This window comes from Onychomys torridus, chromosome 5 (genome assembly GCF_903995425.1).
Source record: "Onychomys torridus chromosome 5, mOncTor1.1, whole genome shotgun sequence".
Classification (NCBI taxonomy): Eukaryota; Metazoa; Chordata; class Mammalia; order Rodentia; family Cricetidae; genus Onychomys; species Onychomys torridus.
In genome coordinates this window covers 16,797,582-16,869,670 of record NC_050447.1, presented here as the reverse complement: position 1 = coordinate 16,869,670, position 72,089 = coordinate 16,797,582, and the positions used below count along the sequence as shown (strand labels likewise).

General features: G+C 43.4%; 2 long non-coding RNA genes across 2 annotated transcripts; both read right to left on the bottom strand.

The window, feature by feature from the left end:
• Positions 1-22,960: 22,960 nt before the first annotated feature.
• On the bottom strand, positions 22,961-31,307 carry LOC118583502. Its single transcript, XR_004944948.1, has 3 exons — positions 30,757-31,307; positions 28,509-28,760; positions 22,961-23,005 (listed from the first exon to the last, which is right to left on the bottom strand). It is a non-coding gene; the product is annotated as an uncharacterized LOC118583502 (long non-coding RNA).
• Positions 31,308-32,943: 1,636 nt separating this feature from the next.
• Positions 32,944-70,391, bottom strand: LOC118583501. The gene is made up of 4 exons (XR_004944947.1): positions 70,243-70,391; positions 69,727-69,992; positions 46,490-46,669; positions 32,944-33,051 (listed from the first exon to the last, which is right to left on the bottom strand). It is a non-coding gene; the product is annotated as an uncharacterized LOC118583501 (long non-coding RNA).
• Positions 70,392-72,089: the final 1,698 nt, after the last annotated feature.

The window sequence follows — 72,089 nt, the reverse complement described above, 5'->3', positions numbered from 1 at the left end:
AAAGACCAAAACAAAAAATAAAAAAGAGATAGTTCATCCAAGTCGGGTGAGGCAAGCTTATGACCACTGCTACTCTGGAGGCCAAGGCAAAAGGATTAGAAGGTCAAGGTCTATATCAGCTCCAGAATGAGTTTAAAGCCACACTGGGAAACAGTAAGATCTTCTTTCAAAATCAAAAGGCTATTTGTTTGTTTGTTTGTTTGTTTGCTTTGTTAGTTTTGAGAAGGAGTCTCCCTATGCCTCTCAGCCTGGCTGCAAGCTCATGGGTTCCAGAAACTATCTTCCCTTGGGCTCTCAAGTAGCAGGTGACATCAAAAATGCACACAAATATTTTGAAGTTTTTACTTCCTGCTCCAGAAAAGCCCCATGCCACAAAGCAGTATACTCTTCTGGAGTGGGGACCCAGCCACGCTTGGGGCTCTAGACATAATACAACTCAGTTTCCCTCCTCAGTCACACCCCTGCTTATCTCTCCTGCCTGTCTCACACGGGCTCCTCTTGGCCTGATGCTGGAGGCGGCATCCTGTACTGTCCTGCAGCATCAGCATGTAGACGCCTGTTGGAAATGCAAAATGCCAGCCAGGCTCCTCCCCACTGTAACACTTTAACGTCATCATCCCCAAGTTTTAGCCGCAGTAGCATTTGAAACTCTGTACTGTGGGACACACGGCACAGACAGCAGGACTGCCTCCTGACCCACTGAGATGGTATCCTCAAGCAGGACCAACAAGGGTGACCAAACTTAGCGATAGGAACTCGGTGAAGCAATAGAGCTGGCGAAGCAAGCAGTTTGCCCACCCCGAGGCCTGGGGGCTGCAGAGAAATGACCAGCACACTAGAGGCTGTAGAGAGCTCTGTGGTAGGAACTGTGCTTCCCACAGAGGGGCAGGGGGACAGAGTCATCTCCATGCCAGGTCCTCCCCAGTCTCTAGCCTCTCTGCTCTTCCTTTATCTTTGTGCTGTGGTTGAGTACTTCCCTCCTGTGGCAGGCCTAACCCTAAAGTCTCTGAATGCCACTGTCTCTGCAGGCAGAATTGGTTAAGAGAAAGACATAATAGCGTAGGGTGAGCCCTCAATACCCTCATGATGGAAGCTGGGACAGGCACACAGAGAGACCTATGCAGGTATAGGAACCGCGTGACAACACACGCAAGCCAGGAGTGAGGTATGGACAAGCCAAGACTTGTCAACAAAGTGCCTGTGTTCAAGAGTCCTGGAGACTTCTCTCACAGATTTCAGGGGGAACATGGCTGTGCCAACATTGTGATTCTGAACTTCTGGCCTACCGAACAAAGAAAATGCATTACCATTTCTTTAAGCCATCCAGTTTCTGGACTTGGGCTACCATTCAAGATGCCAGCATTTCAGAGACTGAATACCTGTTACTTAATTGTGTAGCTCTAATGAGCTGGGGGATGACAGCAAGCTCTTTCCGGATAACCTTAATATTTTCCCTGAAAAAAAGAAAAGAAAAGGAAATGACTCCTTGCACGTAAGAAATGGTCTAGGATTCCACCTATGTGAGAAGCAAACATCCAGTTTTACATGAGAAATTAGAAACAACCTAAGTGTCCTCATTTTTTTCGCTTTTCACCACAGTGATCACCTGGCCTAAACAAATGCAGGGAGGAAAGACTGGCTTTGGCTCACGGCTTCAGGGGGCTCTGGCTTTTGAGAGTGTGCACAGCAGAACTGTTCTTCATTTCCGGATGCACAGGAAGTAGAAAACATGTCAGCAAGGGGTCAGAGATGGCAGACACTCTAGAGCCTACCCCAGTGACATCTTTCTTCTAGTCAAGTCCGCCAGCAATGTTTCCACAGCCTCCTGAAACAGTACCACAGGCTGCCAGAGAAGCATTCAAATCCTTGGCCCGTGAAACACATTTCATATTCAAACCCCAGCAATGTCTCACAGAGGATGATTAGTCAAATGAAATGCTATAAAGGAAAATCATGTCATAGAATGATCTTTCCTACATGTCTTCTGTGGGAGCCCAGAGCCATCTCAGAAGCCCTTGGGACAGAGGACCATAAACACAACGAGCCCCTTTTATTATAATCTAAATTTAACTAGAACCTTGGGCCGGAGCTAGGGGCTCATTTTTAATCTAACATTCCCATTGACTGAAGAGTTTCGGGCCCTTTCCACAAGCATGTCACCTGCCCTGCAGGCAAGTATTTCTTACCTTTTATCCACTGGGGCAGTACTGTGGAAGCGAGGTGATTTGATGGGGGCACAGCAGTCTGAGAATGATTTGGTAGCCTGGTGACTGAACCATAGGGAAGAGGAGGCCAGGCAGCTCTGGCCTGGAAGGAAGGAGCGTGGCTTTGGGCCACATTGTATCAGCAGCAGGAATTTTGCTTTGGCAAGTCTTTTCTGAGCTTGGTCCTTGATCTTAAGCAAGGACTTTGTCTTCATGGACACAGGTGTGTTTTTAAGGAGTATTCAAAACACTACATCTTATTAGGAAGAAATTCCCAAAGATACTCAGTCATACCCAGTCTACACATCTATCCCTAACTTCCTTTATAATTTTTAGCACCTTTCCTATACACTAGCCAAGTATACAAATAGAAAGAGGCAAACCTAATATTTTATTTAGTCATCTCAACAATCTTTGGAAACTAGTTTTATGATGCCATCACTATGCTATAGGAAAAGCAATGAAAGATCAGAGGGGTTAGCTCTCTGCCTAAGGTCACGTTAGCAAACGGCAGAGTCATGGTTTGAAGTCCTGGTAGTCATTTGGTCTTAGTGGCTACATGTTACAGATGCAAAACAGATAAGAGATCTCTTCATACCTCAAATTGAACAGTTTTGATCATTTAAATAGCTAGAGGTGAGTGTTACAGAGAAAGGACAAGGGAGGGGAGGAGGAAAGGAGGGAGGGGAGGGAGAGAAGAGGAGGGGGAGAGAGAGAATGAGAACGTGTGTGTGTGTGTGTGTGTGTGTGTGTGTGTGCTCATGTGCGCACGCGTGTGTTGATTTTGTTTTACCGTGACAAACCACCACCTAAACATCAAGTTCAAGGAGGGAGATCTGTTTTGGCTCACCATTCTGGAGGTTTGGGTCTACAACTGGTTAGTCTGTTGAGTTGTGGCAAAGCAGAGCATCATGGGAGTATGTGGCAATGTGGTAATGGCTGCTCAGATCATGGAGACCAGAGAGCAAAGAGAGAAGGCAAGAGACATGCCAGGGGCTTGTGATGTATGAACCTTTGAGGAATATTTAAGATTAAACTTCTCTCTCTCTCTCTCTCTCTCTCTCTCTCTCTCTCTCTCTCTCTCTCTCTCTTCCTTCCTCTCTCCCTCCCCGCCTCAAACACTCACACACATGCACCCACACACGTGTGTGAATGCTCATGCACTCACACATGTGCAAGGGAGGATAGCTTGTAAGGGGTTTCCTGGAGTGCTCAGAGGGGCAGTAGTTTATGGAACCAGCTTCTCCTTCATCGTGGAACAAAATCACAGACAGAGGGTGTGGTACATTCAAGGCTGTGGCTCATAAACAATCCGGAACTAAGTTTGGAAAGCCAAGGTTAACCTTGTCCATCACTCTGCTGCCTCTGCTTCTAACAGTACCCTGAGATCTGCCTGCTGTTCTTCCCGAGGACTCACAGAAGGTTAGAAAAATTCAAACTGCCTTTGAATTGCTTGGCCTAATGAACTCATCAGCTCACCAGATGTGGGATAGTGAAAGGAACCTCACGCACAACCGGTTAATCTTGCATCTTTCCTGGCGGTGCCTCGGGAAGAGCAGGACAGCCCCCAGCTTGCAGTGGTGTTATGGATCACAACGGAAGCATATTGCCATCAGATTAATTTTCCAACGCTCTTACCCCAACCACAAAATCCTGAGAGAACGAGTGTCAGATACACTTAATAATTGCATAATTATGACATCTGTTACTCTCCAGCACCTCTTAGTGGAAAATTAACTGAAGAAATAGCAGGTTCAAAGATGTGTTAACACTCTGATAGCAGATTTAATTGAAATATGACGGGGGAGGATAATGGAGATTAAATTAAGCTCTCAGATAATCATCTGACACAAAGATAATTGAGCCAGCCTCTGCCACATTGATGAACGCTTCGGAGATGCTGCCCGGGGTGGCATTTCAGCATCTTCTCCTTCAGGCAAAATGGAATTCTTCTCCCCCTCCCTGCTTCTTCTGCCTCTCTTGTCATTCAACATTTGTATCCTCCAAATCGATAATGTGAACAAGAGTGTAATTGGAAATAAAGGATGATCTGAAATCCACAGGAAAGTCTGCTGGGGTACGTGCAGAAAATACAGTTGCAGCCTGGACAGAAGTGAGTTTTTGGAGGATGTGCTCCTACCCGGCCTTCCCCCCAGGAATGTTTTTCCGCCATCTTTCCTGGGCAAGGAGGACTTCCCATGTGGAAGACGGGAGGAGATGATGGGAGAATCTGTCTACATCTTCTCCCAAAAATTGCTTCCTGGGTCTCCTCCTCCCCAGAGAACAATGATGCTGCATTGCAGAGTACTCAAAGGTGGAGAGCACCAGCAACCCAAAGCAGCAGTTTCTATTCTCTGCCACTGTCTGTGTGAGATGCCATGTGGGGAGCCAGCGTGGCAAGAGGGGGAACAAAGGCATTGGATGAGACCCTTCACGTCTCTCATCCTCTGACTCAGTAATACCACCCTATGGAAGGGCAGTGAGTGCTAAGTCAGGGTACTGATAAGGAGGTGTACCGAAAGGCAGCCTTTTCTCTACCCACTCCATCTCGGTTCCAATTACTTCGAGTTTCAGATTTTGGATTTTATAGCAATGTGACTGATCTACTTTCCCAGGGCAGCCAAGACAGTGTGATCAGGTCTTCCAAGAGAAGAGAATGGGTTTTAGTCTTCAACAAGGAGATAATGGGGTCAGGTTTCCTGTGAGGAAACAATTGGGCAAGGTTACCTACAGAAGACTATGAGTTCAGGTCCTGTGAGAAGACAATGGGGCCATGTTCTACAGACTCAGAGCCCTCACATTTGTGTCTGATTCTTCTTTCACCAGGCATCACTGGAATTTCCTAATCTGGACTAAGTCCTATGATTTAACACAAGTCCTGGACTCCCTTTGGGAAACGCCATTGACAAGTGCCCATGGAAGCATATCACAGGCAGCCAGCCATGACCTTGGACAAGACATGGAAATAAGGCTGTCCTCACAGGCTCACGTTTTTTAACAATCATACACTATTAGGTGGGGATATTTTAGAAGGCTATGGGATTTTTTTAGAGGTGGGGCCCCGTTCACGGAAGTACATCTGGAGGGTGACCTTTGGAGGCTGTGCCCTCTCCTGGCTGTCATCTTTGCTTCACAACCCACTTTCCTTTGGATACCAGCAATGATAGACTGAGATGTTCCTGCCAGCCCACACAACAGACTAAACTCTCTGAAGCCATTTGAGCCAAATAAACCCTGTCTCCCTCCATGGTTTCTGTCAGATACTTGGTCACAGCAACGTAAAAGTAATAAATGCAGAGGCCATCCATCTCTGGTCAGTCTTGGCTGAAGTGCGTGATGCCTACTGAGCCGAGTGTGAGGGGACCACATGTAAATTTTCACTCCGAATCCTTCTTCATTATATAGTGATGTAGGCGGTATCGGTGGATGGTGGAACCCCAAACCATGGCACACCTGAATAAGCCATACTTTAAAAACACCATTTAGTTCGTGCTGACGCTCCAGGGCACAGCGGCCAAGAACACTAGGGCAGGGTGTTCTCAACAGCAGTTCTCAACCTGGGGGAAGTTGGGGTCAAATGACTCTTTCACAGGGGTCACCTAAAACCATCAGAAAACATAGATATTTACTTCAGGATTTATAACAGTGGCAAAATTACAGCTGTGAAGTAATAATGAAAATTATTTTCATGGTTGAGAGTCACCACAGTACAAAACTGTATTAGAGGCTCTCAGCGTTAGGAAGGTTGAGAATTGCTGGTGTAGAGACTCAAAGTAATCAACATTCCCCTTGTACCATTGATCTACCCTCTCTTTCAAGCCCCAGGAGACTTAATCTAGAAGCTCTTAATCTTAGGGAAGGGCTGGAAATTCTGAAGGCTGATAAGCTCCCATCTTGGTGGAGAACCCTGAGATTCTTGGGGCTGGGTTTTCTCTACATCTTTTCCAGTGCTGGATACAGTAATGCACACATGTCATCTCATCCAACTCCGGGCTGATGTAGGAAGGCAAGCTTAGGAGGAGAGGTCTGTTGTCTGGGCTCTGCTTTGCCCCACAGTGTTAATCTACTGAAGCATGAGAGAGCAGAGCCTCTGGGGAGAAGAGAACCAAAGGGGTCGTTTTAATCAGTCTCGTGCAGCCAGGTAATGGGGCACCAGAAATTCCTTTTGAAGGAAAGACTCTTGACCCTCCTCTGACCTCCCTTTTTATCTGCAGGATGGGTGTACAGGACCCATAAATCATTTAACCTCACCTCCTTTGTCTAGTCTAAGGCCATTGACACTGGACTACTCCAAAGAAGGGACTTTGCCTAGAGGAAACATCAGAAAATCCACGTTCATGGTGGTGAGATGTCTTCTTGCATTTACCCTCCAGCATTTCCAGAGTTCCTCTGAGGGACTGATTATTTTTCAAGTTGTGTATCATTTTGTTTTCTTGGGTAAACCTCACAGTCAATGTTATGTTTTGGTGAGTATTAAATCCCTTTTACATATTTCAAAATAATATCTAATTAAAATGTCAAGGTTAGAGCTCTTGTGACTGGAGTGGACAGGGCTCCGCCCCTTCTCAGCCTCTCAAAGGGAACATGTAAAATATGTCCTATAATTAGGGGCAATTATAAATTCCAATTAAAAAGAAACCCACACGATTCTGAAGATATGCATTCTTTGATGCATCTTGCTCTAATTTACATTCTTGTTACACCCAATTGTCTCTGCTTCCTGGGATGTGTTTCCACACAGACAGGGCTTCCAAAGCTACAGAGAGAAAAGCAGACCAAATCTGGAGAAAGTAAGAAAGTTCATTAAAAATGGGTGATTGCGTCTATAACTTCTGGACTTGGTGTTCATTGATTAGAGATTAAACCTCATCCTTTGTACTCCTCAGATTGGGATTTTTAATTAGGATGTCATTATTACACAGATATACTGAAGGCCAAATTGATTTTCCAGATCTTTTGAAATAATAGCACTACTTCTGCAAAATGAAAATCATAATAGATTATTGACTTCAGGAGATTTGATCCAAGGGCACCTCCCCAATGTCAGCATTTTCAATATTTTTAGTTTCATGCAAAGAGACAGTCATAATTAGGCTTATATTAAAAGTTTGTGCACATTGACTCCATGTTAGGAATGCCGATGGCATCTCATTGATTACCCCTGAGTTATAACTGCAGTGACATTGCTTATTGCAGCACTGTTTACATGCCACATAGCCTTTGTCTTCTGCTTCAGTTTAATTTTAAAAAGCATTCATATTCATGAGTAGCATACTTGACGCGTGCGCGGTCAAAAGTCCATCAACTCTGGAATTCATACTGCCCTCACTTAGTGTCTCCGTGACTTTTTCACAGAGCTCTCAGTTCCAAGAGATGGCCCGACAACCTATCTTCACTAAGCATCTGAGTCCAGACCACTCACAAAGTGGTTCTGTATTAATGAATCAGTCGGCACTTTCAGTATCACCCTGGAATTTCCATCAAAACATCCCATTCATTTACCCTCTAAAAGCCAGGAATCCATGTTGGCGGGGTGTCCGCATCTACAGCATTTGCAGAACTCCTTACCCTCAGAATGAGAGCAGACTCCACGCTCCCATGTCCTGCTCCTTGGTGACATCCCCAGGATTCAGTGTCAACAGAACCCCACCGGAACGCTTCAAAGACAGGATATCATGCGGAGAACTGAGGTGAGATAACGCTGAGACGCAGAACTCCTTCAGGCAAGCACCATGTAGCGTCCTCTCCTTGAAAAGTGAAACGGACCAGGCAGGGCCCTAAGGCAGCCTGTGCGTGAGTCTCCCTTTCTACTTAGCTCAGTTCCTTGACGCCGTGGAGTGCAGTTTGAGCATCTTTGTGTGTTCCCCGGCTGGCAGCAGCATCAAAAAGCCTTGCATTTTGTTACACTTAGTGCAGTGGTTCTGAGTCTTCCTCATGCTGCAACCCCTTAACACAGTTCCTCACCTTGTGGTGACTCCCCACACATCATAAAATTATTTCATTGCTACTTCATAACTGTAATTTTGCTACTGTTATGAGTCATAATGTAAATATCTGACATGAGAGATATCTGGTATTCAAACCTTTTGAAAAAGTTTCTTGACCCCAAAGGGGTCAGGACCCACAGGTTGAGAACCTTAGACCATTTTCATCTAAAGAACTTGGATTTGACTGTGTATGTCCAGTGGATAGGCAGAGGCACCATTCTCCCCTTATGGAGCTTGGGTGGAGGAAACCAGTGAAGATCTGTCTGCACTAGAAACAGTTCACATCTCTTCTCTGTGCAGAACAAGCATGTCAATGTGGTACTTCGATTCTTTCTGAACCTGGAACAATGTCTGTAGAACCCCAGCCGTTCCCTTCCTCAGGCATGGACATTCACACAGAAATGAGTGCTTGGACCAAAGACTCCTGTCACCCACCTTCTCTCATCAATTTATAGACAAAAGTACATATGTCCCTGTCCACCATGCCTAGTTTTCCTGTGAGCATATGACCTCTGTTTATAGTCCTTGCTGATATCACATACTGGAGTGGGTGTGAAGAACTACATTTCACACACCACAGCACTGGCTAGAAGAAAGAGAAGGGGGGAATCCCAGTGGTGTGTTCGGGCAAGGGACTCTTATTCGGCCTTTAAAAAAATTTCTGATTCAGCTACATTGGGGATAGACCTGGAAAGCATGATTCAAAGAGAAACAACAGACACTGACGTGTTGTATTGTGACAGAAAATCCAAATAGCCTGGGGCTTGCCAGAGCCCATGGGGACCTGGAGTAGGAGGTAACTGTCTAACAGTCACATGGTTTCAGCTTACAATAAGGAGACTTCTGGTAACAGACAATGGCGATCACTGCATGAGTGCCCAGTGTACTGCCGTGGTTTCAAAGCATCTCCCCTGCAGTTATACACAGGAGATTTAATCACCAAGGCTAGCTGTATTTGGGGTTGGTCTTTGGGGAGGCAGTTAGAATGAGCACCTTTGGAAGCTATCCGGCTGCAGCCCCCATTCCCTATCAGTGTCTTTGTTGTGTTTGTGTTGTGCTGCTCTCTGCCATACCATGGTGCAGCAGACAGGCTTCCACACACGCCGTCCTTAGAGCTAGAACACAAATACACTACAATTACCCAGTTTGCGATGTTGAGTTCCAGTAACAGAAGATAAACCATGGTGTGTGTTTGTTGCCACTGGAGACTTAAAAGTAGTTAAAAATAAACACATTTTGTATTATTTTACAACACACAAATACAAGTGCCATCCTGGAGAGGATTTGCTTGAAAACATGACATTGGGGCTGGAGGGGTGGCTCAGTGGTTATACCACCTGCTCTTCCAGAGGACCTGGATCAGTTCCCTGTGCTCATGTCAGGAGGCTCACAAATGTCTGCAACTCCAGTTCTAGGGGTCCTGTGCCCTCTTCTGGCACTCATGGGCACCAGCACACATATGGCACACACACTCATAGAAATACATAAATAAACATAAATGAAAATAAAACAAAAACGACATTTGTAAATAAATGGCAGAGGTGAAAACAACACATTCAATGGTGTCTCTGTGAAACAATCTGGGTGGGGTAGCAAACATTTTCAGAGATACTCAGCTTTTAAAGACTTTAGGCTTCTACAGGTATGTCCTCTGCTGTCTGACCACAGAAGCAACTGAAAATAATATGTAAATGAATGAGCTGAATGAACATGGCAGATTTCTCTACAAACCTTTATTATAAACATCAACTTTAAGTCTTGTGTAATTCTTACACAGCAAAAAAAAATTATCTTCTTGTGATGTTATTGTCGTTGTTCAAGCAATTAAACACAGCAGCTTGAGGATCTGAGGGAGCCTAAGCAGTGAGCCAAGCTTGGCGTCTGGGCCAGAGTTTGTTCATTCCCCCATCTAGAACTACAGATCTCTAATGGTGGTACCTTCAGGACAGCACCATCAGACACCATGTCTTCTGATGGGGAGGGAATGCCATCCTTGGAAACATGTCAGTCGGTAGCTTAGGCAACATGAGACATCCCCGGATTGAGAGAAACTGCTAGCCTGTTCTCTTCTCTCTTCCTCAGAATTGACCTCTCTACCCAGTCAGGTCTAAGGGCTGGCACAATAACCACCTCTCCAGGTCTGCAGAAAACTCACTAGATCCTCTACAGTACATCAAGAATATCTTTAAACATCTCTTACAGCAGTGGTCCTCAACCTTCCCAATGCTGTGACCCTTTAATAGTTTCTCATGTATGGTGACCCCCAACCATAAAATTAGTTTCCTTACTACTTCATAACTGTAATTTTGCTACTGTTATGAGTTGTAATGTAAATATTTCATATGTAGGGTATCTGATATGTGACTCATGTGAAAGGGTTACTCAATCCTGAGGGAGTCACGACCAACATATTGAGAACCACTGCCTTATAGGATCGTTTCTACCGAACAAACGCTTCACAAAAGGTACAAAAGGTAAAGGGCCAACAACAATCTGTTCTACTAAAGTAAAACACCAGTTAGAATCGCTTTAAAAAACCAGATATGGCAACCTTTATGGAAAGAAATTGAGGAATTTTTATGGTTTGAGTTTGGACTATCCACCATAAGCTTGTGTCCACAGACCTGTTTCAAGGCTGGAAGAATCATGCTGGAAAGCTGGGGAACCATTGTGGTGGGGGGCAGGGAGGAGCACCTGGAGGAAGCAGGTCACCAGGATTGGGACCTTGATGGGTACATCTAGTCCTTGGTTCTAGCCACCCTCTGCTTCCTGGTCTACCATGATGTGAACAGACTCTGCCACACGCTCTGGCGTCAGGAACTCCAGCATGCCTCTCCCACCATAACTAATGGAACTCTGCAACATGGAGCCAAATAAATCTCTCCTCACTCACGTTGTTCTGTTGGGATGTCATGGCATTGCACAGGTGGCCGGTATGAGGGGGGCAGTGAAAAAGGTCCCCAGTTGCTGCAGTGGGACAATTCTGGCAGCTGCCTGACACACAGGCACATGTTGTATGACTTCCACAGAACCCAGAAAACCCTTCTGATCCTGAGCAGCTGCTGTGAAAGAGACACGGGGAACCCAGCGTTCTTAGAAAATCCATAGTCTGAGGACTTGAGGGGACAGAGTTTGGGGATTTGATTTTAGAAAGAATATGTTAGGGAAGAAGTCGTTGACCATGATCAGCAGGTTATCAACATTTCTATTCATAAGAACTCAGTTCCTGTTACGGCTGTCCCCATCCCTCAGAAGCCTTAAGCAAGAGGTCTCCCATCTCACATCGTCCATATTGTTTAGAAATGGAGACCCTTCTGTGGCCCAGTGCTTCCTGTTGGGCAAGAGAGAAAACAGAAGGGAAGAGTGGAGCTGATTTCGTCTGCACACCTCGGGTTCTTCAGGTGCCCCAGTGTACCCAGAAATGCGCCAGGGGTTGAGAGGTGAGTTCACGGGCCTTCACCTGGGTTCTTCTGCATTTGGCTTCTTCCTCTAATTCTTAATGTGTCTTTCGTTATTCCTTAGATTCTTCCCCCTTGATTACGTTCTGTTTCCATGTCAGCTCCTGGTGCTGTTTTCGTCAACAGGGAACAGGAGCCGTTCACAGTTGTCTCTAAATAATTTTAGCATTTTGTTACAGTGAAGATGGCCACAGCCTGGATGCCTTGCCGAGTTCAGAAGGGGCTGCCTTTATTAGTTCTAACTTTATTTCTCATAAACTGGGAGGCCATTTGAGTAAAATGATAGGGGAAAATTCTTAAACAGAACCAGCATGTAAACATGGTCTTTATGGCTTGAAACGCAATCCCCAGCTGATACCGTGTGCTTCATGTTTCAACTGCCAGAAAAACCTGACGTCTATATATCAGGCGGATTAATGGAGACTTCAGATGGAGTTAAGAGGGTCCTTTGCTGAGGACGGTGAGTTGGTCTGGGGATGATTTGGGGCCTCTCTTCTGCATAGATTGAAGTGCGCACATCGGAGTAAATCATAGGAATGTGCCTTTTCCCTTAATCTATTTTTTATGTTCAAAGGCCTTCAGACCTGGATGTCAGGAGCATGAGAAAAGAGAGAAGGAAGGAGAAATAGAGAAAGGTAGTCTCAAAATATGACCCTCTCTCTCTCTCTCTCTCTCTCTCTCACACACACACACACACACACACACACATATACCACACCACACCACCACCACCACCACCACCACCACCACCACCACCACCACCACTCTCTGGCCATTGATATTTTCTAGCAAAAGAGAAAAAAACTGCAATTTTGCAAAACTAAGGCTCCTAAACCATGCACTGACCTAGTGTAATGCTTCCAACTCTCTTGTAGATGTGCTAGTTAGGCTAAATTCACAACATTTTGGCAGCTTCTCTCCAGTTAAGAAATTTCTGTTTCATCCATCTGGTTACCACAATTACTCACGAAGACAGAATTTTCCAAATGTAAACCTTTCCTCATATCCTTTAAGTCAGGGACCATTTAGCAACCCCCACCCCTCCCCACAATGATTTCCTAATGGTCCCAGGCAACAGTGCCTGAAGATCTGAGCTGTCGTTTCTTGCAGAAGAATACGGAGCACTAGCCCATGTGGTAGATCAGATCTCACCGGCTGCACACAGCAGAGGTGTGGCTGTTGCCCTTGCATTCTTCTTAAATGCTCAGAGAGCTGCTGTCCCAGTGGGACTTCACCGTCTTCAGAGACGGGAAATGCTCCACTGAGGTTTCGGCCCAGCGTATGCCCCATTAACTTCCTGTTTTGAATGTTTTCCCACTAAGTAGTGGCATTGTGGGAGCCGTGGGAGCCCTGAGAGATGAGGCCTGAATGACAGAAGTCAGGCCCTAGAGCTGGGCCTTCGAAGGAAGGCTGTATCCACCCTTGGGTTCCCATCTAGTCTCTCTCTCCTTCCTGCCACATATTCCCTCAAGAGGAGCCTCTCCACTACCCCTTCCCCCACCATAACAGGCTGAAACCCTCTCAAATAGGGATCCAGAAGAACCTTTTCCACCCTTGATTGGTTCCATCAAGTGTTTTGTGGCAGCCATGTTGAAAGGAAGTAATCCATTCACTCTCTGCATCTGCTTAAGAAGTGAGGGAGACCAAGAAACCAGGGGTCCCCATATGGGAGAGTTACTGAGCCATTAATAAGACTCAGTCTCATGAGCCATTTACCTGCAAAGGACACTGGGACACATCACATATCTCCGATCCCAGGGAGGCAGTGGCTTCAAACCTCCATTATGATGCCAGGATCCCTGAACAGCAGCTGAACAGATGCCAGGATGTCTCCAAGAGACAAAGGAGTGGAAATAAAAACTGAATAGTTTCTTTCGCAAATTGTATCCTGCCACTGACAACAGGCCTCCTTTCCCTCGGCCTTCACACCAGCCCCATGAAGAGGCAAATGTTCCCTTTTACACCGCATTCCCCATGGGAGAGGGACTTAGCTATGACCTGGGTCATGGCACTAAGCGACAGCATTTAAAACAGAACGTAGGCTCCCAGTGTTCTGTTTTCGGGTTTTTCACTGCTGCACCACAGTTATAGGAACAGCTAGAGTGGACGGGGGCAGGATTGGTGATCAGGAGAGAGCTGGCATGGAGTGCCAGTTGGAAGACTGTTTGGGGTTGTCCGGAGGTGTTGGTAAAGCCTGATCCGTGGGACTCGTGAGGGGCAGGACTTAAGTCATCTCAGTATGAAGCTCTGAAGGCAAATGCCAGTTTGATTTGGGGATCGAATCTCCAGGCACTGTGGGTTCTTCCTTTTCTTCTTCAGGAGTCAAAGCTCAACTTCTTTTTTGTGTTGTTAAGAGAAAATGTTCCCGGTTGTGACAACAGGGGTAACAATGGGGTGGGAGACTCTGTGCTTCAAGATGAGTGGAGCCCTGGGAGAGCTGAGGTTTGAATCCTTACCTGCTCACCCTCCAGCCAGTGGGAGCCAATCAAAGGTCCATCCTTCATGCCAATGGCAGAGTGGAGTTCAGAGCCCTTGGATACAGACAGAAGCCCCCAAGAACTGTTCAAGGCTTCAGAGTCACAATTTCAAAGAGGTTGGAGGAAGTGTTTCATTAATTCTTATAAAGAAATCCTCTTTTCTCAATTTTTTTCATTAACTTCAGACATTTACTTACAATTACATGTGTTCTGTGAATACAATGACAGAAATTAATAATTCATAGCTTTTGTCAAGGAAAATTTTTAAAAGGGACAGTTGTTCAATCAAACACAGCTTTAAATGCACAATCTTCATTTAAATAAGGTGAAAAAATAAATAATGAGGACTGTTATTGTACTTTGGAGGAATCTCATCTTTTTCTAAATTATATCCGTGCCACACCAGTGACACCAAATCCTGGGTTGCTCAGAGCACATCATGAAAATAACAGGCTCCATTCTGATGATCTGAAACTTGACATTCACTATTTGCAGCACCACCTGAACGTTCAGGGGCCTTGTGCTTGGTGACAGCGTCAGAGCAGGAAAACACGGGGAGGTTTGACAGCCCCTCTTCTACAATGGAGGAATTAAGTCCAGAGAGGGGGACTTTCAAGTTCCCACAAATGAGCCTAGGGCAGAGGTCCCTGATACCCAGGCCAGGCTCAGAGTTGTAGTGTCATCCTCAGGTCACTGTCCCCCAGGCCCTGCCTGCCAAAGAGCTGCCAAATGTTGATTATGATCTGAGGTGCAATAGGTAAGCCACGCCTTTCCTGCTGACTGCCTGGCTAGTTCTGAAAAGCTGGCATTAATGATTGCTTGCTTTTGGTGGAGATGATGTTTCAAAATTATGCTTCCTTTGTTAAAATCCAAGTAAGTGCCCACTACTTGAAATCAACTCCAATGGTAAGAGATGTGACAGACAAGGACAAGGTCTGACAGAAATCAGATGTGGAGAGGACTCTGAGATGTTCCCTAGCCAGGTCTAAGACAGTGGTGGCGACAACTGCACCCCTCCATTTCTTCCTGCCTGCCTGCAAAGTCAGCTCCAGGCCTTAGCTGCTCAATCACAAAGATGACAGTGGTTCCTGTCTTTAAAGAAAAACAATACAAACCCCAGAGAAGCATTCTAAAAATAGTCAGTTAATAGAAGGGTCCCTTGAAAGGGCAATTGACCCTCAGGGTAAGAATCAAATGTCCCTGTACTTTGAGAAAATCATTACTAAGATCTGAGTCTTGTTTTATCTGTAAAATGAGGATATGTCAGCTAGCTTTCATACTGTAACAAACTGCTCCAAAATGCAAGGGCTTATTGAGCCCATGTATCTACAGGTCGGCTGTGGAAGTATTGCTTCTCGCTGGATCCTGGGGTTGTAGGTAACTGCTGCTCTGGTAAATGTGCCCCTTTGCATCCTCTTGGGTCTGGCAGGCTAGCTGCCTCTTCCTAAAGTGACAGCCCAGATACAGCAGGACAGGGAGACACCCGGGGCCTTTAAGAGCCAGTCACTGTGTGGTTCAATCGTAATGCATGTGCCTAATCCAGGACAGGGACATTCTGACAGAAATACAGCAAGGGTGTAGAGTGGGTGCTGAAGAGCTGGTCCCAAGTTCAGCTGTCATAAGGGACAATAGCACTCCTCTGCCACCTTGCTTTCCTTTGAGAATTCCTTAGCTGCAATTCTCAGCTAAGTAAATAAAAAGGCCTGGCTGTGTCTCCTCAGGGAAGTCAGGGGTCTATGAGTGGGTGTGTCTTGGGCCTAGTCAGTGAAATAGTAATGATAGCTTGTTATGAATTGCCCTCTTTGATACAAACAGCTATTGAGGGTGGTACTTGGAGGTGAGAAAATGTGTGGTCTTCCTGGATCCATCAATTTCCCACTACTGAGTATAATATTGACCCTCATCTCACAAACCGAAAGAAAGAAATGGATTTGATTAGCAAATACTTTTATCTACATTCTGATTGAAGTCTCTGAGGCTTCCTTATTTTAGAAAATCCCATTTTAATGCACAGCACATCAGGCAACAGAAAAATTTCCTTTCCCATCAGTTGTCCTGCCCCTCCTGTGACCAGGGCATTCACCCACATCCTCATCAGCCGGGCAAAGTCCAGAGCCATGTGGGCAGGCTCCGGCCAGGGAGGCTCTCCTACTGTTTCTGACCCTATGTGAATCACTCCATCCCCATACACTTCATGCATAGGACAGTCCTTAGGGTGCCCAAGCCCAGACATCCTCCATGGGGGCACTCTCTTCTCATCGGGAACCCTGAGATGCAAAGCCCAGCTCTCCTAGGTAGAAGCAGCTGAACGAAATTGTAGCCAAGGAGGCAACCCTTTGGCCATCTGAGAATTCTGACCAGTTGGCACATTGTCGTCTCCAAATGAGCCGGCAGGAAGTGGGGTTTCCTAAAACTGGGTTTTAAAGCACTTAGAACAGGAAACCATTTCCCATGCATGTTAGATCTCTCTAATGACTGACTAACTAGAAACAGGCTATCTTAATACTCCGCCCCGAGCCATTACAAATGGCTTTCTTTCCAGACTTCATTAGAATATTTACTGCGATTTGGTTAGGAGACTTTTGACACTGCAGTCATAAAGTTTGCAGGGGGACTTTTCTTTTTTCTCTCTTTTCAGTTTGAGAAGAGACTTTGGAAGAAGAGGAGCAAACTCCTAGCTCCCTCAGCCACCAACCTCATTCACTAGGCTTCATGTCCCTGTGCACAGTCCTCCAATAAATTGCCTCCAGAGGAAAACAGCTACTTCTCTCCTTTGCCGACTTTCACCTCTTTCAGATGTATGTGACAAGAAAGAAAAAAAATTTTTTTAATCTGAACACTTCCTTCCCAGGTCTTCCCAATCTTATGAATGGGGCACAATCATCATGCCCACTTCATCTTTAAGAAGACGAAGTCTGCAAGTTTCCAGAAGCCACACAGCTAGTAGGTGGCAGAGCCAAGACTGGGGTCACAGCATCACTGAAACACAGTTCCTGGGACATTTGCTATGCCGATGTGCATGCCCATCCCCGAGGAGAGCTAGTCTGCACGGGCGCGGGCTGGCTGCTGTCTGAAAAAGAAACCTGGGCTCATTTTTCCTTGCTCTACATCTCAGGCACCTGATACTGCTCCACTCATGACTGCCTTCCTTTCTTTTCTCATTGCTGTGACCAAATGCCAGGCAGGAAGTAACTTAGAGGAGGGGGAATTTCTTTAGCTCACAGTTTGAGGGGATACGGCATATCAGTGCAGGGAAACATTAGTGGTGGGAACACGGGGTAGCGGCTCACACCACGTCTGCAACCAGGAAGCAGAGTGAGAGGCATGCTGGTCGGAGCTTGCTTCCTCCTTTCTCTTTTATTATTCGGTCTCCCAGCCCCTGGAATGTTCTCTGTTCATTCCAGAAGGGTTTTCCTTCCTCTGTTAAATCTCTCCAGAAAAACACTGGCAGCTGAGCCTAGAGGTGTGTTTCCTAGGTGATTTTACAGCCAGTCAAATTGATAAGGAAGACTAATCATCACAGTGAGTATTCAGAAGTCAAACCTCCAGTCTGGAAGGAGTCACAGACTGGAGAGAGCTCAGCGGTTAAGAGCACTTGTTGCTCTTGCAGAGGACCTGGCTTTGATTCCCATCACCAATGTGGCTGCTCACAACCATCTGTAACTCCAGTTCCAGAGAATCAGTATCCTCTTCTGACCGCCACAGGCAACCCGTACATGTGGTACACATACATACATATGTACAGGAAAAACACTCCATTCACATAAAATGAAATTAAAAGTTCTTTTTTTCTTAAAGAAAGGAGACACTACGGGACAGGGCAGGGCTCTGTTTGTTACAGTATCCAGTTGCACTTTGATGGTGCTGTGTGCTGACTGCAGTCTCGAGGAAGTCAGAGTGTTGTGGTAAGGGAGGCCACAGACACCACACAGGGTATGGGGAAAGCCACTGACCTTAATTGGGATGGGGTTAGGGAAGGACTGTGATGTGGGATATTTGAGAAAACTCTGAATAAAGTTATGAAGGGAGATACATGTGAGAACATTCTAGAATGAAACAGCATTCAGCACCAGACCTCCGTGGGATATCTTGAAGGACAGAAGAAGCAACCACAATATCCCTGCTCATGCTCCTGAGGCTGTGGATTGCATTCAGGACCCTGGGTTCTCCAGGTACTATGTCTGTATTAGAAAGCTGCATACCCCCATCACATAGGTAGTTCTGTATCTGAACGTCCCCACTGAATCTCACCACATCCCATCCCACGATGGATGGAGAGTGGTTTCTTCAGCAGGCTTCACAGACTACATAGTCTCCTAGGATGCTCTATGAATGCAAAGCCAAAACAATGATGATCATTCCAAAAACAGAGTGTAAGTTCTGTTTGCAAGCAATAAAGAGCACGTGTGCTATCATGTTTCCCCCTTTTTGCCTTGATTCCTAGGAAGCTCGATGTTAAATTTAATATTCAATTAAAACAACAAAGTTAGCCTTCAAGGCTTTGAGTATTTTTAATGCTTAATTGTGAATCTGCTTTTCATTGTATGCAGCCTCTAGTGTTTGGGGACGGTGTATAAATAACACATGTACATAAAATCATGTATGCCAAGCATAGAAGAAGGTTGATCTGCCTAAAAAAATAACATTTATAATCAGCTCACTGTATGCTCAAGATAGGCATTGTTCACTATCCCATGTCTGTGGAGGCAACCACATGACCAGTCTGGATCAGAAAAGGAGAAAGAAATACTGTTGTAGACCAATATGCTAATGTCTCCTGTGGTGTTTTAAAGTAGAATGGATCCCATAGATCCATATATTTGAATGCTCAGTCCATAGTTGGTAGAACTCTTTGGGAAGGATTAGGAGGTGTGGACTTGTTGGAGGAGGTGAGTCAATGGGCATGGGCTTTGAGGTTTCAAAAACCCACGCCATTTCCAGTCTCTCTCTGCCCCTCATTTGTGGACCATATATAAGCTCCCAGCCACCGCTTCAGCACCATGCCTGCCTTCCAGCTGCCATGCTTCCTGCCAAGATGGACGTGGACTCTAACCCTATGCAACCAGGAGGAGCCTTAAAACTAAATGCATATTTTTAAATAAGTTGCCTGGGCCATGGTGTTGTGTCAAAGCAATAGTAAGGTAACTAAGACATCCCCTTACCCCACTGACCAGTACCATGTACCCTATGGCCTCTCTTTTCACATCAACACTGGGCTTGGCTACATGACATGCCTTAGCCAATGAGATATTAGTAAGTTGATTACAGAAACTTGATAAGTAATCGTACATGTCGCCACCTTGAACTGTTGCTGCCACCATGTGACCCAGCCAGGCAGCTTTACTGAAGATGACAGATATGTAAAGGGGTCTAACACCAGAACTGGTCTGCTCAATAAAGCTGTATGAATGAGCCCATTGAAAGAGCAGAGTCTGTAAGCATCTGTAAGCAAGTACAGTGGTTGAGTAAGAGTGTCTGTTCCCCCACCCCAGGCTAAGATATTTGACTCTTACTCCCAGTTGGTGGTGCTGTTAGGAAGAGCAGCCTTACCGCAGGAGTCTGTCACTGTGGTGGGCTTTGAGGATTGAAAGCCTCCACTACTCTCCATTCTCTTTGCTTTGTGCTTTCATTTGAAGAAGTGAGCTCTCTGCTTTCTGCTCCTGCCGCCAGGCGCACTGTCTGCAGTTATCCCTCCTTGCCAAGGTGGACTCTTCTCCATCTGGAATACAAAGCCCAAGTGAACTCGTTCTTCCTTAAGTTTCCTTAGTTCTGATATTTTATCACAATAACAGAAAATGACCGTTACAACAACCCATGAAGTCTTTGGAATTAATTAAACCTTGTTCCGTCTTGCATCTAAGTTTCTGAGTGCATGCTATAGAGCAATAGATAACTGATACACTGATCCATACATCCAAAATCTCTTTCAGGATCTAAGTTCTGTAGAACTGATATTGCCTGGGTCCATTAAGTCCTAACTCTTTCAAGGCCTCCTGACATCCTTAGCTTGCCTCCAACAAACCACTCCCATAAAGGCTGCATCTTTTCTGAAAACTTACTACATAGAACGTATTTCTTTCAACCAAAAAGCTGCATTGATAGAATAGATAAGTGTTATCCTCAAAAAGCATAGTAAATGTTAAGGCCAAAATAATTTAGACCGTGTGTGATTGACAGAATAGATGGAAAGTTGAAAAAAATAGAAGGAGATAATTGAGAGACATCTTAGTACCTTAGTACCTACAGAGAACACACCAATGCATATCAAATGCATGCTCACATAAAACAAACAGACAAAATCATTTTGCCCCGCATGGTACTAGAAAAAGATGTTAGCTACTAGGAAGAAAATCTCATGTCAGTGAGCATTACTCCTTATACCAACTCCATAGAGAACCTAGTACTCATAAGTCATGATAACATGCTCATGATAACTTTGATGGATATTTAGAGATGCTACTAGTCAGCTACTGAACTGTTGGTAGCTTGAAGTTAGCCATAATAGAATTTAGACCAGATTAATAGGCATATGTTAGCAACCAGCTACCATGCTTGGGTCTTTCTGATGATTTCTTTTTTTTTTAAGACTATATTTAGCAAACCATTGAGACTGGGAATAGTTTATGTATTTCTCCACACATATATTTAACATTTACTCTAGCAATGTCTAGGAAATGGAGTTGACTAGATAGAATCTATCATCTCTGTGAGGGAAAAATATATAACTAGAACAAACAGCAAACAGCTGGATCTAACTATTTTTTCAGTCTGTGCTTTTCAAATCCTCTGAACTGAGCCTTGCCCTACTTTATCATCAAAAATGAAAATAAAAGGAAAACTTTTTGTTTTCAAAAATGAAGTCAGAAATTCTTCCACTTCTAAAATAATACAAGCTGCTCACATGTTGTTATGTTAGTGTGGTGGGCACCAATGATGACATTTCAAGAAGCCTTTGAGAAATAGTGCCTAGTGGGGAAAGGTTGGGTGTTGAGTGTTCGCGACCATCTCCTAGCATTGAGCAGGCCCTGTGTGACGGGATTAGTTCCCATGAGAACATCACTGTGAATCAAGACCATCCATGTACTTGACATTCATTAGACACTTGCCATGCTGTTCAGACTTATTAGTCCTAGAATGATGAGCCAAATAAACCTTGTTTCTTTATAAGGTATACATCCTCAGACATTTTGTTGTAACAACAGAAGATAAACTGAGACAGCCAGACAGTGGGCAGAACAATCACTGTCACAGTAGCAGTTTGCACCTGAAAAGTGGAGTGAGTTGGCTGAGATCACACTGATGTAAACATCAGGATAAATGCCTGTGTTCCTTTTGCCACAGGCATGGGTTCTACTATTAAATCGTGACAGACGCTGAAAGTTGTCTCAAATCACAAAGGCTAATCAATCATATTTCACTCAAGCTTTCATTAGGGGCTACATGTCTTATTTTAGTTAGAAGTGGAGAGTGCATGACGAAAATGGAAAGTCAGAGTACAAAGGTGTGAACACTAGAGGCACACAAGGAACCAAAAGCAGTGACAATTGAAAGCTAAAGACAAGGAGTCATTCAAAGACAAGGACTTAACTTGTCCCTTGTCCACCATCCACTGCTTAGCTACTTGCTGGCCAGAGTTATGCTCTCAATGCATGCTTCCCAAATAAGTAAAAAATTAGAGGGAAGAAGGAGGGGAAGGGTGGAGAAAGAGCAGAAGTAAAGTAGGAAGGGGAAAGAAGAGAGAAATTCATCAGCAAAGCAAACACGAAGTCAAAACCACAGCACTGTACAGTTCTCCCATGGTCTAGTGCGCCCAGATGACTCCAAGTATACCCCAGGGATAATATGCCTAGGATAAAAGACGACACTCATAATAAAGATGACCAATCATGTTTTTTAGGGTAAATGATTCATGGGGCAGGATCTTGTTTTTTTCAAAGGCCGTAGTAATAAAAAGTGCATTTCAATATAGCTGATATTTAGGTAGGTCAATATGAACCATGTAGAAAACTCATGTTCCTAGAGCAGCTCATTTCCAAACCACAGGAAGTTGTTATCATTGATGATAGACACATTCCTACTCAAAGGACTCCTGCCATGGAGTTCATGATGAATAGACCTTTCCAGGGTCTGTCTTCACAGACACATCAAGTGTTAGCTGTTCTCTGTCTCTTAAAAAAATATCAAGCTCACCTGCAGAGTTAAATTGAGCTAAGGGGGCTTGGCTTCTTGTTGCTATTGCTGTATGCTTTGTTTTATTGTTCTCAAGCATTCTTATCTCCTCTCCACACCTCCTAGAATTTGAATGAAACCCCCTTGTGGAAAGACTATAGAACAGCATTTTTCCAGTCTTTACTAAAGTCAAGTAGTTCAGAGGGGTGACCACTGGCCACCAAATGTCAAGAGGCTAGCAGGCCCAGCTCATCCTCTCCTCGGACCATTTTCTAAGGCCTCACCTCACCTACATCTCAGCATCTCCACCCTTGTTGGTGGATAATACTAATGTCTCTCTTGAAATGTTTCTGCAGGAAACAGTGCTTACCACCATGCTTGCCTTTCAAATAATGGAAATTGCAATCACAAAGCTGAGCCCAAAACACATCTTAGAAGTTTCTATGAGATTCAGCCTTTCTTTTCAGGTCTAGCTTCTCTGAGTATGGAATGATGCCTAGTCCCCACATTTTTAAGAGACAGTCGATGGTTTCTAAACTCACCTGGAAGGAACCCTTGCCACAGACTTAGGATCTACAGCTCCCCTGGGTTGTACAGCTCTGCATGAAGTGAGCTTCATGAAGTTTGGAGTGTGAGTTTCACGACTCACCAATAATAACTGGGTGGGGCTATTACACACTCGCAATCCTCAAACTGACAGCATTCTTCTCCTAGGAGAGAGGATTTAAAATCTTAATTGAATTTTCTCTGGGTTATTTTGATCCAGAATTGGGTGAGCATTGGCTAGGATACTCTCCTTTGGTTTGGTTTATTGGTTTTTTGTTTTTGTGTTCATGCATTCGTTTGGTTTGGTTTGGTTTCTGGTTGTTGCTTGGTTTGTTTTTTTCCTCCAGAAATGCTTGAATTGACTGGCATTCTTCAGGCAGCATCTCACTGAACACACCAAGCAAACAAACCAGCACCCAAACCCAATAATCTCACCAATCGAGGTCCATGCTATAAACACCCCCAGACGCATTGCCTTCTGGCCTAATGGTTTCTGGAACACTATCATTATTGCCCTTCACTGAGCAAACTCCAGGAAGCCAAATCATAGATGTCACTCCTTGGGAGACAGAAGCTCTCATCCCTGGACTCTGTGTTTGTAGTTGGGCAGTTAAATTTAGAGGAAAGATACTCAAAAGATGTGCTGTGGTCATTCCTGCAACTTTCAGGCTTGGCCCTACAATCCAGCCAGCTCTGTTTTCTCCTTTTAAAGCCAGGAAAGCTCAAAAGTTCCACTTGTCCATGCGCTGTCATTGCCTTCCTCATGTGTAATGTGATCTGTGGAGCCACCAAGGGAAGAAGGTGCGTTAATTCCAAAGCAACCCTCTCACTCCCAGAGGCTCACACCCGTATTCAATATGACTGTCACAGAGCCTGACTGCTATTGGATACTACCATCATCTTACTTTGGATCTCAATTTGGGCAAAGGAGGCTAACTGCATCCTCTAGGAACCCCAGCCAAGCCCAGGATCCACAGGCTTCTCTTTTCTGTCCTTTCAAGATTTTGTAGCAGATTCATGAGCTTCCAAATTGTACATTCTCCTCCCTTAAGCTTTTACCAAGATCTACAATGTAAAAAGCTTGCTGACAAGAGGAATGAGTGGATTTTCTATGTTCTTTTCTCTCTATGATGTGAAAGCTACAGTGCCTTCTTTGTTCCAAGTTTGTCTTTGAAAATCAGCCTGTTCCCTTTGCTGACAAAAAGGCAGTTTCCAGGCCTTGCCTTTCCTAAAAATATTTACCTTCCAGTTCTCCTGGGTCTACTCATCTCATGCACTCCAGTCTTGAAATATCTTCCTGAAAGTCCTTCCTCCCCTTAAAGGTTTTCCAGAATAAAATAAACTTGGCTCTTTACATCTCTGAGCACTGAACATCTATGTTATTTATTTTGGTGACTGAAAACATTCTGCTGCGTCTCACTACCTTTTCCAAGTATGTCATCCTAATCATGTATCTGTGTGTGGTATTTTGAACAATGGCCCCATAGGCTCGTATGTTTAAATGCTTGGTCCTCAGTTGGTGAAACTGTTTGAGAAGTATTAGGAGGTGTGGCCTTGTTGGAGGGAGTGTTTCACTAGGGCAGACTTTGAGGTTTCAAAAGCCTGCACCATTTCCAGTTAGCTCTCTCACCCTTGTGCTTCTGAATCAAGATGTGAGCTCTGAGCTACTGCTCCAGTGCCATGTCTGCCTGCCTGCTGCCAGGCTCCCCCTCATGATGGCTATGGACTCTAACTCTCTAGAACTGTAAGCCCTGATAGATTGTTTCTTCTATACATTGCCTTGGTCACGTGTTTTATCACAGCAATAGAAAAGTAACTGGACACCAGGTAGGCAGATAGTTGCCTCAAGGACTGAGACCAAGGAGATCTCTACACTTCCTATGATAATTCTGACTTCCCAAACAATCTACACACAATATTAGCAATACAAGCTAATCTTTCCTCACCAAAAACCTGTCATCAAAAGTGGCTCAAACATTGGAACTTTCTGAAAACTGACATGGTGTCAGCTATGTCTGTGAGGAATGACAAAACATTAGTGACTTGGTCACATTCTAAGATATCTCATTAATCATGTGTATGCAAATATTTCCAACCTGGAAGTCTGCAGCACTTCTCTGAGCATATGCAATGATGAATGCTTGGTTTGTAGTGGATGACCAATACTTGTTATACTAGACTTCTGTTGTGAAGGCTTTCATGGATTATCTGTATTTTCCTAGAAGCACTAAAGTAAAGAATGGTAGGAAGAAAAACCGCCTTGATTGCAACGAATTCTAGCAACGGGCTGGGGCGAGCCTTTGAGTGAAGGTTTCATTAAATCTTCTGAACTGCATACATCCGATTACAAATTTTAAACCATCTTGAACCCTTACTAAATTTTTCTAAAAACTTATTGAAGGAAGCAGTTTCCAATAAGGTAAGCATAGCCACCCCAAAGATAGAAAAAGGTGGCCACCTCAAACCAAAGGCAAGAGAGAGGGAGACAGAGAGAGAAGTGGTGAAACAGAGAGACAGAGACAGAGACAGACAGACAGACAGACAGAGGAGAAACTAATTATGCTTGATGATCTGTCCTAGGACACTGCACATATGCCTGAGCACATGCACACGGACTTGGTAGGAACCTTGTTTTTTGCTATTTGCCCCAAGTTAAATTCCAGGTAATTGGTCAGAGGGATTAAAATCCCTGGGATGCCCTGTGGCTTTAATGGCCTCACACCTGCTTTCCTATAAAGCCCAGCCTATCCCTGTTCTGGAGCTTTTAAAAGCTCTCCAATTGCTATTTACAGACACAGCCAATTAGGTGACAAAGAGGGCAAGATTTTGGGAACCCTTTCAGGGGTTAGCCATTGCCTGTTCCCCAACACAATTTCTGAATACAAAAGGAGTTTACATGAGTTCTGACTGGAAGGCCTGAGCTGCTCAGAAATGACTACATCATCACATCTCCAATTTCTTCCCCAAATCTCCTAGTGTTTGGTTACTTCTCCGGGACAAGTTGCAGGCCACTGAGAATTCCATTGGCAATCTAAAGGGTCCAAAGAAATCTCTGACAACATCTGAACTTGGAAAGAGGTGTGACCCTTAGAGGGACAAATAACAGCCACATTCATTGAGAGTAAAACAGATACAGAGAGCTGCAGATGCTAAGTTGTCCACACATGGCCTTGACTGCTCTACAGTAGTAGTAACTGCCTCTCTTACCAACCACAGGCCTTTGTACTATGCTGGTCATTCAAATGTTAGCCTAAGAAATGATTGGATCCCCCATATCTGTCACCATGCACAAAACTTAAATCCAAGTGGATCAAAGACCTCAACATAAATCCAGCTACTCTGAACCTGATAGTAGAGAAAGTAGGAAGTACTCTTGAAAGCATTGGCACCAGAGATCACTTTCTAAATATAACACCAGTAGCACAGACACTGAGAGAAACAATCAATCAGTGGGACCTGTTGAAACTGAGAAGCTTTTGCAGAGCAAAGGACACGGTCAACAAGACAAAGCGACAGCCTACAGAATGGGAAAAGGTCTTCACCAACCCCACATCTGACAGAAGGCTGATATCCAGAATATATAAAGAACTCAAGAAATTAGACATCAAAATGCCCAACAGTCCAATTAAGAAATGTGCTATAGAACTAAACAGAGAATTCTCCACAGAGGAAGTTCAAATGGCTGAAAGACATTTAAGGAATTGCTCAACATCCCTAATTATCCAGGAAATGCAAATCAAAATGACTCTGAGATACCACCTTACACCTGTCAGAATGGCTAAGATCAAAAGCACAGAAGACAGCTTATGCTGGAGAGGATGTGGAGCAAGGGGAACTCTCCTCCACTGCTGGTGGGAATGCAAGCTTGGACAGCCACTTTGGAAATCAATATGGTGCTTCCTTAGAAAACTGGGAATCCATCTCCCCCAAAACCCAGCTACAGCACTCTTGGGCATATACCCAAGGAATGCTCAATCATACCACAAGGGCATTTGCTCAGCTATGTTCGTATCAGCTTTGTTTGTAATAGCCAGAACCTGGAAACAACCTAGATGCCCTTCAACTGAAGAATGGATAAAGAAAATATGGTACATATACACAATGGAGTACTACTCAGCAGAGAAAAACAATGACATCATGAGATTTGCAGGCAAATGGATGGATCTAGAAAAAATCATCCTGAGTGAGGTAACCCAGACTCAGAAGGACAAACTCGGTATGTACTCACTCATAAGAGCATACTAGATGTAAAACAAAGATGACTAGACTGCTACACAACTCCAGGGAGGCTACCTAGAAAACAGGACCCTAGAAAAGACCCAAGGATCACCCAATGACAGAGAAATGGATGAGATCTACATGAACAACCTGGATGACAGTGGGAGTAATGAAGTGCAAGATTTGAGGGAAAGAAAGCTTAGGGGAGCAGGAGATCCCAGCTGGATCAAGAACAGAAAGGGAGAATGAGGAATAACAGACCATGATAAATGAAGACCACATGAGACCAAGAATAGGCAGAGTGCTTGAGAGGTCCCCAGAAAACCATAATGATATATCCTCTGTAGTCTGCTGGCAATGGTCGAGAGAAAGCCTGATCTGACCTAGTCTGGTGATCAGATTGTAGTTAGAGTTTTTCTTCCTGGCCCAGTCAGGACAAATCTCTCTTACTCACCAGTTCCACAGTTGCTCAGACTCAACCAAGAAAGCACACAGAAACTTACATTGTTTACAAACTCTATGGCTGTGGCAGGCTTCTTGTTATCTACTTCTTCTATCTTAAATTAACCCATTTCTGTTAGTCTATACTTTGCCACATGGCTTGTGGCTTACCAGTGTCTTTACATCTTGCTTTTCCTGGCGGCGGCTGGAGGTGTCTCTTTCCAGCCTTCTACTTCCCAGAATTCTCTTCTCTCTTGTCCCGCATATACTTCCTGCCTGGCCACTGGCCAATCAGAATTTTATTTACACAGAGCAATATCCACAGCATCAGATGGCCAAACACCCTAACAATGGTCTTGGAACTCTCATCCAATAACTGATGGAAGTGGATGCAGAGATCCTCAGCCAGGCCCCAGGTGGAGCTCCAGGTGTCCAACTGTCCAGAAAGAGGAGGGTCTGCAAGAGCGTGAATTGTTGAATCCAAGATTGCAAAAAGCACAGGGACAAATAGCCAAATGAATGGAAGCACATGAATTATGAACCAAAGGCTGTGGAGCCCCCAGCTGGATCAGGCCCTCTGGATAAGTGAGACCATTGAATAGCTTGATCTGTTTGGGAGGCATCCAGTCTGTGGGACCAGGATCTGTCCTTAGTGCATGAGCTAGCTGTTTGAAACCTTGGGCTTACACAGGGACACTTTGCTCAGTCTGGAAGGAGGTGACAGGACCTGCCTGTACTGAATCTACCAGGTTTAAATGAATCCCCAGAGGTGCCTTGATCCTGGAGGACATGGGAATGGAGGGGAGGGGCTGGGGGGAAGGTGGGAGTGGGGGCAGGAGCGGGGAGGACAGGGGAACTCATGGCTGATGCATAAAATTTTAAAAACATAATAATAAAGAAAAAAATTATTTATTAAAAAGAAAAAGAAATGATTGGATCCCAAGGACCTTCCATCAGTTAAGAGGGGGGTTGGTTGGCTTTTCCGTAAAGACCCCCTAAGTTACTTACATGTCAGAACCTAGGTGGTAGAAATGCCCGTGGTCAGTGTAGAAAGAAATCAGATTTGCATCTGGGAAAGAAAGGGCATGCAGACACAGTTCTCTCCTGATGGAAGAGTCCATGAGCAGAAGGAACCTGCGCCTGTGACCACACAGCATGAGCCACTTCCCTGATGTGAGAGACTGGGATTTTACTTTTAACAAACTGCATGTCCTGTTTCTTTCTGGAGAGTTCCGCAACACTGTTCGCTTCTCAATGATTCTGAAAGGGGAAAACAAAAATGCCAAATGAGGACAAAAACAATGTGTTGGGTCGTGATTCCTGCTGAGGGTCGAGGTCAAACAACCATAGAGAATTTTAAATTAGACATACACATTCAGAGGGCTTTTGCTCACTTTTAAATCAATATTTTTAAAGAACACAGGAAGTAGAGATGATGGCTATAGGAATGCTCCTTTTCAGTCACTAGGAGACAAGAGTTAAAAAAAATAGTTTATATAATATCAGATTTGTGAGTTTAACTGAACATATTAATATTCATATCATATTAATATTCATATCAGAAGCTTTCAAAACACCTTCAAAATGTGGTAACTGGAAAGCTAATATATTAATATGCTCATTTGGCAGCTTAAGATTTTTATAAGAAATTAATCAGGTGCCTTGTTTCAGCATATGACCCAGAAACACAACAAACAAAATGACTCTGAGTTTATCACAAATGATTGACACCAAGCTCCAAGCTGCACAGTCTTCCATATGTCCCACAGAAAACCCATGGCCCTTCAGAACTGATCTCTCATGCTGTTGATCAGAAACCAAACATGTGTGTGTGTGTGTGTGTGTGTGTGTGTGTGTGTGTGTGTATTTGTATATAAAGATCCAAGATACACATATAGATATAGATGAGATCAGCAAAGAGATTTATACAGGTAAATTATCTTTCTGCTGGCTGTTTTGCTTTCTTATGGAAAAAAAATTGAAAACTTAGTATTGGTTACAATTAAGCTGACTTCAAGATTATATGCCCCAGAAGAATTTTGAAGATTAACATTTTTAAAAAAAGATCTTTTACTCCCCTTTCAAAAATGGCCTGGGAAAAGAAAATAAACACAGGTGATGTGCTGATCCAATTTCCTCTCTCCATTGAAAACTATCGAAAATTATACTATAGAGAAAACAGTTTTCCATAAAAGAATTTTCAACAAATTTGAGCATTCACTAGTATTTGGAAACAAGAAGCCATGTGATGCAATTTCTAAATGTCCCTTGGCCAGGGTTTGTTTGAGGTACTTTGGGTAAACAGAGAAAGCCTGGGTCTGGCTCAGTACCACTAGTCTCAGTAGGCATTTCCCAACACTCGATACAGATAATTCCTCCATACACATATGAGTCCCCAGAAGAATACCAAAACTATGAGACATGGAGCTTTCCAGAGAGAAGCCCTGGATTCCAGCTGGTTTGTGACAGACAGGCTGTGTGTCATTGGATAAGACACTTCATTAAGTGTTGGTTTTCCCATGTACAAATAAAGTGGAGGTGAGATAATGGTTACCACCCTCAGTGTGATTATAAGGATTCATTCAGATAATGTGTGGAAACATTTAAAGGAACCCATGTACAAAGTAAGAGCTCAGTCAGTGCCATTAACTACGGGAGTGAGAACACTACAAACGTAGAAGGTTGCCAGCATATCTGACACCACTCCAGGCCTCTCCTTCAGAAATTCGAAACCTGTTATAGGTAGGAAGTTCATGTAACACTGTGGACAGGAGCTGGACAAGAGTCCATGGATGGGTTGAGGAAGTGATTTGCAGCAAATAGGAGTGAGCATGGAGGTTGGAAGGCAGCCAAGCTGAGGCTGTTTGAATTCTGACAGTTGGAGGTTCATTTACCGTTTCTACCCATCATTAACTGCGCAACCTTGACCGTTTCCTATGCCATTTGTACAGGCAGGTCACTCATAAAGCAGTGTCCCAAAAGCTATGTTAGAGATTTGCACTGATGTCCTAATGAAACTGTGCAGAATATGTTCCAATGTAGCACCTGGGGGTAGGGTGGGGCTCCCACAGAGAAGGGACTCTGTTTGGTGTGCTGCCAGAGTAGAAGGTGTCCACCCTGATAGATGGGAAGGATTAGGATACACAGTGATAAAATTAATGCCTGTGTGGAAGTGGAGCCAAATCAGGAAGAAACATTTCTTAAAACATTAAGAAAAAGCACCTGGAATGCCCAATGGGCAAGCAGCCTGACTCACATGTCTTGAAGATTGCAGAAGACTGTTCAGAACAAACAGGTCTGTGAACTTGGTAACCACGCCAGCCCCGTGACAGTGGGGAGCAGCTCTCGGCTACTGTTCCCTTGTCCCCCAATACCTCTACCAGCTAGACTTTACATGGGTGAAAACTGAATGCTCATTGCTTATAGCCTCTCAAATGGAAAGATTATAATTAGATAAGCAACCGAGAATTACCCAGATCTTCCTCACCCTCCAAAATTCATTACATGATTCAACTTTTCCCCCATAGAAATATTTTAAAATTTGACTCAATTTTTTCTTAAAATGTAAACAAGGCATAGTGGGCCAGTACTTAACTAATTGTATTTATGGAAGTAATTTCATCCTCAGGAAAAAATCCTAAATAAATTAATATCAAAGTGACTGCATGGGGGAACATATTTTTAGGATATTAAAGGGCCACCCTTGGCAAGAATAAGATGAATTTGTGTTTATCCCAACATCACAAATAATGCTTTCAATTCTTCACATACAATATTTCACTTAAACCTTAATTTGGTGGTCAGGTTAATAAAATTGTGATAATCACTAACATACATAACCAATCTTTTGAAAAAATAAGAAATCTTTATATGTCAAATCTAAAGTTAAATAATCTTGGGTTCAATTTTATTCTCAGTTGTCAAAGGGGGGAGGGGTGGCATAGGCTTACAGTTTTGCCCACTGCCCCATATGAGGAATGGTAGACGCCATCTTTTTTTATTTGTAATACTGAGAAATGGTGTTACATTTTTGAAATTAGGCTGCTGATAACTAAAGCCGCTATTCTAGTTCATTTAAGATTTTCTGATCTGGAATAGCAGAGCGTGTTGATTGGGTTTTTGTCCACTCGAGTCCTCTGGGGAGAGGGAATCTCTTCATCCATTGGGCATTTTCTTGATTGGTGATTGATGTGGAAGGCTCAGCTCATTGTGGGTGGTGCTGTCCCTGGGCAGATGGTCCTGCATTGTATAAGAAAGCAAACGGACCCCAACTGGACTCTGGAGAAACCACAGCTGTTGGGGGATTTGTTAAGGCAACTGTACGTAGTTAAAAGGAGGTTTATTTTGGGGTAACTTACAACGAGTAAAGGGACAGGTTACAGGATCCAGGAGAGTGAAGTGCAGTCCAGCAGTGTTCTCTGGAGAAAAATGGGGATGAGAGGGGAAAGGACTCTTCCAGGGCTGTGAGGACACTCTGCATAAGTGAATGATGGGATTGTGACGGCAACCCTGGCAGGTTTTAGAACATGCTCATTTAATCAGCATTGATGAACCCATTGGGGAAATGACAAATTAATGTTATCTTAGACGTGGAATCAAGATCAAGGGCTCAACATGGACTGTGAACTTGGAGCTTTGCCTATTCTTAAGGAAGTGCTCCCTACAGGAGTACCACCCACCAAAGGAAAGCTTGGGTGAGGACGAAAGAATGGCATGGTTCACTGGCCACCCTTTCCTCAATTATAAGCAATTTTAACCTTCTCTCAAACCTATAATTACAGGATTACTGCAAACCCAATATAGAGGTTGCTGATTTTGAAGCCTGCATGTACCAAATTCTGATAGTAACTGACTGGAAATCAAAGGTAAGCCTTAAAAATGTTAGTGGTCTGTTTCTCAATTATATCCCAACAGGTCTTTGAACATTACCAAGGGGTTCTTAGCCTAGCAGTTTTGGGAGAGAAACGTGAGAGTGTAAATGAAAGCTGGCCTCTCTTTCAAAATCTGTTGTCGAAAACATCCACTTGTGTTATAAAAATAAAGTCAGCCATTACAGACACTGGTAGGCAACTCCCAATATTTAATGAATCCTGAAAACATTGTTCCCACTCCAAACCAATGATTACATTCTTGTCTTCCCACTCCCTAGTTCAGACCCTAGCCCTGGTGAGTTTTTTTCCTTTGCCCTTTTCCCTACTGAAAAAACAACCTATTGTTTGATTAAATACTCTTCCCTGATGGAGATTTGTGCTGAATACTGTAGAGGAACCCCTTCCTGGAGTTACTAGAATGCCCGAGACAGACGCTCACAGTCCCTTTGCTTTATGTAAAATTGCAAGTTATATCTAAGAGGCTTCCAAGTTTCTGGTGGGATTAGAACCTGATGATACCATCATAAGCTAAGGATGTCTCACGTCAAAATGCTTTCCATATACCTGGCCACCACACAGCAAGGCTTTGCGACTGTTCCTCCTCTTGATCGCTTGGCAGGTGCAGATGCAGCTCATGTCACCACCCAGAATCCCAAAAATATGGCATATGTCACACTAGCCTGGTTAAAAAGAAATCAAAATTTAAAATTCAGAATACAGTTTCTACTTTGCACAAGGGTCAAGTCAACAATTCCTGAAAGAAGTCATCTTAAGTGGAGGGCCATCTGTAACTCAATTTAACACTTCTTCCCTTTTTAATTCCAAACACACAAGGACATTGTATTTACAGGTTTTTAAAAATGTGTTGAAGCTACGAACTCCACTGCAAGGTGTTGGGATTATATCATTAGCAATCCACGGAATCTGCTTAATGATCAAAGGAATTTATTTGGGGGTTAACTCACAAGACAGAAAAAAAGGAATTTGTTGCAGGATCCTGGAAGGGTGAGGCATGGTCCAATGGTGTTTTCTGGCAAGCTCTGCCCTGGTCTATCCCAGCATCCAAAACCATGAGGTATCAAACAGTGAGTTGCATACATGCATCCCAGATCTTAAGGGTCCCTGAGAGGCCACGCCCCAGGAGCATGTGCTTCAAGGTCATAGGCAGGTGTAACAGTTACCTGCCACCTCACTTGTGGGCGGTACCTCAGGGCATGGCTCAAACAGCTCCAACTACGTCTTCCTCTTTTGTCTAAATAAGAAGTTCTAACCTAACACAAAACTATATACAATAGAAATGATTATTAAGTATTCTCCAGAAGAAATAAAGGGTAATGACCTAAGCAAAATGGAACTACAACCAACAAGAACAACATCAAACAAGAGACACATACTAAAATCCAGAGACGTCCAGAATATAGATAAATGGTATGTAAGAGAGATTATTCCAAAAGCTAGAACTTGATATGTTCTAGATAAGATATGAGAAGGTTGTAACTATAATTATTCGTCTTCAACCCCATCAAAGACCCAAGAAGGAATGTAATAATACCTGAGAAAATGGGGAAATGCACACAAGCAATTTTTGAAAATCTTTTGAGAACAGACAGAGACAGCTGGCAATCTAGACAGTTACCTAAGTTTCTCAGCACTGTTGGGGCATCCTATTTGGCTACAGGTCTAGAATATCTGACAGACAATTTTCAGAAGCAGGAATTTTGAAAGACCATCTTACCCTGTCCTGGCAGAGTTCAGTAGTCACTTTTCCTTGTGTCTCACTTGTCCAGAAAGGACAGCATTCATACTGTCAGCAATCAAGGTAAGAGCAGTCCTTTGCCCAGCAGGTCATTGAACTTCCAAACAGAGTGTCTTAGAAGCCCCACATTCTAAGGGGATAAGATTGGTGCTGCCAGAAGCAATCATGTCTCACATCAACAGAATTCTAAGTTATTTAAATGCCATATTCTCTAGGTCTAGGAAGTGTTTGAAGATTACCTATCCACCTGACCTATGTATCTGTAAATCTGGAGAACTAACTAACATAACTATAGAAATGACAAGCATGGGTGACTATAAATCTGTAAGTCTTCTCTACCTAAATAACATAAAGACTAAGCCTTCATATAAACAAAGCAAAGTCTGTAAACAAATGTACAGTAGAAGGACAATGACCATAAAAGTCTGACAATACAAAAAATATCTTAAACAGAGGTAGAAATGTATAGTGCAATATGCAATATGACAATAATCATAAATATGTATCAATATATAAAATACCTTAAACAGAGGTAGAACATACATACAGTATGATAAATACAATTTTACATTTGTTTCAGTATACAAGATATTTCAAAGTATAGGAGTAGAAATACATGTACAATATAACAAATATAGTTTTGTATTTGTCTCAATGTATAAATTATCTTAAATAGGAATATAAAAATAATTTACATTTTATCAACATACAAGAACCCATAACCATGCAAATTATCTAAGGCTGATATTTTACTAAATTAGTTTACTAGTATATACAATAATGTACCTCAATATTCTATACTTAACCATTGGCAGGGGGATCTGTGGAAGCTATCCTGGTGGGTAGAAGGCCCAGAATTGCCAACCCACGCTCCCATGTGCCCAGTATCAATAGAGTCTGCTTAATTATCAAAGGAATTTATTTGGGGGTTAACTCACAAGACAGAATAAAGAAATTTGTTGTAGAATCCTGGAAGGATGAGGCATAGTCTAACACTGTGCTGGTCCATCCCAGCATCCAAAACCGCCAGGTCTTAAGGGTCCCTTAGCGGCCACGCCCAAGGGGTATGTACCTCAACTTTCCCACCCACAACTGCACTGTGAGATCTCTCTATAGCACAGGAGAAATAGGAGGGAGGGAGGGAGGGAGGGAAGGCAGAAGTACTCACTCAGGTACTTGAAGGTGTCCTACCTCAGCCCACTTTATTCTGCACTGTAAGTTATAGCCCATTCATCAACTTCCTAGTTCAAAGGCAAACAAGTCTTGGTTAGAGAAGAGGCTCATGGGAAGCTCCGTACATCTTAAAGAAAGCAGCTAAAGTCTGGTCAACAGGGCACAGTCCAAGGACCATCCTAAAATATTAGAGGTCTTCTGCCCCAAAGAGCATGCATAGGCAGGATGGGGGCAACCCCTGGCATTTCTCCCAAGTGCAAATGCAGAAGCACCTGGAGATAGGGTGGAGGAAGGGTAAACGCTTTTTTTTAATTAATATTTTTTTCTCTTTCCAAGGGGTCAAAAGCCAACAATTTGACACTTGTAAAAGTGTCAGGCCGAAGGGGGGAGGCTCCCTGGCAGCAGACGTGATAGCTCACTTAGCCTGTACTAGAAACAGGGATTCAACACCATGCTTTCTTTTTCCTCTTTCCACCAGTCTCTGTTGCTCATGGCAGATTTAATGGTGTGATTTACAGCACTGAGACCTTTGTCAGGGCCAGTAAAATGACAAACAATAAATACACGGAGCAGTATGTTAACAGCCTCCACACAATGCCTTGTCAGTTACAGCTTGATAGCGATACATTTTAATTTTGTCTTTCATAAAAATCTTGGCATGTATGCCTCATTTGAACACAGGCTTCCAAGTCAAGTGTGTCATCCAAGCATGTAGTTTATCACCCTCTATATTTTCTGTCCTTTTCATTTAATGTCATTCCTATGGCAACAGACATCGCCCTGGAAATCATTTTCAAAACAGCTTATTTGTTGAAAAGGACTGGGTGAGGCTAAAATATGTGTTTGGCTGGGAAGAATGTCAGAGTGTGAATATGGCTGAGTTACATTAATCATATTCTTTGAGGACTTTGTGTAATCAGATACTTGAGGGAGGCATATTATGGAGTGGGATCTGACATCCCTACCCCACCCCCAGCTTTTTATGGTTTTGCATTTCATAAGGATAAAAATAGGAAGAGTAAGTTTGTAGTTTACTCCACTTGAAGGGCTCTGAATGTGACTTTAACGTGTCTGTCTGTCTGTCTGTGGGGTTTCACAGAAGGGTAGCCTGCAGCTAGGCTACTGAGCTGCTGTTTCTCAGAAGCTAGGCTATGAATCCGAATCCGGAGTCAGCCTTTACTGGATGCATCTTTAATGAATACTGCAGGGAGCACACAGAGGTGGCTAACAGAACCTCTTGCCCTTGGAGCTTGCATGCTGGTAGGAAGACAGACCTTAAATAATCAGACTGAGACACCGGCTAAGCTGGGTTAAATCCAAACGTGGTCCGAGATGGAGGTTCTTTTCAAAGGTGGGTTATTGAAAACTCAGTAAACAAGTCCTACAGGGCTTATGAGGAGGGGTGGCGGACAGATCCACATTGGGGAAGTAGCTAACCAAGTTGAGTCTGGCCTCCATCCCATCCCCACAGGAGCCCTGAATGTGACTGGCCCCACCCCACTGAGCTGAGCCAGCTTGGGACTTTGACTGGGTTCAGGGCTGTTGTCCGTACAGGTCAATCCATCATCAGTTATAAACTCCCTACAGGCAGCTAGCTATGTGGTATCGAGGTCTTCTAGGAACTTCTGGACTAGATGGCTCCCCTGAACCAGAAGTGATCGTTGGGGCATTTGCTGTCAAAAATCATGGCAGCTGGGGAGTGGAAAAATCAGCCAAGAAAAGAGACAGTTTGGTCACAGCCCAGAACTCCCACTACACACATAAACACACATTACAGCTCAAGACAGGGATGACAGTGGGAGTGGAGTAAAAGATAATCAGCAGCAGGCATCATGAGCCACTTCTCTGGAGTCTGACCCGAGACCAGACTGGCAAATAGAAGCCACCAAAGTAAAGATGCTGAGAGCAATTTTGAAGGCAAACGAAATGAAGTAAATGACTGATGGGTGAGGGTTTAGTTTTGTTTTTAAAGATATATGTTTAGGGTATTTGAGGAGCAGAGGAAAAACCCAAGTGACTAAAGTGTCCCACTCCATGGATGAGACAGGTATAAGTCAAAGAGACAGGCAGGGTTCCTGTTGTACACCGTGGTGATCCGTGAGAAGGTTTGGACTTTATCCTAATGTCAGCAGAAGACTGTTAGCCTAACAAGGGTGATGTAGTTTAAGCAGAAAATGCCACCCACAGGCACGGTCGGGACACTAAATCTCTACCTGCTGATGCTGTTTGGGGAGGCAGTGGGATCTTAAGAGGAGGGAATAGCTGGTTGATGTAGTTACTCAGGCCAAGATTTTGAAAGTTGTAACCCTTCCATCAGAGCTCTCCTGATTCCTGATGTCACAGACTGGGCTGCCACCTCCCGTTGCCGTGGATACTGCCCCAGCTGCCACACCTTCACCATCGTGATGAGGAACCAGAATAAATCCTCCCTCCATTGAGTTGCTCCATCAGATGTTCTATCCTAGCAAAGAGGAAAGTAACTAAAAGAAACACAGTACAGAGTGTCACGTGTTGGAATCTAGAAATCCAACAAGTAGACCACTTGGCACTAGACTGCATATCTGAGAAGCATCAGAAGACAGCTATTGCCAAATGGAGAAATTCAAAATGGGGGCAGACATTCATACTGTTGTGGAATATCAGTTTAAGATGTGGTACATTCATGTATGCTGTGGAATATTTGTTTAATGATGCGAGGATGTGTTGTATTTTTTATGGTGCATTTGTTTAACTATGTAAAGCTGTGTTACTTTGTCTGCCTAAAACACTTGATTGGTCTAATAAAGAGCTGAATGGCCAATAGCTAGGCAGGAGAGAGAAATAGGCGGGGCTGACAGGCAGAGAGAATAAATAGGAGAAGAAATCAAGGAAAGAGAGTGAGGAGGGAGGAGGGAAGAAGGAGGAGTGAGAAAAGGAGGAGAGGAGCCTGCCAGGGCCAGCCACACAGCCAGCCACGGAGTAAGAGGAAAGAAAGATAGGCAGAATAATGAAAGACATTATGTAGTCCAGAGACAAAGTGTAGTTAAAAAGAAACGGGATAATTTAAGTTAGTAAAGCTGGCTAGAAACAAGTAAGAATAAGTGTCAGTGTATTTATTTGGGGGCTGGGTGGCAGGCCCCCAAAGAGCAAAAAAACCAACTACACATATTGGTGAAATTATTAAGGCCACTCCACGTAGTTAAAAGGGAGGTTTATTTTGTGGGGTAACTTACAAATGAAGGGATAGGTTGCAGGGTCTGGGAAAGGTATGGCGCAGTCCAGTGGTGTTCTCTGGAGAACTCTGCTCGGTCTACCTCCAGCGTCCAGGGTCCTGGAGCCAAGAGATCTTGATCCTGGGTCTTCAGCTTCCTCTCACAGCCCCGCCTTGTAGGTGTGACCATTACCAGAGCCTCAGTGGGGGTTGGAACTTCCAGGCCAAGGCTGGAATGGCTACCTACTACATACCCATACATGTGAATATCATCTACAAGTCCCAAGAGTTAGTGGCATAAGACAATATCTGGTTTTTGTTTTTGTTTTTGGTTTTTTTGTTTTTTTGGTTTTTTTTTCTCACAGTAACTCTGAAACACCTAAACCCAGGTTGACTGCAGTTCTGATTTCAAGCTTTTGGACCATGCATTTTTTCCTATACTACTTCAGGACCACGTTTTCTCCAAATTGGGACCTATGTCATTTTTCCATAGAGGTATCATTTTTTGTGTGGTAGAACAAGCCTTATGGAGCCCTGTTATTCAGTGTGGTCTATGCAGCGGACACATGACATAACCAGGTATTGTAGAACAGCAGAGCCATGGGCCAGATCCCAGGTCTGTTCCAAACACAATCTGCATTTTTTTTTTTTTTTTTTTTTTTGGTTTTTCAAGACAGGGTTTTGCCGTGTAGCTTTGCGCCTTTCCTGGAACTCACTCAGTAGACCAGGCTGGCCTCAAACTCACCGAGATCTTCCTGGCTCTGCCTCCCGAGTGCTGTTAAAGGCATGCACCACCACTGCCCGGCTTACGATCTGCATTTTAACCAGTCTTAAATGTGGTTGGTTAGCTCTGTTGCTGAACACTGTACAGAAAACTCTCTCTTGAGGTCCAATCATGCATTTAATAACAAAAAATCATTTGCATACAACCACTGTGTACAGGCCTCTGGGGTTATTTTTTGTTTTTTTTTTTTGTTTTTTTTTTTTAAGTTGAATGTTGTAATTAGAAAAGAAAGGATTGTACAGTACTTCCACAACACTGTCATTTGTAAAGACACCAGGCAGGTGCTCAGGATACTAAGAGAGACCCTAAATACCACGAGACTTGAGGAAGGAAGAAGTGAGTGCTGCGGCCACAGTGAGGAATTCACAGAGATCAGTAGTAGCCAAAGCTTATCTTCAAGTACTGTTTCTAGGAGACAGATTTTTCTGGAATGGAAGAACCCAAAAATCTGCAGTTTCATAAAAACAAGAAAAATTCTAGCAAAATCATCAAAAGGAACTAACTTCTTCAAAAACCTAAAAGTCTATCCCGAGTTCCAGGAGTATCATTCAAAAAGCAAGTGACTAGTTCTACACGATGCTAATAGGTGTGATCTCTAAGATGTTCTAATCAAATGAGCAGCGTTAAGAACAGTTAAACAGGGTGCTCTTCTGTAGGGTATTTCAGGGCTGATAACAATGCTATGTATTCAGTGGTGTCCAGGAAGCAGTTTTCCAGAAACTTAATTGACCACAGATCGTTTATGTAGTAGTGTTGTAGAAATGTTTGAGGTATTTTCTGCATCTAAGTCCCAAGACATACCCCCCTGGGAACCAGTGGGTAGTTCTGACTGGAGAGCCACACACACTGGATGCAGAGGCTGGAGAAGAGCCACACCTAAGGGAATGCCCTAAAAGCTTCACAGCAGAATGAAATGTGGTAGAAAGTAAGATACAAGACTGTTGAAGATTCAACAGGGTGATTTAGAAGAAAGTTTTTTAAAGCAAGTTACCCAAAGGACAAGCCATAAAAGAATAATGAATTTGACATTAAAATTTAACTTTCTGTAGAAAAAAATCATTTAAATATATTGGAAAGATAAGATATGGCCTATAAGATAATCAACACACATATAATCACAAAGACCAGTTACCAATGTGTATGAGCTGCCAAGGTCATTGCCTGAAAATAAACAGAAACTCAAATTATCAGTAGGTATGGAAAAGATGTTCCACCTCCAGAATTGTTAGTGAAAAATAAGTCAAAATGAAGTAATAATATAGTCTATCGGAATTCCCATGCAAAAGAACAGCAAATGGTGATTCAGAGGTGAGCATGGTTGGGATACTCAGGACCCAGACAGGGGCCTGTATGATTCAGAATGGCTTCCTGTGCTGTTAGGGGGGCTTAAGGTTACTTCACACTTTTGATATTAAAAGTGTATGGATTTTTTCTCCTCATACCAGCTATTGCGCCAACTGTCTATACTCTGGCTGAATTTCTTTTTTTTTAATTTTAAGATTTATGTATTTATTACATATACAGTGTTCTGCCTGCTTGTATCCCTGCAAGTCAGAAGAGGGCACCAGATCTCATTACAGATGGATGTGAGTCATCATGTGGTTGCTGGGAATTGAACTCAGGACCTCTGGAAGAACAGTCAGTGCTCCTAACCTCTGAGCCATCTCTCCAGCCCCTCTGGCTGGATTTCTATGACTCAGTTCAATTTAGAAGCCAGGTATGGCAACACGCACTTATAATCCCAACTCGGGGAAGATAGAGGCTAGAGGATCAAGGTCAGTCTAGGCTACATAGTAAAGCCCTGATTCAAAACAGCAACAAAAATTTCCCACCACACAGTGAGTTACTAGTTCTCAGATTCAAAGCCAGATTTTTGTGCCACAGGACTACACTTTCTAAGACATCAGATACCTATATTGCTACCAGGGCAGGTCCATTCCTGTCTGACTTGGCTACAGCCACCTCCCCTCAGTGACTTAGCCATGGTCACCTAGGGGAAGATACACAATAAAATGTCTATGAGGAACACTGAAATAGGGTTTGGAGAACTAGTCCCTCTCTACTCCTCAGAGTTTGGGAGGTGGTGAGCAGAAGAGTTGTTAACAGCTAGAAGCTTCCTAAAAGCAAAAAAATTTCCTAAAACAAAGATGAAAAAGAGTTTAAACTGGATCATAGTCTAGCAAGGTAGCACATCTGGTAAAGATGCTTGCAGCCTGATGACCTGAGGTCTATCTCAGAAATCGTGTAAAGATAGAAAGAAGAAACCTATTCCACCAAGTTGTCCTTGATCTACATGCATGGGCCATCACACACACAACAATAAGCTAAATATTTTAAAGGGTGGGTGGACATAGGGCCGCATTCAGTATTGCTCTCTCACTACTCTGTATTATCCTCGATTATGGCAACTCTAAGAAAAGAGCCACTCTGGAATAAGGAATCACTTTTAGTTCTTGAACAGAAAAGACAGACGGCTGGAAGGCTAGAGGGTGGTACTGCAAAGGACTCAAGAGGGGTGTGTGAGATTAGACCAGGTTCCATCAGAGACTGGGGCGGCAGGGCACTGACTCAGTAAACCAAGGATGCAGGGCATGGAGGGGAGGGGCAGAACCACGGGGCACAGTAAGAGAGCGGGATTCCTGACACCTGCCTTTGGAGACACCGCCTGGGCAAGGCATGGAGAGCAGCAGTGTCAAGACTGTGGTTTCTCCAGTCAGCCCAGCCTGGCTTTGGATCCCCATTTGTCTCCGACTCCTTAAGTGGCCTTCCTGCATTGCATTCTTCCCTCTTCCTCATCCTCCCTTTCTGTTCAGAGCAATAAGCAGGGCTCTGTCAAGACTGAAGGGAGGATTCGATAACACTGGTACAGCACTTCACACGGTCCTGGAGTGCAGTAAGCTTATGGTACCAGGCTAGTAGAGCATCACTCGGGCCCAGGAGAAAACTGAGAGCAGTGCGCCTATTTCACACAGTGAGAGTTTAGCAGGAGTGGATTTTACAGGTACTATAAAGTTTAAGAAAAAGACAGAAGGAGAGTGAGGCACCCTAGAGCTTGCCTGCTAGCAAGCATCTTCTGTTGTTAGCCCTGAGGGATGAGAAGTAAGGTCAAGGAGGTTGCACCCAAGCCCTTGCATCCCGTAGGAAGTTTATTTCTCCACAGTCCCAGGGGCTAAACATTTATAATCGAGGTGTTCTGTCTGGTTCCTTCTGAAGGCTTTAAGGGAAGGGCTGTTCCCTGCCTCTTTCCTGGCACTTGCTGTTCCTTGACTTATCTGAGAATCACTTCAGCCCCTGCCCAGTCACCAGTCTCCTTTTCCATCCTGGCTTCTCCTTTACAGAGGGCAGTCTTAAAGAGCAGAGTTTCTTCTGCCCCAGCACAGTTTCATCTTGACTGATTCTATCTAAAAGAACCTGTTCACATTATGATAGGAGTTGGGGTTGAACTTGTTTGTTTTAGGGGCATGATTCAACCTACCAGAGGTGGTACTTTGAATAAGGAGCCATCCATGGTCATTGAGATGGCTTAGGATATCGGCTGGTGCTGTCCCAGAGCACCTGTGCTGCAGCAGGCCAGAGTCTCCTGCTCAGCCGCTGCCTTTAGGTATCAGCAGAGATAGAGAAGAAAGGAAGAAAGACCTCCCTCCCCTCTTCCTGCTCTAGGTCTCCCACCAACATCTCCTGCAGGACAAACAGCCAGAATTCAATTGACATAAGAATCCAGGAAACTTTTGCAGGAGTGAGTGGTCCTTCTCCCTCTGTCCGAAGTGCACACCACAGACAGACAGACAGTCCATCCATACAAATTGCTTTAAGACCTGCTTGAAACTCACTCCTCAGCTGAAGTTAAGGGTAGAGCTGACAGCATTTGGAATCAGAAACCAAGAAATGTACAACAGGTAACAGGACAGATATATTTGTTATGTGGGTGTTGAACTAGCGGAGCAGAGAGATATTAAATGCTGTTTGAACTTTAAACTGAAGTGTGGGCTATGAAGAAAAAGCGGAATGAGGGGTGTAGACATAACTGTGAGACCAAAGCAGCCCAGATTCGGGGAATTGGTTACTTTTTGTGAGAAAAGTAACTTGACAGAAGCAGTTTAAGAAAGTGTTTATTTTGAGTCACAGTTTGAGGGTACAGTCTACCTTGGTGGGGGTGGTGTGATGGCTGGAGCTTGAGGTAGCTGGTCGTGTTGCATCTGCAGTCAGGAGCACAAAGAGATGCATGCTGACTTTCAGTTCACTTTGCTCATTTTATTCAGTTTAGGACACCAGGCCATGGAATAGTGTCACCAATATTTAGGGTAGGGCTTTCCACCTCAGTTTACCTAATCTTTATAATCTTTCACATGTGTCCAGAGACTTATCCTTTCAGGGACTCTACAACCTATCAACATCTACATCCTATCAACATCTACAACCTATCAACATCTTATGAACATCTACATTCTGTCAACATCTACATCTTATCTACATCTACATCCTATCAACATCTACATCCTATCTATGTTACTATTGACAACCAAAAGTACCATCATGACCCCTCTGAGAATAGATATTGAAGGTGGACATTAAGCAGGTGTCATTGATGTGTTCGTTTCATCCACCAAGTACTCCTTCTTTTGAAGTATGGACTTTGTGTGATACATGTCCTAATCTGCTGACATGAGAGTCACACATTACAATTTAGACCAATCAGAGCTTTTGCCTGTGGTCAATGCTGAGCTCTCTGGTGATGGTATCCAACAGCCATCTGGGCAGCCTCTACAGAGAGACTGCAGAGCGTGTATTTCCTGAAGACTGCTGCAGGAATATCTCCCACTCTGCCTGCTCTTCCTGCAGAGTGACTTTAAGACTTTAACTCTTCCTCCCATCAATGTTCTCTGAGCTCCTTGATTCTGAGTGGCCTCAAGACCATGACAGAAATGATGCATATGGTTCCAGAGGCTAGACTGCAAAAGGCAATCCTATTCTATCTGGTCCTCTGCGGTGTCAGTTCTTAGAACTAAGCTCCATGGAACACAGACACTCATGTTTTATGGTACTTCAAGTTTCGGTTCCATAACAATGAGGCCAATATCAGAAACTTCAACACATACAAGAATCATTAGTGCCCATGGGAGGAACTAAGGCTCACAGCACCCAGCACCCAGCACCCAGCACCCAGCACCCAGCACTCAGCTCTCATCTCTATTTGCGCTTCCAGCTGAGAGCCAGTACCAACTTTGCAGCCATGGGAGTGAACCATAAGGAAAGTGGAGCATCTGGTCCTCATTAAGCCACAGTATGATGTCCCCTGGTTCAGGGGCACTCATGCCCTCTGACCTCTGCCCAAAAAGATAGCTGTAAGCAAAATATAAGAGTTTTACACCCTCAAGTCTGAAGGCCGTTGATTCCTGGGCAGTTCTGAATCCTTTTGGCTTTATACTCCAGCTCCTTGGCTCACTTTAGAAACTATTCTCTCTCATTCTCTCTCTCTCTCTCTCTCTCTCTCTCTCTCTGTGTGTGTGTGTGTGTGTGTGTGTGTGTGTGTGTGTGTGTGTGTGTACTTGTAAGTAAACACCTTGATTTTCTGCCCTTGCAAAGACCGGGAGGAAAAACGAGATGTAGAGGGTCTGAAGACTTTTGTCCATAAATAGCCTGGATCCAATAGAGGAATTACCACAGTGGGTGAGTCTGGAGTGTGTGGACTGAGGGGACCGTGGCTCAAGATGGTGAGAGATGGAAATTACTGTTAATTGTCTCCTAAGCCTGTGACATACTCATCTCCATTGGCAAAACAGTAAGTGATGGATCCTGTCTTTAAACACCTACAGATCTTCATTTAAGGGAAAACGAAATTGAGGTTTCATGGTTTCTCTTTAATGTTGGTGTCATGGTTCATACCTGTAACCCCAGCCTGTGGGAGACTGAGGCAGAAGACTTATGAGTTCAAGGACAGCATGGGCTATATAGTAAGTCCCAGGCAAGCTTTGAGTACAATGGGAGAGATGGTCTCACAAAATAACAAACCTGGATGGGAGCTCAGTACTCTCTCCTCCATCATCTGCTATGAGGCCTAGTAGGTGATTCACTTCTTATTAGCAGCAAGAGGTAAATGCACAGATGGGTAAACAGCTCGGCTGGAAAAGCCCAACAGCAGTATGGGCCAGAAGCTCCATTTCCAAGAAATGAAACTAAACTGGTTAGTATTTATGAACTTGGCATGAACGAGAGTCACTTGGGAAGAGGAGAGCTCAACTGAAGAAATGCATAGACTGGGTTGGCCCCTGGGTATATCTATGAGACCCTTTCTTTATAGATGTAAGAGGGCCCAGACCTCTGTGGGCAGTGACATCTCTAGGTAGGTGGGCCCAGTGATATAGACAAAAGGTTTCTGACCAAACCAGGAGGCCAGGCTCTCCCGTGGTTTCTGCTTCAAGTTCCTCCCTTGGCTGGAGGGACTTGTGACCTGCAAACCAAAAACTATACAGGTTGGTCTTGGTCTGTTTTACAAGAACAACAAAAAGCAAATGAGAACCCAAATTGATACCAGGAACACTGGGTATAGTGGGAATGAACTTGACCATGTTGGGAGGAGAATTGCAAAAGGATTTTGGAGTTTGGGGATGGAAATGGCCATGGAATGCTCAGAACTTCATTGTTATTATAGGAGCTTGGAAAAAAAGAATGTCAAGAGAGGTGCAGATATTGGAAGGCTGGCTTGTGAAGTTCCAAAGGGAAGTTCACTTCCAAGTCACTCTAAGACTTGATCAGGGTCCTTTGTGCAATGTTTTGAATTAAGAATCTATGGTTTCTGATCAACTGGGGCTGAAGAATCAGCCATGATTAATGAGACACCAACACTACTCAAGTAAAACCCATGCTTAACTGGGAAACTTGGCATTGGTTATCCGGGGCTAAAATATAAGCATCATTGCAGTAAAAATCTTCTAGGGCAATCCCTCAGGGTAAACAGTAGAAGCTGTAGTTCAGTGTGGGAGCAGGGATGCATCTCAGGCTAAAAGCTCAACTTAGTTTTAAGAGTCTCCCAAGTAATGCTGGTTTGGAAGATATGAAGGGGTCATGCAGAACAGTGGAGGCTTCCCAATGTGAGATGCCGGGAGAGGCCATTGCTGAACCTGCAACCTCAGCTATGATAGAGATGTCAGTATGTTAAAGTTCAAGTCTCATAGGATGATGATAAAATGCAGTGGCAGATGTGGAGTGGAAGCTTACCTGAGCCTATGAGACAAGCTATTTGTGCTTCCAATGACAGAGCAGGAGACGTGGAGCTTCCCAAGTCCTTTTGAGCCCAGAAGATGATGAATGAATTCCATTGAGCTCCAGGATTTTACTTACATTGCTGAATGCTGGGTTTGCTTAGGTTTGATTCGACCTGTGCCCCAGTTCTTCGCTCTTAGAATAGAAAGTAGTTAAGTTGTTACTTATTGTTGTTTTGTTTTGTTTTTATTTTTTATATTTTAGGCATTCACAGTTAAGATACTGAATTCGCAATTTATTTCGGAGCTCCCAGCCCACCGTGGGTGACACCACCCTCCCTAGGCAGATCTCCCTGAGCTGTATAAGAAAGGTGGCTAAGCAAGGGTGATGCATGCCTTTAACCTCAGCACTTGGAATGCAGAAGAGGGTGGATCTCTGAGTTCGAGGCCAACCTGGTCTACAGAACAAGTTCTAGCACAGCCAGGGCTACACAGAGAAACCCTGTCTCAAAAAAAAAAAAAAACAAAAAACAAAAAACAAAAAACAACAACAACAAAAAAACAGAGGGTGGGTGAGGGAGGAAGAGAAAGGAAGGAAGGAAGGAAGGAAGGAAGGGAGGGAGGGAGGGAGGGAGGGAGGGAGGGAGGAAGGAAGGAAGGAAGGAAGGAAGGAAGGAAGGAAGAAAGGGAAGATGTTATGCCCAGATTGCAGGGACCCCCCAAAAGACCACCACGGAGACCAAACCCCATATGTAAAAGCAATGAGCCTTTATTTTCAAGCTCAGAGCTTGGACTCTGTCCCACAAAGTGGTGAAAACAGAGAGCCCTGAGCCCAGGCAGGGAAGGGTTTTTATCATAGCAGAGGTTAGGGTGAGGGGATTTCTAGGGTCCAGAACCCTGATTGGCTCATATTTGTTTAGGGGTATCTGTAAAAGGAAAATAGGTGTGTGCTAGGCTCAGGGACATCTGAGGATCTTATCTAATGTTTGGAATGTTTGGGATTGTCATGTACTTCCCTTTAGATGCTAGCCCATCCCTGGGTGGTGTTAGCTTATGGCTTTTCCTGGATCCGAGTGTTGCCTGCCAGTAAGCCTGTCACAGAAGCTGTTTCTGGGCCTCTAAGCCTGTCATGGCAGTTGTGTGGTCAAGCTGTTTTGTTCCTCTGCCCCCCCACCACCACCACCTTCCTCAACCACAGGCAGGCAGGCAGGCAGGCAGCTGAACAAACCAGTAGGCAATGCTCCTCCATGGTTCCTACTTCAAGCTCTGGCTTTGGATTTGATGATAGGCTGGAATCTATAAGCCAAACAAACACTTTCCTCCCCCATGTTGATTTTGATCAGAGTAATTTATCACATCAACAGAAAGCTAACTAAGACAGAGACCAAATTGCAGACCTAGAGACAGAGGAGAAAGAGCACCATCTTTGGAATCACAGACAGGCCTCCCTCAGCCTCCACTGAGGTGCTAATTAATGCTCAAGTCTCCGTCCTGGGGTTTCAAGACAATGCTTGTAAATTGGACAGCACCTGTTAGGCATCTGGTCACAAACAATCCTATTAAGAATAATGACAACGGTACTGGGGTGACCTATACAAAGACTCCCCAAAATAGAGAAAGAATTGGAAACAGTAAAATGAGGAGAGGAGAGGAGAGGAGAGGAGAGGGAGGAGAGGAGAGGAGAGGGAGGAGAAGAGAGAGAGAGAGAGAGAGAGAGAAGACAGGAGGGGAAGGTCAAGAGACATGAACAAGCAAAGTTAAGACTCTTAACTGATTAAGTCTTAAGGCTCTGCTGAGAGGGTTTTGGGTCTCTGCGAAAAAAGCCACTCACAGCCTGCAGCAAGTCTTAGTACCTCTGACCCTGCAGCCATTGTATCTACACCAACGACCTTATAAAGGATCAAATGTTCACTCTCAGAGATTAGGATGTACCCATAAAACCTCTTCCAAACCTTCCATCCCTCTTTACACAGACAAAAGACACACACCTAAGGAACCCTCCTTAATACTCAATGCGTAACAATAGCTTTCTGAATTTGTGGTCCCCTGGGCTGTAGGCTCCCAGGCCTTCCTGCTGTTCTAATGCTCCTCAGGGGGCAGCGGCAGGAGGAACCTGGAGAAGGATGGGGAGGTGCTTGCAAACATAAGGCCACTGGGCATCACCACTAACTTCTATTTCTGCTCAGCACCTGATGCAAAGGCCCAGCTTCAGCCCACATCACCATGAGGGTGGTACATTAGAGGTTCAAGGAATTGCAGAAGCTTGCCGAAGGCAGTGAGGTGCAGAGTGCCTAGGACCCTGAGGTGTGGAGGTGTAGGCAAGGGGCAAAAGTGCACTGGAGAGGGAAGTTTTCAAGAGGAAAGCGGATCTGTATAGAGATAACACATGAAGGGGAGACTCTGGGGAAACCTAGGGCTCTGGTTCTCTGCCATCATTTTGTCTGCATGGCCTTATTGAAAATTCCTCCCCTCCCACACCCTCCGGCTCACCCTACCCCCATCAGGGTGGAGTGGCCTTTTTGAGGAGAAAATAGAGGTTGCAATGTTTGCCATATTAATTCAGAGCATATGCTCAAAATATTGTTTGCTATGGCTTGTGGGCTTATAATATTTAATTTAAAATAGATTTTCCTAAATAAAAAGAGACTTTATACAGATGGCTGTTAAACACAAACCATTTTTGCTGCTCAACATTGTTAAAATATAATGCTTTTAAAGCATTTTCTAGTACCTTGGCCATTTTGGCAAGGATGGTGTGTTCCATGGAGATGGAGGCTTGGCACAATAGCAAGGTGGTCCCCATGCAATCGGCACAGTCCCCATTCTCAGAGCCACTTTTATTTCCAACTATTTGATTATCCATAGGTGTAGATGTTTTTCCTTCTTGAAGCTGGATTTGATCCGAGGAAGCAAGGCCCTTGGGATAAGCCAGTTCAAATGACCGCAGCAAGTGCTTTGTGAAGTCAACCTGTTCAATACAAATGTCTGTTTCCATGGCAATGTCCAGCAACGCCAGGCCAGGTACTAGAGGACTCTTTGTGTCTCCTCTAAGTGGGAGTTCATGGAGCTGCCCTCTTTGCCTCTTACTCTCTCTTTCTCCCTTAGCAATGAGGTTTAACCGAAGACTTATAGAACAAATATACCTTGCGATTCGTCTCACTGAGGACCGTACCAGGAATAGTTCAACATGACTTGTTTGCTTTGTCTGATACATTTAAAAATTTTACAAGGGCTGGGGTTACAGTTCAGTGGCAGAATATATGGCTAGCATGCTCAAGGCCCAGAGTACAACCCCCAGAACCCTTTGGGAAACACACACACACACGCATGCATGCAATGGCTGCTGAACCCCTAAGTTGCTCATTGTGAAGAAAGAAATGAATAATGTCATGGAGAGAAATGGAAGATTTTTCACTTGCAGGCTGCTGTGCAGAGTGGGGACAATGTGATCAGCTCCAGCCACTACCTTCTGCCCATCCTTGCCGCCTTGGGCAGGCAGCAGACAAGCTGGAATGTGATCTCACATCAGCTCATTCTTCACCAACTCTGTGGTGTTTGCTCTTACAAAGCACTGTCAGCTGCTAACCTTTTGTTGGCCAAGCTGATACTTGAGAAATGGTTTTGTATTAGTTCAGGATAGCCACGAAAGCTGATAGCAGTTTCTAGATTGTCAGTAATCTTTTCTTAGGATGACCAAGAAGAAACAGCCCACTTCCTGATTGGGGTTCAAAGAAATGTCGAAGTCCCCAAACCATTGTTTTTCACATACTGCCATCTGCAATTAGGAATGAATCAAGGTGGCGTGGTTTGTTTTTCTAGTTCAGTGACCTTCAACAACACCTATAATAAATTGGGCTTTGAAAGCCCATGAGTGTGATGGGAAAGAATTACATTACTCTGAGCCTGTACTTCTAGAAAACAATGCTAGTTCACAGCCCTAGCTGCTCTGTGGCTTTGTTTGCAGGGATATAAACAGGGCTTAGATGAACACAGACAGCTCCTGAAATCACATGGGGCAATTCTACTGGCGAAGCTGTCGTCTTTGCCCCAAAAGTGAGGAATTACATGCACAAGCGGCTTAGAACCCATCATCCAGTATGTGGGGGACTTTGGGAGTGTGACATAACAAACGTGAGGCCATGAACAGAAGCTTGCCAAGGTTGAAGGAGTCAGAATATACACCTGACAGGGTTAAGGAAGCTAGAGGCTGTGTTCACTAGTGCTAGTACAGGCAAGACCAAGGGATGCCTTTGCCAGTCAACACTGGGAACCTCATAAGCATTGTCGTTTAGCCCACATGGAAGCGAGCAGGAAAGCAAACAGGCATTTGGCAAATTCAGACCTCAGTGGTTGTCTCTCAATGAATAAAATGGAAACTAAGCCCTCTTTACCAGATTTTGAAGAGGAGCAGGGGGTGGGGTGTCAAGGAGAGGATTGGCTGGTCACATGGCGTACACTTGTAATCCTCCTGGACTTCTCTGAGAATAGATACATTGTAATACCCTGTCTCAAAGAGGTGATGGTGGAGGTGAGCATCTTAGCAAAATGAACAGTTCTTTATTTATAAAAACAAAGTATATTCTTTACAGACAAATTAGAACATCTAACCAATGGAAATTTCAAAATGAAAAGCTTTCCGAGGCTCAGTGTTCCACACAGTCCTCAGCTGCGGTCTAGAGACTTTCAAAGGTAAATGAGAATGAGGGCCGAGGGCAGCACATATGGTTCGGTGCCTGCTTTTGTCTCGTTCCCATCTTCACTGTGGCCGTTATTCGGAACTGATAAACTCTCAGCTACGTCCTCGCTATTGGGGGCCCAGGGTTATGAGTCAGGGATGGGGAGAAGCTTGTTCAACACTCTGTTTTTCAGTGTGCAGACTGCTTCCAGTATTCTGGTGTACTGTAAACTGGTCCAACGAACCAACTTCAAGGGTAAATATTAGTGTTCAAGTGTCGTTGCTGTCACTGAGATTCATATAGAATAACTCTGGGCCTTTAAAAACGTTTCTGGGGATGAAGATGGAGGTAGGAAATGAATGTAAGCTTCAGGGAGAGGCCCTCTCACTAGGTGAATAGTAGATACTCATTGAGTTTCCTAATAGGTGTGACTGAAATAGTTAGTAAAATAGAGACTGTTAAAAAGGAATTGTGCAAAAATACCAGGCATTTAACCAAATTGTACAGGGCTGCCAATGACCTCCTAGATGTCTGCCACCTCTAATTTCTAAGCACGCTATTCTAAGCAGCTCTGTTTTTGTAAAGCATAAATGCATGTGGCATCTCCCTGGGTTATTTGGACCAAATACTATAATTCTTCAAGCTCAGTAGACTGTTTTAGGAATGACAAAAAAAAAAAAAAAAAAAAAAAAGAAAGCTTAGTTCATGTGGCGATATGGAACTAGGGGAGATGTCAAAATGACAGTGGATGACAGTGGTAGACAGCAAAATTCTAGGACAGAACAGGTCCTAGGTTGTCCTTAGTGAACTTAAAAGATATGATTTGACAAAAATAATCTTAAACTCTGCTCTTAATGAGGGTGTTCATCACAAGCACAGCAATAGTTTAAAAAAATGCAGCAGAGAGCTCACTAATGGAGCGTAGGTGTCCTCCACAGCCAGGTCCATGTAGTATGGACATGCTCTCCACACGCTCCCTTCCAAGTCCAGGCAAAGCCTCCGAATCCCCCCCCCCACATCTAGCTGTCCTCTTGCCACTGGCCCCTGAGATGATCATATAGTCATTACCACCAGCCTGGTGGCTTCCTTATTCTTAAATAAAAGTATTGGATGTAGGGGAAGGACAGTGAGGAACAGCCAGCAAATGGACTGATTAAGACAGCAGTGAGCATCCTGCTTGAAAAGCTGAGAATTCATCCTGGTGAGAGTGTAATCCTAAAGAGGCCTGCCTTTTCTGTGCAAGACAAGTATAAAATTTACAGGATTATAATCATACTTCTCTAGGGCCCTGTAGCCATAACCCTATCACAGTGCTTTGAACATTCTTACATACGTACGGTTCCTTCCATGATTCAACACTTGCAGAGTGCCTTTAGGTTTACCTTGCTTCCCCCTGGAAAGCATACTTTGAGACTGTGTGTTATAGAATGTGAGTTTGGGAAGCTCAGTGAGGGGGTGGGCAAATGACCTATAGGAAAAACAAAGTTGATAGAAAGATGTGGAATCAGAAATATTGTTGTAGTCAGCCTCTGAGCGGTTTCTAGAACAGCAGTTCTCCACCTATGGGTTGTGACCCCGGGGGTGGTGGGTGAACAACCCTTCCACAGGGGTTAAATATCAGATATCCTTGCATAACAGAAATTTATATTACAATTCAAACAGTAGCAAAAAGGTGAAGTGGCAATGAAATCATTTTATGATTGGGGGTCACCACAACATGAACTGTATTAAAGGGTCACAGCCTTAGGAAGGCTGAGAATCTAGGGTGCCATGCAGACCAAGAGAAGATGTAGCTGTAGAAAAAGTTTCAGAGATACCATCTATGGACCAGCCCAACACTGGCCACTAAAGAGAGAGTCACACCTTAAACCCTCTCCACTATAGAGACTGAAAATACTGTCACTAACACTGCCTACCCCATCATGGTACACCCAGACATGATGCCCTTCCTGGGCACAGGGTGCCATCCATGCAAGAGCGCTACATACTATGATGTTATCCAAGGTATACTCTGATAGGGTCCTTTTACCTTTCTCCATCCTTCTCAGATTTCTGATTTCCCTATGTCAGTACTGCTTTGATAACAATAACACAAAAGTACTCAAGCCCACAAAACTCTGATCTCTCATTATTGGATTAGATCTAATGTTTTCCTTTGTGGCAGTATTTAGATAGATATATAAAAATAAATATGTTCACTATCTTTATCCATTAAATACTATGTGCTTAGCTTTTTCTCTTTTGACAAATTTTATGTCATTTTTAAAGATTATACATTATTATATAATAATGCAATATAATACTATATTTTGAAGAAATAATTGCCTTATTTATGGATATATAACTAATTACTTGCATTTTTTTGTTTTAAAATTGTATGTTGCCTAAGCCGAGACCCACGGTTTAAGCAATCTTCCTGCCTCAGCCTCCCAACTAGCTGGGGTTATAGGAGCATGTTACAGTGTAATTCTTTATGAATCATTCATTAGCAAATATTTTATTATTTTTAAAACTAATGAACAGGTGTGTGTGCGTATGTGTGTGTGTGTGTGTGTGTGTGTGTGTGTGTGTGTACATGTGAATATGTGCATGAGTGCAGATGCCTGGGACAGCTAAAGTCATCAGATTCTCAGGAGCTAGAGCTATAGAGGGTTGTAAAGTGGCAACCATAGGTGCTAGGAACCAAACTCAGATCCTCTGGAAGAACAGCAAGTGCTCTTAATCAATGATCCATCAAATACTAATTGTTTGATACATGCCACATTTTATTCTAAGGTCTGTGGACAAAAAGGCAGTGAGGCTCTACCTTTGTGGAATTTACTTTCTGTATGTGAACACAGCCAAACAACTCAGGAAGAAATATATACCATTGTTATAGGGGGCCTGTATACCATGATGGAACTGAAGTGGATGAGGGAGGGGAATAGAAAAGAATAAATTCAAGAAGGATTCTGGCAACAGCTTCTAGGCATCAATAACACCTGAACGTCAGGAGAGAGGGAGTCAGCAAGAGCTGGGCCCTAGGGCAGGTTTCTGGGTATGTTTTAGGACTGTGAAGCTGGGTGAACAGGATAATGTAGAAAAAAAATGTGACTAATGCCAGCTACAGAGGAAGGCAGAAGGTGTAGGATGTTTGTATTGGACAGTGAAAATTTGTGAGGCTTACCATCAGCAGAAGAATCAAGCCACTTTGGCTGCTGGTGGAGGCCTGGCAATAGACAGGGAGAGCATGGCCGGGGGCTGCACATCCAGAGCACGTATTTGTAAATGGTCCCTCTAGTTTACCTGATGAGGACTTTAGACTACTGCGAGACCCTGCCAACATTTTTAAGTTAATGTCTACAATTTCTTAGTCTACATACTTAGAAAAAAATGTAATTTCTGTTTATTATAAATATTGACATTTTAAATGAAACTCTTCAAGATCATCAATTGAATCCAAATAGTGACTTATTAAATACCATTAAATTCCTGTATTCATTTAAAAAATACATTAATGAGCTCTTCCATGACAGTCAAGTTTTTTTTTAATCTTTCAATTGCTATTATGTTTTCTGCACAGATTTTTATACTAATGTAACATGTTTTAATGTTTCAAGATCTTTTCTTGATGATTCTGGCACAATTCTCTACTTCAAAAATACATGTAAAAATTAAAATTAAAAAAAAAAAAATCCTGTGGTTATAAAACTCTAACCACCAATTGCTTCTGGATGGATTATAATCGTAATTACTAACACAATTGACCAAAACAGCATAAACAGGTTAGAAATGCTATTGAATAATGATTAGTCATAAACACAGTTTTATTAGAAATACATGTCTTTCAGAGATTGATGAGGCATAAGGCTCTCTTCCTTCATTGGATTTTATTTACTGCTAGGGTGAGATGGGACTCGGCATCCACTGGATTTCCGTTTTTATGTTTATTGATGTAAGTGCTGGGGAAACTTATTCACAAAAATTATGTAAGGGGAAAAGAAAGGGTTTTGTTACAGCCAGCTCTGTCCATGCTCTGAATTCCTTCTGAATTATAAGCCACACTATGACAAGCTCTATTCTTCCTGCCAAGTAAATTCCAAAGATGGAGCAGTGTCGCTCAACCTCTGGGCGTAGCGTATATTTCCACATAGGACCTGAGAAGTCTTAAAATAAATAAATCAATAAATAAAAGGATACTGCTTTCCTATTAACCCAGTGCTTGCAGCTTACAGAGGTGCAGCTGCTATAGAGTGAGCACTTGAGCAGCTGGTGTGCTAAGTAAAAACAGTGTGGGGGGGGGGGAGCACCCAGTAAATTCCAAGAGCCGAGGCAGGCAAATGCTGCTCATGGCCAGTGTCACAGGCATAAGGCTCAGTCATCAAGGACCATAGCAGGATGGAGCTAGACACTAGCACAGAGCCATGTGGTGGGTTTAGGGCTTGGCTCATACAGTCAGAAGAGGCTGTAGACAAGCAAAAAGTTAGGTCCAGATGGAGAAAACCTCTAAACAGATACAATATATTTAAACAGGCTTAGGGGCTGGAAAAGAAAAGAAAATGAGTATAGACAGTCATAAAAAAATAGTTTAAAACAATAAAGTCTTTAAAGAAAGAGTAAAGTAATATTTTTTTAAAAATCCATGTGAAGATGAGAAATATACAGGGTGTCTGTATCTTGTATGGTGATTTGTTCACTTTGAATTTTTTAAATGCTAATGAACAAAAACAATAGCTTCTGAGAGACATTGGATTATGGAAACTGCTAAATTAAACCAACCTATATATTTAAAGACTGTCTTAACTTCAAAATTGAAGTCAGAAAATACATTGCATTGGGAGAAAGGTTATGCCTTTGTTTCCACAGGAAACAAAAGTTATGGTTCTCTTCAAAATTAATGAAGATCAGATTTGATTAGGGGAGTGCTCTTGAAAATCTTGGCTACAGATATGAAAAAAAGAAACCAAGAAAGACTACAGGACAGGTGATGTATATACTGATCCCTTTACATGAGAACAACAGCTCTGAGATTAGATGAGACTTGATAAATCTTGCTGGCTACAGAGTCCTCATGACTTATTACTACATGCCATCCTTTCATATGGATGAATAAAGATTTCTATTACAGTTTGGTTATACAGTCCAACAGACTTATAAAGTTGACAGATGCTTTTACCTGCTCAAATATAAAACAAAAAAAACCACCTTTAGCTGACTTGCACACACCACATTCCATATTTGTGTTAATGCAGATATATATGTTACCTTTAAAAGTCTGAGTGTTTTCAGAAAAAATAAAAAATAAAAGGACCAGACACCAATGACCAGTGAAGACAAGTAGTCCAGGTGATTGAGCCACTCAAAATGCCTCTGTTACAGTTTCCTCAAAATTTTGCATCCAGAATGACTTTCAAGCTAGCATTGGTCTAGCCTCACAGACTACTCCAACCAGACTTTGGATAAGCTCTACACTTTCCCATCACACAGAGGCTAAACAAAAAATAATACAGTTAGCTCTCCTAGGACTTAACCATTATCCCAATTTTTTCAGGGTCCCCAAATGAGGCCGTTGCCACTGACAACAGGAAGCAGTCTAGAGAACATGACACTCACATTCCCAAAAGGTGGGATGGGTGGTTTTGGTCATTCCATGAGTTATGGGTGTTTGTCATCATTTAGGGGGGTTGGTTACAAATTGTTATTGGTCATGGTTAGGAAAAAAGCTGAACAAAAGAAATTGGATTCAAGGATCTCATTCTGCAAAGAAAAAGGGGGATATAGAAATGACAGGACAAAAGGATAGATTATTAAATCTACTTTCAAACAAGAAAAACTACTAGTTTCAAATATTTTGCATTGGTATGGACTTTCATATATTGATACAAATTTAAAGTTATTTTTGTTATACTGTATGTATGTTTCTATTTTTGTTTAAGCTATTATTCCTATGCATCTCATTTAGCAATGAACTGTAAATTTCTAGTCCTTGAAAGTTATTATTACAAACTACTTAGGTTAACTAAGAAATACAGCTTAATGGTCATCTAACAATCAAATTTGTGGCCATGTTAGGTATATTTTCAAGGTCAGAGATATATTTTAGTTAGACAGATGGTCTTCAAACACTTCAGAGACCTAACTATAGAATATGGCATTTAAGATATTTTAATAACCTAAGGCTTTTCTTGACAGTAAAACACATCTTCTCCTAGCAGCTCAATTTACTTCAAAAAACAATAATGGGCTATTGGTGAAATTATTAAGGCCACTCCACATAGTTAAAAGGGAGGTTTATTTTGTGGGGTAACTTACAAATGAAGGGGTAGGTTGCAGGGTCTGGCAAAGGTATGGCACAGTCCGGCGGTGTTCTCTGGAGAACTCTGCTCAGTCTACCTCCAGCGTCCAGGGTCCTGGAACCAAGAGAGAGCCCTCCTCTCGATCCTGGGTCTTCTGCTTCCTCCTCTGCCCTGCCTTGTGGGCGTGACCATTACCGAAGCCTCAATGGGGGTTGGAACTTCCAGGCCAATGCTGGGATGGCTACCCACTACAATGGGCATCAAAGAACCTCCATATATAGTTTGATTTTATTGTGACAAAGTTAGCTACTGGGCAGGAAAATGCCCTTGCCTCAACTGCTGACATTATGCTGTCCAAATTGGACAAGCAGGACACAGAAGAAGATGACTGCCTAACTTTGCCAAGAAAGGTAGAATAGTCCTTCAAAAATGTCCTACTTCACAAAAATTTCTTTGAGACATTCTAGACCTATAGGTCAAAGATGGATGCCCTAACATTGCAGAGGAACATTGGATGACTGTCCAGGCAGCCAGGTGTTTCTGTCATTTCTGTAGTTGCCTTCTCTGCACTTCCTGTTTACTCAGATAATATTATATCCTTCTTGGGTCTTTGATGGAGTTAAAGACTAGATTGTTATAGTTACGGTGTTCCTTGTTACCAAATTCATAAAAGAAACTTATATAAGAGTTGTAAAGTTTATAAAGTTGAAAAACATAAAAGCTTAAGGTGTTTAATCTAAGAAAAAATTTTAAGATCTAAAAAAAACATTTTAGGATGACAATGATATGATAGAAAATGGTTTAGGTATACAATTTTGGACTCACAAAGATAGGATAGATAATATAGTACTTTCTCTGAATTTGCCAATATTTTCAGACTAGACATTGTGAATGTAATTCTTACCTAATAATTGTTCTTATTGTATGCAGTTTTACATGTTAGAGTTAAAACCTTTCCTTTTTACTTAGATAAAAAGTGGAAAATTTGTGGGATATTTGTATACTGTGTGAAGATATATTGCTATAATTGATTTAATAAAGAGCTGAACAAACAATAGCTAGGTGGGACTTCCAGGCAGAGAGAGAGTATTATGAGAAATCCATGGAGTCTGCTTAAAGGATAAAGAAATTTATTAGCGGGGGAAGACTCACTACAGCATTGGAGGTTTATTGTAAGTTCCTGGAAGTCTGAGGTACAGCCCAATGCTATTATTCCACCTGGGTCCATCTCAGCATCCAAGCCCATGAGGGAGAAAAGAAAACTGCATATGTGCATCTCAGGTCCTAGAGGTAGCCCCAAGCCATGCCCCAAGGGCAGGTATTTCAAGGTCATAGATAGGTAGGACAGCTACCTTCAACATCTCTAGGGGTGGTGTTTCAAGATCATAGATAAAACAAGTATGCACTACAAGAGAGGAAGTAGGAGATGAAACTAAACATGAGGGAGACGTGGAATGAGTTGGATTCACAAAATGAGATAGAGATAAAAGCTACATGGTAGAATGTAGATGAGTAAAAATATGAGTTAATTTAACTTATAAGAGATAGTTAGGAACAAGCCTGGTATAGACTGAGCTTGCACAATTAATAAGAAATCTCTGTGTCCTTACTTGGGAGCTCTCTGGCAGAACAGAAAAAGACTTGTTACAGACGAGTCCACCTCATTCTGTCTTCAAGTTAGTTATGCACAAAGCATTGGGAAAGGCCCAGCTCACCCAGTCCTGTTGTCTTCCTTTCCAGTCCTTCACTAAGGAGCCCCAGGGGTATTCACCACATGGCAAGGTCCATAGTCAGCTCAAGAATGGATACGGTCTGGGTTTTTCTGAGTGACAGATGGGGCAAGAGCAGCAAGCACAATGTTAGGAGATGAGCCCATTGGAAAGTTTTGGGCTCACAGTGGCCCTACTTCATGAGCAGATTAATCTCTTTTCAGAGTATTTCTCTCTCTAGAATTGGTAGCAGATACATGCCGTAATCTTTTTGTACACTGTGAAAGTGTATCTTTGCCAAGGTGCCTTCTGATTGGTTTAATAAAAGAGCTGACTAGCTGGTAGCCAGGCAGGAAGTATAGGAAGGACAACCAGACAGAGGATGCGGGGAAGAAGAAGGGCAGAGTCTCAGAAGTTGCAAGAGATGCAGGAAGAAGGAGATGAACATGCCATGCTAAGAAAAGGTATCAAGCCACATGGCAGAGCACAGATAAGAAATGTGAGTTAATTTAAAATAAATTAAATGTAAGAGTTAGCTAGTAACCAGCCTGAGCTATTGCCCAAGCATCTATAATTAATAATGAGTTTCTGAATGGTTATTTGGGAGTAGCTGCTAAGACTCAGAGAAACCCCACCCACACCCTACTAAAAAGTCTCTCATATATGTTTATTGTCTGCATACAGCCTTTCTCCCTTCCACCACAGCATGACACAGCACATGTCCTCCAGTAGGCCAAGACAAAGCCAGTGACATGCTCTTAGAATTCAAAACCTGCAGCTTCATTCAGCCCCTTCACCTTGTAAATCTCCCAGTCTCAGGTATTATGTTATAGCAATGGAAAGGAGACTAGGATCCCTGTCAGGCAGCATCTCTGAAGAAGAAAGGAGGCTGAGGATTTAGAGACTGGAGAAACTCTCATGTGAGTCTACTGACCCAAAAGTCCTCGAATTTCAAGTCCATTGGCAAAGATTTTATCAACAGAAGTGGAGAGAATGAAGTCGGTCTGAATATTAGTGGCTGAGGTGTAACACTCGGCGATGGGATGGGTATATGGGCAAATGAGACATAGGGAGTCCAAGATAGACTGGCTGTCTAGGATGAGAGGGACTGCACAGGAGGCTGTGATATGTGAGCATGCTTAATCTCCAGGGTTTAGAGAACAAATGTCTGCACTGTGTTCAAGCAGAGCTTATTGGGTTTTGGGACTGAACTTCTATGATATTGTCCATTCTGCGATATACCATCTCAACACATATGGCTTCATAGGTAACCATAAAAACAAAAGAGAAGGAGACTGCAGCCTGAAACACTCTCCTCCAAGGGATCAGTGACACTCTGCATACAGTCCCTGACCAGCATCGGTGGCCAAGATCCTAACTAACTGCATAAGAGGCCAATTTAAACACAACCACAACAATACTGTGAGGACTGTCCATCTCGGCCATGCTCAGGGTTAGCATATAAAATTAAGTGGGAAAAAGTTCCTGTTTGGGAAGATGGAATTATATAGGTTTATTGCAAGTCAGTAGTTAGAAAAAATAATTTTCATTCAAAAGAAAAAAATAAGCAATACCAGTGAAGAAACATGAAAAATGAAGCCAAAGAGAAGAAAGCTAACATTGAAATTCATTACCTCTTGGCAGCCATTCACATGTTCATGTTCAGAGGGACAGTAGAGAAAGTCCTAGAGTACACCTTGTGTGTTCTACTTCCAAAAGTGATGCAGAACAGGCACACAATGTGCATGCACACCACAATACACATGCACACTCACTCATACCACAATGCACATGCACACTTCTACTCTAAATTTACCCACAAGAGATGAAAGGAAGAACTTGGAAACTAAGTCCATACTTCAAAAAGCCATCTTTGGACCAATCAAACAATCATCTATACTTTCTTTGTCATCTTTACAGGAAATAACAGCAATTATGTTATTCCAGAACTGGCAAGAGAACTTGAACAGAAAACAATGGAAGAAATCTTGAAAGAAAAGTTGGACATGTCTGAGAATTTATAAAGTATTTTTGTCAGTAAATGATAGAAATACAATTAAAAGGCAAAGTATTAATTGGAGTGGTTATTTAAGTACATGCCTAAAGAGTAATAACCTTAACTTAAAGAACTATTATAAAGCTGGGATGCCACTAACATGCCTGCTTTCAATAGCAAGAGGTAATGTAAATGCATGCTGTAAATACATACACATCTTAGAAAGAAAATGATGTGCTAAGAAGGAGAATATTTTTGTCCACTTAATTATCATATATATTAAGATGTTAGAAGTCAATGTTGACAAGCTTTTAATGAGGTCAGTGATGTAACTTATTCCTTCCTAAAGAAATAGAAGCTGGGACAGTGATGACTAAGAGGGTAAAAGTACCTGCCTTCAAGCTAGATGTCATGAGTTCATTTCCCAGGCCCCCACTTGGTAGAAGGAGATAACCAGCTCTGTAATATGGCACACATGTTGTGGTGGTTTGAATAGGTATGGCACATGTAGACTCAAATGTTTGAATGCTTGGCCCATATGGAGTGGCACTACTAAGAGGTGTGGCCTTGTTGGAGTAGATGTAGCTTTGTTGGAGGATTGTGTTGCTGTGGGGGTGGGCCTTGAGGTCTCATATGCTCAAGCTATACCCAGTGTGGTGCACTGTCTCCTATTGCTTCAAGATGTAGAATTTTCAGTTCCTCCAGTACCATGTCTGCCTGCATGCCAACATGCTTCTTGATATGACAATAATGGACAAAATCTCTGAAACTGTAAATCCCCAATGAAATGTTTTCCTTTATAAGAGTTGCCATGGTTGTGGTGTCTCTTCACAGCAACATAAATCCTAAGACAAATGCCCACACTCACACACATATACACCACATATAAACATACATACACACATAAAAATAATTAAATATATTTTATTTAAATTTTTTCTCTCACAGTGTACTTTGGTCATGGTTTTTCCCCTTCTCCAGCTTCTCTCAGATCCTCCTCACCTCTCTACCCACTCAACTTGATGTTCTTTCTCTCGTTCAAAAACTCCACAAAACCAAAAAAAAAACCAAAACAAACAAGCAAAGAAAAAATGCCAAAGCAAAGCAAAACAAAACAAAATCTTCCTCCCTCCACTTCCCATCATCCCCACTCCACCCCACCTCCACACACACACAAGAGTTTGTTTTGCATTGGCAGATTCCTCATGGACATCAGGCCTTCTTGCTATGCCCAGTGACACTCCATTGAAGAAGATTGACTTTGCCTTTGCCACTGAGTATCAGTTGTAAGCAGCTTCCTGGGTGAGGGTGTGAGCTTGTGTCTACATCCCCATCTCAGCTGGGACCCCATCTGTCTTGAGCCTGTGTAGGTCTTGTATTTGCTTGTGTATGCAGTTCCTGTGCGTTCCTATGTGTGTCAGCCCTGTTGTGTCTGAAGACACTGTTTCCTTGGAGTCATCCATCACTTCTGGCTCTTAGAACTTTTGTGCCTCCTCTTCCGAATAGATCCCTGAGACTTGATGGGGTCTTTGATGAAGATGCCTCATTTGGACTGAGTGCTGCAAAGTTTCTCACTCTCTCTACGTTGTCCAGTTGTGGGTCTCTAACTTCCATCTACTGAAAGAACCTTCTCTAGTGAAGGCACTGATCTATGGCATGTTATCAGGCATTACGTCATAAGGAATCTGTCTTGGTTGGAGTTTTTGTTGCTGTAAGGAGACACCATGACCACAGAAACTCTTAAAAAGGGAAGCATTAGTTGGGGCTGGCTTAAAGTTCAGAGGTTTAGTCCATTATCATCAGGGTGGGAAGCATGGTAGCATATAGACAAACAGGGTGCTAGAGAAGTAGTTCAGAGTTCTCCATCTGGATCCTCAGGCAGCAGGAAGAGAGAGTGACAATTGGGCCTGGCTTGAGCTTCTGAAACCTCAGTGACACATTTCCTCCAATAAGGCCACACCTACTCGTACTAGGCCACACCTCCTCCCACGAGGCCACACCTACTCCAACAAGGCCACACCTCCTCCCACAAGGTCACACCTCCTCCAACAAGGCCACACCTCCTCCAACAAGGTCACACCTCCTCCAACAAGGTCACACCTACTCCAACAAGGTCACACCTACTCCCACAAGGTGACACCTCCTACTACTTCCACTCCCTATGGGGCTATGAGGGCCATTTTCATTCAAACCCCCACGTTTTTTTCTTTTGCTATGTGCTTTTAGCAGAATAATACTATTAGATTTTCCCCTAGGCCAATGACCTATCTAGTCTCAGGTCTGGGCCATTTTTACAGTGTCAGTTATAGCTTCCATCTCTTGGAGTGAGCCTTAAATCAACCAGAAAGTGGTTGGTTACTCCCATAACATTTGTGGCACTAATGTATCAGTATATCTTGTAGGTGGGTCACTGTTTTTAGGTCACACAGTTTGTAGCTGGTGATATTGGTAATTACCTTTTTTTTCCTGGTAGCATGCAGAGTACCTTTTAGTAAATAAATCCTTTAAAAAGGAAGGAAATTTGTAATATGATCTCAGTAGAATTTTAAATGGTCATGCCAGTGTACTACAGCTGGCAAATACCAAAACAATGGTCCTCAACTTGATGCTGGGATTGTAACTCTCAACAAAGCCACTGTAGGATGAAAATACCAAAGGACAAAAAGCATTTCACACAGCCAATGAACTGTGGTATTAATTCTCACTGTTGACTTGACTGGATTTAGAATCACCATAGAACCACCATGTCTGAGTGTGTCTGTGATGATATTCCCAGGAAGGTCTGACTCAGGAGGGAAGATTCTAGATGTGGGCAACAGTACCTGAATGACTGGGGTCCTGGACTGAATCCAAAGGAGAGTTCCAGTGTGTGAAGTGACCACCGGCTGCCTTGTTTCTACAATGATGCACTGCTTCTCCTCAAACTTCCAATAAACCCTTCTGCCTTTAAGTTACTTTTTGTTAGGTTTGAGTCACAACAATGGAAAAAGTCACCAATGCAGACCAAACTTCATTGCTAGTAACAGAGAACACCATAGGGAAACAGTTGATGCTCCCTATGACAACAGGGCTAGTGTTGTCTGCACATAGACTACATCACAGAACAAGGGGAAATTCCAAACTCAACACCCAAAGCATAGTTTCTACTGCCTGCCCCATAAAGACAGAATATCGCAGGTCACACCATCACGGGTCCAGTACCATATTTACCAATACTTCATTGAGTCATACTTTTGCTACATGTGCAATAAATTTTGTGCTGGCTCATTTTATATCAATTTGATATAAATTAGTCATTTTGAAAAATAGGACCTCAACTGAGCAAATGAGATTGTTCTGTGGACAAGCCTATGGTGCTGCTTCTTAACTGATGATTGATATGGGAGGGTCTAGCTCGCTGTCAAGGTGCCACCCCTGGGCTGTTGGTCCTTGGTGATATAAGAAAGCAGGCTGTGCAAGCTGTGGGGAGCAAGCCAATAAGCAGCACTCCTCCATGGCTTCTGCTTTAGTTCTGGCCTTCAGGTTCTCAACTTCAGTTCACATCCTGATTTTCTTTGATGATGGCCTGTAGTGTGGAAGTGACATGAACCCTTTTCTCCCCAAGTTGCTTCTGATCATGATGTTTCATCACAGTAACAGAAAGCTAAGAAGAAATTCCACTCTAAAAGTAGCAAAAGCTTGTGATATTACATTTTAATAGGGTTTCTTTCGCATTTATTTGTGTATTGTATGTACAAGAGTGTACACTTGTGAGTATCCACACCGTGGCACTCATGTAGAGGTGGAATGACAGCCCACAGAGGTAGGACTCAGCTTGTGGGCTCCTTCACCTGCTAAGCTATCTCAACAGCCTGAGTTTACAGTCTTTCCAAAGTCATAAGACATTCCTACTCCTCAACCCAGGCATGCCATTGCTGTGGATAATCCCCAAGAAGAAGCAAAATTAAAATCTCTATGTAAAAATTATCCTTACAGAATATCTTACAGGACTAAATCTTAGAAAAGCACCACTATCCTGCAAAATTGAAGATGAGATGCTCAAAATTTGGAAATTTTAGAAATGATATTCCTTGAATCCAATTAAACATCAGATTTTCTAGAATTATTTTAATGAACAATAATCATCATAATATAATTTTCAATTGGCTCCAAATAAAAAGCTTTACAGGTTTTATTTAAAATATGTTCATATAGAAGTCAATATTTCTTGAATAATTGATTAAAATGTTAAAACAGGAGCTCGGGAGATGGCTCCATTAATTAAGGGCTTGAGGACATGAATTCAATCTGCAGAACTCACATAAAAAGCTGAGTATGGTAGCATGTGCTTAATCTCATTCTGGAGAGGAGAACAGCCTGTCTCCTTAAACAAGGTGGATGGCTCCTGAGGAACACTGCAGGTTGACCTCTGATGTGAGTGTGTATGTAACTGTGTGCACACACACACACTTAGACAAGAATCTAGTCTCTAAATAGTTTCTATTCCTTTTTTGTGTTCAGCATTGTCTGATCCTTACTCTACTGTCCTAACACGGGAAAATTCAAGATGTCATCACAGGAGCACCCACTCTGGAACCTGGTCCTCAGGACTGGTACAAATTCAGTCTTACACATTCACTAAGTACCCATCTTCTCCCTTAATGCTAAATCCACCCAGAGGCTTTGACATGATGCTTGCAGAGAGCAGCCTGCTGGATGTGTGAGGTGGCACGTCTTAAGTTGATTCTGAGGGTGGCTGTTACCCAGACAGCAAAGGAGTGATGAAACTCCACACCCTCTGAAACACTATCACCGGGAGAGCACAGAGGCGGCTGCAGCTTGCTTTTCTTGCTGGAGGAGATTTGTCACTTTGATCAGGTAGAAATTACTCCTCATCACGGGCAGTTAACCTGCAGGGCTGGTGTGTTCTGCCTCCGTCTGAATCCAGTCTAGTTTTATGGCCCTCAAAGGCCTCCTGTCTTTCTTAGACCCCTTACCCACAGCAACCCACCTTCTGGAAAGGTGACTGTTGCAGATGGCATGGTCCCCACCCAGGGCCTGCCTTCATGTTCTTGGTAATAGGCCTCGATTTGGGGCAGGGGTGCATCCAAAATGAGATATGGGTGTTCTATTTCTATCCTATTTTTTGGTCGGTGAAAGTTCTCTTTTGCAGCTTTCCATGAAGTTAGAATTAGGCTGGTATAAGAAGTCTGGCTTCTCAGCACAGCTTTTCTTCCATGGAAGAAATGAAGAGAATTATGAGGGCAAACCCTTTCAGTCCTATCTCTCTCCCAAGGCCACTGGAAGGTCACCTTGATGCCTGGAGCCTCTGCAGCCATCTTGGGACCACAACAGGAAGTCTTACGGTATCCCAGAGAAGTCTCTCTAAAGCACCAAGTTTGCTCAATTATTGAATGAGCTCTTCGAGTCTGTGTATGAATTTCTTGTTCCTGGTGGTTAGTTTTGCTGTTATCATGCCCCTTTATTAGTTGATAGGAGACTTCCCAGCTAGCCTGGGTTGTTCATGATCGTAAGCCTAGTTGTCCTGAATATGGAACGTGTGCTAGCTGTGGTTAACTGTGATTGGGTTTAAAACACTTTCTAGAAAACTGGTTTGGTGAGTGAAGGAGATCATGCCAAGTAGCAGCTTTCATGAGACAAGACTTCCCTTAGCTAAGTCTCTCAGACTCAGTGATGTGGGGGGATTTCTTTGTCCCTCTTGGTGGGCATATCTGATGTCCAGTAGGTCTTGATTTTTTTCCCCGGAGAAGCCCTCTGAAACTATCTTTTCACATTACTTGTGAATATTACTGTTTCATTCCCTCAAGTCCATGGCTGATCTTACTCACAGCCAGAAGTGTTGACAAATAAACTCCTGGAGAATTCAATCTTACCTAAAACATATTTGTCTCATGAACTTCTTCTGAGAGACAGTTCTGAAGCGATCTGCCAGATGAAGGCCAGGACAGATGCTCGAATGTTAGACAAGTCTATGTGGAGAACCACACCTTCTGTCCCGGGATGTCCCTTCTGAACCACACCTGTAGAGCTACAAACAGTCCTGCACAGCCCAGACCTCATTCCTCACCTACACTCAGGCACACACACAAAGGGTCTTTTTGAACAATGCTCCATCTCAAGTGTTCAGTAACAATAACTCCAGTAACTTGCTAGGGTGGCCTGGATTCCACTTTCCTGCTCTCTGATCTTGTGTGTTAAACATCCCTGAAGCCACCCGGGTCCACACTCAAATGGGGTGAAAGAAAACTGCCTGGAAGTCGGGCTTTGGGGTCTACTCCTCTTCCTTGCATGAAGTCACCCTGGTTCTCTGTAAAACACTCACATCCCTGGGGCTCTCAGTAGGTAAGACGATGGAATGGGTCAGATGGTCCGAAAACACCACCTTGATGCAAAAGGCTCAAGACTTCTTTCAGATTCTCCCATGCAGGAATGCAGCAAAGACATTTTGCCTCCTTTTATTAGGATCCCCCTCACCTCTGACCCTGTGTTTTTTGAAAAATAGTAATACGTGGACTACTAGCTCTTACTGAGCCTTCTCTGTACACTAGGAACTGGATTAAACAGCCTCTGTGAGCTGTCTCATTTAGCAATTCAGCAGTGCTAGTTTGCAAATTAAAAATAAATATATAGATAAGAAGTAAGTAAAGAGTTCAGGTCCCCAGACCCACTCTGGCACCTAAAGTACACAGGGGACTGACCCTGGTCCCCACACTACTGCAAACCACTGTTGCTTTGGGGCAGGCAAGATCAAGGTACACAGACATCCCTTTCTATCTGTCTATCAAGTTTCTCAGCAAAATGTATTTTCTGGTTTTTAGAATCTGAAATTTAGTGCCCGTGAGAAAACGGCAGCTTTGTCATAAAGGGCAGCAGAGAGGAGAATACTCTTGTACCTTCCCTCGTGGGGATCCCAGGACACTTCTGATTGTGTACATTAGGGTTCAGCTTCCTTAGCAACACCGTCACTCAATTTCATACATGTCCTTTCCTTCCAGCTACGGCTCACTTCCTCTAAGTTCGTGTTCATCTGATGAGTAAAACCACACTTTCCCTCTGCAAGCTATGGTTTTACTTTGAAATCTCTGTAATTAACACATTCACTGGGTTTAGGCATCGGCTGTTATGGAGTTCAAAAAAATAAAAAAAATTTAATATTTAAAAAATAAAAATAAAAACCCGAAAAAACAAAACCAAAAAATCCCCACAAAGATGTATTTCAGGTTTTTGTGTGTTTTGGGTTTTTTTTTTTTTTTTCCTACAAGTGATTCATCATCTCCACTCCTCCCGCCTACAGACATCTAAATTTCAGTTTTCCTTGACGCTACAAAGCACCTTCCGGATCTTCACATTGAGTCAGAGACACAGTGAATGTTAAACGGCACCAGCGGCGGCAGCTCGTGTCAACCCTCTTAACCTGCCTTCCGGTGCAGGCGTCATTAACACTGCTCTTTGCCCTTGGGCACTAAAAGGAAAAGACTCCAGTAACTGGACACCAGCAGTTCCAGTGTGGTGACAACCTGCTGCAGAATTGGCTTTCCTGCTGTCAGGGAAGGGAGTGGGAACATTGCTTGTTTCCTGGCCTGGCGAGCTGGTCAAAGCTGGGGCTCTGACCTGTGTCTGTGTTTCATACCCACTGAAACCTGATGACAGCCAGCTTCGTGTGTTTGTGGGGCCACAAGAGAATGGAAGTATCATCATGACTACTTCAAACACACACACACACACACACACACACACACACACACACACACACACGGAAAGTCTTTCCTGAAGTATCTTGATGAATTTTGCGTACATAGGGTGTGGTGCTTCACACCTGTAACCCCTCTTGACTGAGGCAGGAGGATTACAAGGCCAACTTAAACTATACAGGAAGAGCCTCTAAAAAAAAAATCCAACAAATAAACGTACTACATGATCTGTGCTAATTTGAAATATCATCCCTAGCACTCTTCAGGTAAATCCTTATCGATATTTTTTTATATTTGTTCAATGAAATATATGAAGCACTAAAATATTCACTAGGAATTTGATTAAAGGCTCTTTTTGTTGCTGTTGTGTTGAGATTGCCCCAGGCTATCCACATGAGTGTTGACCAGTGGGTTTAGCTAATTGTGGTGAATATCCCACATTAATGGAAATCCCTGCAGAGAGAGATAACTCAAGCCATTCCCCTTATAATGAACATATTTTAAAAATGACTTCTTTAGTAGGAGAGGAAGGGGCTGCCTGAAAGGGGGTAGGAAAAGTGTCCCCAGGAGTTTTACAAAGGGAACCTATCACCAGTGTGTCCTCAACAGGTCAAAGCAGAAGGCCGAGCAATCTCCATCTTCCAAACCTGTACTTTGTCAACTTCAGATCCAAAATGACATTTTTTAAAAAGCAGAAAAAGGAAGAAAGAGGAAACCACTGCCTTTAAGAGAGCCCCACCTGTCTCCTTGGACATGAATGTTTGTGGCATTCATCTTAACACTTCCAAATACTGACTTGAGCTCGGGGCAGATGAACACCTGTGGCCACTGTTTGTGAGGACACACCTGCTCTGCCAGGCTGAGCTGCACACTGCAGAACTGCCCAGATGAGAAAGGAACACGCACCTTGTTTGCTGGCTGCGAGCTGACTTTGACTCAAATCTGGCCACCATGTGACGTGTGGTGGCTACTCCCAGAGCTTTTCATAGAGCAGGATGGCTTGACCTTCTCTGTTCTGCCCACAACTCTTTGGTGACAACAGGAACTCCATCCTAACATCACGGTTCAGCAGGGCACAGTAGTAAATAGTCACCTTCCCCCAAAACCAGGGGGAGCTGAAAAGGCTCATGTGCAAAATTTTGAAGTCTCCAGTCAGTTCTTCATCTTTTTGGCTGAAAGAGGGGTTTCCATGTTAATCTAGGTTCCAGGATAATCAGTATCTCATCCAGTGGCATCTACTGGCCACCTTCTGTCACATTATAAATCTGAATATTGATTGGTTTGAAGCGAGCTGCATCCATCCATGGCCCTCACTGCCTGTTATATCACTCTTGACTCTCTTTCATGAATGGGAAAAATCAGCCCATTCTCAAACTGTCTAGTGCACGCCCACTCTGTGGTGAACGCAGCCCATGAACTCACCCTTGTTATTCCTGTTTGTTTGCTGTCTTAATCTTGGTGTGTTCCTTCTTCTGTTCTCTTGTCCGCACTCTTTCTGACCCTGGCCTCCAAACAGCTTCATGCTCATTTACACTAATAGTTCTTTTTCTTGCACGCTTGATATGAGATAAGTGTTGTTCTGGTCCTTGTGGCACCCAAACAAGACAGTGACAATGAGAGTGCAGTAGGTACCTTGCCATTAACGTCTCCTTTTCAAGACTGGGTACTCAACCTCCCTCAGCACCTGCTGTGGGTGTTGGCTGGTGGTGGAAATGTTGGCAGCTCAGACTTTCATCCCTCCTCAGGAGCCTGGAGCAGGATGGTACTAATCACTTTCCTGTTGCCATGAAAGCGTAGCTGATGAGAAACAAGTGAGGGGAGTATGAGTTTCGCCTCACATTCAAAGGTTTAGCCCACTATGCTAGGGAAGGCACAGCAGAAGTCTGGGCCAGTTGGCCGCATTGCATCCAAATCCGGAACCAGAAATGAAAGCTGGCTTGGCTAGCTTTCTCCCTTTATTTCTATCCAGGACCCCCGCCCATGGACCTGTGCCATCTACATTTAGATGAGGTCTTTTCACTTCAACCCATTCTAGAAACTCTCACAAAGCATGTCTACAAGTTTGCCTTCTAAGGATTCTAGAGCCTATCAAGTCCCCCAGCACTTTTGGAAATTAAGTTTTGGGGGTCTCTGGCTTGAAAGGATGAACAAGGAATTGCACTGTTAGTTGTTTGTGGCCTACCAGTAACAGCTACAGACCAAGAAAGCAAGGAGGGAGGTCCTGCTTCTGGCAGGACCCAGTCCTGAGGAGACAGCTCCAAATCTACCCAATTTTAGGGGCTTCTGCAAAATGAGTGCTCCACAAGATGATCTGGAAGTTTCCACTCAGCTATAAAATGTTATAATGTATGATTTGTCTGCTTATTGCTACAGATGATTGAATTTGCTGGAGTAATACATGTGTGGGGCATAGATTATACCAGATATGTCTTTGTATCTCTCACAGTGTAAAATGGAAGATAAGCATCATGCACATGCTGATTAGATGACTTCTCCCAGGGCTCGAAGTTAGAATGGTGTTCACAACCAGGAAAACCTATTACAGACCACAGACTTACATCTGAAAACAGGCAGAAACCAAACAGATAAGTAGGCTAGCGGGAGCTGCATTCAGTATGAAAAGAAGGGGGGAAAATAAAAACCACAATCTCAGATGGAAACTGTCGTAACAATTCTGGGCTATGAAAAGGAGTCAAAATGAGTTTCCTCTGGCACCACAACTTCTCATGAACAGAAAGAGCCCTTGGGACATAGTCTGGAGGGAATTGAAACTTGCTGCTCTGGGAAATAGATTCATCAGGATGCTGCAAAAAGCTAGAGCCTCCAGCCTGTGGCTCCCCCTCACTTTGCCCCAGAAGCATTTTTCAGAAAAAGTGGAAGGATGTCTGAGAGTGAGAAGATAAGTGAGTTGAGATTAGACCTACCCCTTCTTTTATTACTTGCAATTTCCTAGAAATCAGAGTTTTTAAAGGGATTTTTCCTGCATCATTGTTCAGACCCGTTGTCTTCGGAGTTTAGATTTAAGCCATACTTCAGCCTTTTTGTGCTATTTTCCCCAGAAATGCCAATCACCTGTTGGCCTGGATCCACTTTTCCAGAGCCTGTAGGAAGGATGGAGAGGTGCCATGCTCTCCCACACTGCAGTCCACCACTTTGATGAACCGCCATTTTGCCTCTTAGTTCCAAGCTTCAATGTATCCATGGAGCTCCTGTTCCTACTCATGTCTTTGTCCTGCCTCATGTCTGAGAAGAATAGTGTGGGCAGGTGC